This window comes from Mytilus trossulus, chromosome 7, assembly GCF_036588685.1.
Source record: "Mytilus trossulus isolate FHL-02 chromosome 7, PNRI_Mtr1.1.1.hap1, whole genome shotgun sequence".
NCBI classification, from domain to species: Eukaryota; Metazoa; Mollusca; class Bivalvia; order Mytilida; family Mytilidae; genus Mytilus; species Mytilus trossulus.
The window spans coordinates 4336159-4399420 of record NC_086379.1 but is presented as its reverse complement, the minus strand read 5'-3'; the positions used below and the strand labels follow the sequence as shown (position 1 = coordinate 4399420).

General features: G+C 31.3%; 3 protein-coding genes and 2 long non-coding RNA genes across 5 annotated transcripts; 3 read left to right on the top strand and 2 right to left on the bottom strand.

The window, feature by feature from the left end:
• Positions 1-3699: 3699 nt before the first annotated feature.
• Positions 3700-25617, bottom strand: LOC134726771 (uncharacterized). Its single transcript, XM_063591185.1, has 5 exons — positions 25497-25617; positions 24895-25096; positions 23006-23139; positions 5099-5213; positions 3700-4027 (listed from the first exon to the last, which is right to left on the bottom strand). Exons 1-5 carry the CDS (start codon positions 25534-25536, stop codon positions 3895-3897), a joined length of 624 nt encoding a protein of 207 aa, XP_063447255.1. The 5' UTR covers positions 25537-25617; the 3' UTR covers positions 3700-3894.
• Positions 6538-12051, bottom strand: LOC134726770 (uncharacterized). The gene is made up of 3 exons (XR_010108634.1): positions 11743-12051; positions 7931-8023; positions 6538-6902 (listed from the first exon to the last, which is right to left on the bottom strand). It is a non-coding gene; the product is annotated as an uncharacterized LOC134726770 (long non-coding RNA).
• LOC134724506 (uncharacterized) lies at positions 17249-21670 on the top strand. Its single transcript, XR_010108440.1, has 3 exons — positions 17249-17360; positions 20170-20257; positions 20946-21670. It is a non-coding gene; the product is annotated as an uncharacterized LOC134724506 (long non-coding RNA).
• A 3405-nt stretch (positions 25618-29022) lies between the features above and the next one.
• Positions 29023-33964, top strand: LOC134726112 (uncharacterized). Its single transcript, XM_063590510.1, has 5 exons — positions 29023-29061; positions 29444-29498; positions 31474-31627; positions 32615-32853; positions 33798-33964. Exons 1-5 carry the CDS (start codon positions 29023-29025, stop codon positions 33962-33964), a joined length of 654 nt encoding a protein of 217 aa, XP_063446580.1.
• Positions 33965-38442: 4478 nt separating this feature from the next.
• On the top strand, positions 38443-42523 carry LOC134726111 (uncharacterized). The gene is made up of 4 exons (XM_063590508.1): positions 38443-38549; positions 39650-39730; positions 40267-40382; positions 42374-42523. The coding sequence occupies exons 1-4, from the start codon at positions 38534-38536 to the stop codon at positions 42521-42523; spliced, it is 363 nt and encodes a 120-aa protein (XP_063446578.1). The 5' UTR covers positions 38443-38533.
• The last annotated feature ends 20739 nt before the right edge of the window (positions 42524-63262 follow it).

Here is a 63262-nt window from a genome sequence, read left to right as displayed (position 1 = left end):
AAATAGTTTTGATATAATTATTTTGTAGATTTAAACTCTTTGAAAATGAAACAAAAAATTAGTAAAAAGATATATTTTTTTTATATTAGAATTGAACAAACTAATCGTAAATTGTTAAAATTAAATATACAATCGTGCATCTTTCATATAAATACTGAGTTCTTCAAATATTGTATTTTATTACATTAATTAACATACATTTGAATATGAGCAAAAAAACAAAACAAAAATTAACTGATGCAAATAAACTACAGGACCCAGTTTCATCCTAAATATAAAAAAGACGATGTGGTATGATTGCCAATGAGACAAATTTTACTTATCCAAAATGGTGTGAGTAAAAAGTGATATCTTAATTGTCTACTTTTGACCAGTTCAAACCAGCTCGACTAGTAAAGAGTACACATTTTCAAATACTTGTATTTTTTCTATAGAATCTCCCCCTATTTTATTTTTTGTAATACCTTTAAAACATGAAAAAGTTTGAGTTAATTCTGTTTTTTAACATTTAAAATTACCAAATAAGCTTACTTTTGAAGATCTGTCAAATGAATGTATACAAATGTCAAATACATGCATTATTAGAAATATAATTAAGAAACGACTTTAAATCAAGAATACATCACCAAATATGCTTAAATTCCAGAGTTTACTTATTGCCTAAAATTATGTTCGGCCACAGAATGAATAATCATCATCAGATTTCAGGAAATAAGCTTAATTCCTGAAAAATTTCAGGCAATAACTTAATGCCTAAAGGCGTTAGCTTATTGCCTAGGATTTTAGCTTAATGCCTAATTTCACTTATTGCCGCTAACATATGTATACGAAGTCGCTTTTAATTGGCCGATCATTGGTAGGGTACATGGTGACTTTTCCCTACGAAAAACCATTGTGTTCTAACTTCATAAGTGTTAATAATTTCAAGGTCATTTTATTTTGATAATATGCACACAAAGAAAATTTCGAAACATTTGAATAATTTTACAGTTACACCTCACTGATGAAGTAACGCATTTTATAATCGGATATCTATGTGTTTTTTTTATGTACGTGAACAATATGGCTTGCCCAACGTAGATCATATCAGGTGTATAATAGAACATATTTTAAGAGTTCAAGTTAAAAATGGATGTCCGTATAATTAAAACACAAGCATGAGCTTGTCTAACATGGGTCTGACCCCTTCAGTTCCAAAACCTGCTTAACGAAGACTCCAATATGACAAACAAGTTCAGGGATGGGGTTAAGAATGTGTTTAGTTTATTTTATGTATCAAGATGTTGAAAAAATTGTATATATTCTTTTGGATAAGCAAAATTATTAGAACGCAATGATATTTTAATGTCACAATACAAAAAGAAATGAAATTCGTCATCTAGGACTCCACATTTTTGACATAATCTTTATGCTCTTGAAATGTTTCTGTATCTTCCCAATTCAATGCATAGAGAATGATCACTCAGTCTAAATTTTGAGAGTAACATATACATGTATGTGCCTGTCCCAAGTCAGGAGCCTGCAATTCAGTGGTTGTCGTCTGTGTATGTGTTGCATATTTATTTTTTGTTCAATCTTTACATAAATAAGGCCGTTAGTTTACTCGTTTGAATTGTTTTACATTGTCGGCGCTGGGCCTTTTGAATAGCTGACTATGCTGTATGGGCTTTGCTCATTGTTGAAGGCTGTACGGTGACCTATAGCTGTCAATTTCTGTGTTGTTTTGGTCTCTTGTGGAGAGTTGTTTCATTGGCAATCATACTACATCTCGTTTTTTACGTCAATTGATATCATAGTATTGACGATCCTAAACGAACAAAATTGGCACGTAAACACTGAGACTACTATATTATACTACCCTTTAGGCTAGGCATCAACTACTAGTATTAATCTGTTGATTATACGGTTAGCTTCCCCTATCACACACACAAATATGTGTACACATATTTCAATGACTAATGGAAAAGTTTGGTACTGCTCATACTTGGAATTCAAATAACTATGGTCATTACATGTAAACGAATCTGAAAGGTGGTTGATTGGTTGATAATTTGCTAAATATCCAATGGCAAATAGCTTACGTTTCATTCATGTTTAGGAACAAATTAAACTCACAATAAACACAACAGGTAGATAAGTCTTGTAACGGGAGTCTTCCAAGATGAAGCTCTTGGAATTTGGAAATGTCATTGGAAAATCGGAGTTTATTAGACAGGGATAACTATTTTGCCTTTCGGCAGTTCCAACCATCTATATATTTCCCAAAGAGTTGTTTCAAGTATTGAAGACCGTACTTTGACCTATATAATGGTTTGCTTTTCTAAATTATGGCCTAGATGGAGAGTTACCCCATTGGAACTCATGCCGTATCTTATATATCTATTGACGTTCAGAAAGTTAAAATCTTTTGAATTTATATGAAAATATATATAAATTCAGAAATTATTGTCATGTCTTTATTATTGCGAAAAATGCGACAGGGTTATAATCGCAATAATTTGAACTCGTGTTTTGTTATTTTTTTTTCTAAATTTACAGTATCTGTTTTCCTTATCAAATTTTGCTATCTTGATTGAAACTGTTGGCCTTAGTTTCTCTGGATTTACAATTCAAGATGGCGAAAGACACTCATATTACCTGAAACCCTTTTTAATCAGTTTTTACATATGCATGCAGTTTGTTCTCATATTGTGCTAAAACACAACTGTTCCCTCGCTCACACGTATGAGGTTGGTTTTCGTGTTCGAATTGTTTTTCGCTAGTCATTTTGAGTCATTTTATAGCTTGCTGTTCAGTGTGAGCAAATGGCCGTGTTGAAGGCCATTCGTTGACCTATAATTTTTATCTTGGTTAACATTTTCTCTTGTATGCATGGAGAGTTGTCCAAATGGCACATGTTCGTATGTTTAGGAAGTACACCATTAATGCATGGTCTCATTGCTTTCTATGTTAAAATACTCAATTTCATTTTAAGTTTAAATAAAGTGATATTCATTGCATGTCAAAGCTACACTGTATGGAGTCTTGTACTGAAAAAATCAACATACCATTAATGGCATATAAGAAAGAACTGTTTCCCGAAACTTCGGATATACCATAACAGGTACTTCAGATCTGACAAACGGGCAAAATGTACCCTCTTTTTAAAATTTCGTGCAGTTTTTTAAATATCCAAAATCATAAGTTAAAAAGTGTTCTGCAATGATAGATCACCAGTCATTTAACTTTCATTTGAGACCAAATATACATAAATATTCTACATATTAAGAAAGTTACACTCATGCCTAGGAACTTTTTTGTGTTAGATATATATACTACTTTCTGTCCGGGCCTGAATTAGTGGTGTTACACCTTTAGTATCCCAAGTCACGAGCCTGCAGTTTACTTGTTGTGAGTTGTTTATGTCTGTATTATGTATTTTTCTTAAATTGTGTTGTTATTATTTATATAAAGCCATTATTTTTTCATAAATTGAATTTAATATCTTTATTTGAAAGTCCGGTTCTTTTATAGCCAAGTTTACGGTTTTGATTTTCATTTGCCTATGATTAATTGCTCACATCCACTTTATCTGAAATATGGTAGATAATAGTCTCATTGTCGATCATACAACATCTTATTATTTTTATGCAGCAGTTTCAAATTAAAAAAAAAAGTTTTTGGCTGATTTTTTATTGTTTGTAACAGTCGCAATTATTTCGACAAAATGTAATTACTGAAAAGTAAAATAATCAAACGGCAATATGCCTCAACAATGGCATCAAAAATCTGTTCATAATGATTCAATATTATATTGAAAAATTAAATGAGATGAACAAAAATTAATAACGGAAAGAACTCTGTCGGCAGTATATTTTTTCCGTGTGTCTAATACAGCATAGTTGATTTTCGATACTAATTCTTCAATTCTTTCAAGATAAAGCAGACATCGTCTTTGTACTCATCAAACATCGTCATCAACCGCATGGTGTGAATCTCGGAGCAGGTCTCGAACTGGTACAAACAATCTCGGAAACGCTGAACCATACTGTAAATAAAATGTAGATATATATAGTTCAGAATAAAATCACCAAAATACCGAACTCGGAGGAAAATTCAAAACGGAAAGTCCCTAATCAAATGGTAAAAACAAAATCGAGAAAAAAAACACTTAAAACAAATGGATAGCAACTCTCATTTTCCTGACTTGTCATCGGGATTTTTTTTATGTAGAAAATGCATATTATGTTGGATTAAATCTGGTTTTATAGCTAGTTAAAACTCTCACTTGAATCGTGTATATTAGTCGCATAGAATTCCCTTTTTGGGACGACATCAAAAGTTCAATGTAGGACGAAAAATTTAATTCACATAGTTTTTTACCGACATTGATTTAAGTTTTTTCATCCTATATCGATCTTTTGATGTCGTCCCTTATTGAAAGCGATATGTAAACAAACAGACAAATAGGTAAACATGTCAAAATTGAGGTACAGCAGCCAATATTGTGTTCAGGTAATACATTTTTACGGGCAATCGGAGGTTTTAGATTTAAGTTTTTTTTTTGTTTGGATTGATTTTGTTTTGTTTTGTTTTTGTTTTGTTTTTTTACTGTTCTTATTGTTTGTTTACTTTTCTTGTATGCCATCTGTTTCATTGAGTTTTTATCTGTATTTTTGGGGGGCACGATCCAACTAACCAAGCGGACAGTACAATCTGCTTCCCATTACTGAGCACAATTATTAACTTCCGGTTAAAGATTTCAAATTTGGGATATTAATTCTCTTAAACTGGTTTTCTATGCAATGTTTTGTGAACCAGATATTAATATCGATGATTGCCCCTATGTTTATAACAGTGACGGGTTTTCTCGACAATCAGAGACTACTGTGGATTCACTAATATTCATTGAATACCAATGTTCGTGAATTTCTTGGGTAATAGAGAACCACGAGTTCAAATGTTCAACGAATTATAAAAATTTCTAAGGGATTGTATGAAGTCTTTCCCAAAACCACGAAATTAAACAATTTCGAATGTGCAATTTTAAATGAATCCACAGTATTATGTCATTTAAATAATGGAAATTTTATTACAAAATTTAATGTATTTTATATACCTGCACTGGTGTAATGTATGTCGACTTAGATATTGATATGCTCCTTCCATGCAGCTTACATATGTCACTAAAATGCTATTATCCTGGTTAGAACATTGAACCATCATATTGATATCTATAAATAACCACAATTACACAGAATAACACATTTACTCAACAGTATAGCTAATGGAAACACAACTTCCCACCAATCATATTGCGTAATCGATATATTCCAAAATATTTTCGACTTTTAACCCGATGTTAATTATATGTATTGCAGAGAAGAGATACTTGTATTGTATTTTTTTGTATTTTTTTTTTAACTTTTGACCAGTAGTAATATTTTTCATCTTTTGTCAAGAAATAATCATTCATCATATATAGCACGGTAGATGTAACAGTCTCCGGGACAAGTTTGCAATTCCGCTGAGTGCAAAAGTTGTCACCTTAATTTTTGGAGTTAAGTCAAAACAAAGTTGATAACTTGGTTGGTATTGGTTCCCTGATATTTGTCCTAAAAAAATTTGGCTCTAGCACCACTGTTGAAAAAGTTATGCCCCTTTTTTCAACAATTTCCTCAGAGGAAAAGTACTTTTCCTCAAGGGAAATCTAATTTCCCTGAAGGAAAAAGATTTTTCCTCAAGGGAAATTGTTTTTTCCTCAAGGGAAAAAGATTTCCCTTAGGGAATTTGCTGCATAATTATTTCCTTTGAGGAAATTCTATTTCCTTAGAGGAAATTCTTTTTCCTTAGAGGAAATTCTTTTTCCTTAGAGGAAATTCTTTTTCCTTTGAGGAAATTTGCAGCTTCAAATTTTCCTTCGAGGAAATTTGCAGCTTTAAATTTTCCTTTGAGGAAATACTTTTTCCTGTGAGGAAATTGTAGCTTCAAATTTTCCTTGGAGGAAATACTTTTTCCTGTGAGGAGATTTTTGACAAACACTTTTCCTTGGAGGAAAATTCAAGACAACAAATTTCCTCTGAGGAAATCATTGTATTTCAAATTTCCTCTAGGGAAATTTCTGAACATCAAATTTCCCTTAAGGAAATGTTTTTCCTCTATGAATCTCATAACAGTACAAACAGTATTAATATATTTTCTGCTAGACTGAATTATTGATACAAAAGATAATTAAAACTTTAATACTGTAATACAAATTTTCATGGTGAGTATTTAACATACAAAAACAAAAGGCTGAATGTTTAGCATGTTTAAGACCATACAATAATAAGCAAAACGCTATGAATAGCATACCATTTGTGATGTTATTAATATTGTGCTCATATTTGAATATTAAATAAAATAAACACTTTTCATGTCAAATTAACTTGTCTTCTGTTACAGCTGCTGTGTATTCAACCCCCTACATACATGTAACAGTTCAGTGCATAAGTAATTCAATCCACAAGACATCTTCCTTCAATTGGTTGAATAAATTGTTTGCAACATGTTCTTCAAACATCTTCTTTGTATATTTGATATGATGGAGCCATGTACATGAATGGATAAAGCAGGTGTTTATTTCGACAACAAACATGACAAAGACACTATTATTTTTGTTAATTTCTCCATAATCCATCAGTGAATATGAATGTAGGTTGTTACATTTTACACAATTGTGTTCTTTGATAGTACTCCATTTTGTTTATAGCAATTTTGTAGGATTTTTTTCTATTTCTTTTTCCAGAAAAACACACAGTTGAGTTCATTTCACATTAGTAATCCAATTAGCACATTATGTAAAAAAGTATTAACAATTAAAATTCCTCTTCAGTATAGACCTGCAGGACCTGTTGATGATCATAAAAACCAAGATATCTGACCTATAAATACACAAAATAAAAATAAAATGTTATAAATTGAGAAAAAAACAGCAATATAAATAAGCTTATTTTATCACGTTTTAATGAACATTTTGAGAAACTTTCATTTGATATTCTTACTTTTCATGCTTATGTGTTCTCTTATTTCAGTGCTTTGTGTAAAAGATTTAATATTCTTTGTTTAGTGCCTTGCAGGGATATTTAAAGTTGAGCCACTTGCAATAGTTGTTATAGAATGTTCATATGTTGTGTTAATATTTGAACCACTGTCCTATATTATGGTCAGGTTAAGTGCTCACAGACATGAGGCCTAAATTAATATATTGTTTGTTTCCCTAATCCCTATTCTGACAAGCCAGGTGTGGGTAGGTAGGTAGGTAAATAATTTTATTTTTCCCAAAAGCCTGAATATTATCTGATGATCCGGTAAGCCAGAAAAATCAGAAATGAATATAATAATATTTGGCTTAGTTTTGACAATAAAATTTTATGAGTAGGACCATTTTTGCAGGGTCGGTCGAGATTGGAGAAACAAACAATATTTTATATTAGGCATGATTTTTTTTTATTAATTGTTATTGCCTTTGAACAGAACATGTTGAAATAAATTGGATTGTTTAAATCTTTATTTGTTGGGATCTTTAATGAATGACCTATAAAGGAAGTGTTTACTCATTATTGAAGGCAGGCCCATGATTGACCTTTAATTTCTTGCATCCACTTCATTGAACTCTGGTGGATAAGTCACTCATTTACCATGTACCACATTTTCTTATTTTTATATGATTCATCATTCAAAGGCAATTTCTTTTATTACTGTAATTCAGAAATTATCCAAACTTTTTAGTAATGCGAATTATGTGACTGGGTGAGTATCGCAAAAATAAGAAATCATATTTTGATAACAGAAACATATATATATATATATCATGTTATGATATATATCTTTATGCAGTTTTTTTTGTAATCACAATAAGTTGTCCATTCCCTGAAAAATCTGAATTTACAGTATATAGAAGTGGTCTTACCATTTAGGCCTTGTTGTATTCTGTTTATCTTGTTTTGCGCTCATTTCTATTGTAACTGTTTATATTTTTCATTATTTTTCTATATTTCTTGTCCTATAAAACATAAAAAGGGTAAAAACTATTATTAAACATCAGTTTGTGTTTTTCTTTATATGCCATGTATGCAGTTATATTTAAAAAGAATGGAATATTTGTGCTTTTTCATTTCACAAACTTTTTGCCAGTCATGACTTTCGCAGACTTTCACCCTGGTCAATAGTTTAAAAACAAACATTCCCATACTTTTTCTTTGTGTTCGTACTAATTTTTCATTTGACAAAAAAGACATGATTCAACTATTCTGCTATAATTTGTTTCGCTTGACTACGTTAAACTCTGAAATATTGTTAACAGTATAATCAGTATGTCATGTATGTGTCTCACTCGTCAAAATTTCAAATTAATATATAAATAACCAATAAAAATGCTATGCATGGCTCAGCTTGATACAAACGTACAGGTTGAACCCAGAACAGTTTGGGCAAGTATGGACACAACATTCAAGCTCGATACAACTCTGAATTTTAAATTTTTATTGTGATTCAATAGTTGATGCAGCATAGGTTTCTGACACAGAATGAATGTGGTCCAAGTACTTAAAAAAAATTTAAATTGACAATTAACCTCCAAAATGGTCCAATATTCAAAATCTCAATACATGGTTAGATGCAGCATATCAACATGATCAAAGAAACCCAATAATTCATTTTTTGATGAAATCAAATAAAGTTAAATTTTTGACCCTTTAGAACTCAATGTGGACCAATTTGATAATGGGACAAAATATTAAAAATTCTTAAGGGTTCCGCGGAACCCAGTGTCTCGCCTACTTTGGCTGTTAATTGCCATGATTGCAGGCTCAATGAAAAAGAGGAAAAAAATCAATGAAAATATTCCTCTTGATACTATCTTTTGATTATAAGAAACTTCCATCCAAGTTTGGTAAAGTCCAGGATAGTTTATGAATCTAATAAATTTAAATGTTTTGAAAACTTTTACTGCAGATTGTATGTAATGTTAACTGGGAAAAACTAAGTCTATTTATAAGTAAAATACAGATACACAGGTACAAAGTGTTAACAAAATTTCCTTCTAGGTACTAGCTTTTGATCATAAACAAGCTTCTGTCTAAGTTTGGTACAAATCCAAAATAGAATAAGAAAGTTCATAATATTTTAAAAACTTTAACCACAGTGTGAATGTGTAGTTTCCTGTTAGAAAATCTAAGTCCATTTAAAATACAGAAAAAATGGATTTTTTTTTTTCAAGATTTACTTCTGGATACTATCTTATGATCATAAACAAGCTTCTGTCCAAGTTTGGTACAAACCCAGGATAATTTAAGAAAGTTATTTAAATTTGAAAAACTTTAACCATAAAGTGAATGTAATCTTTCCCCGCAGAAAAACTAAGTCCATTTATAAGTAAAATACGGAAAAAATGGAATTTTATTTTTACAAAATTTAATTCTAGATACTATCTAATGATCATAAACAAGCTTCTGTCCAAGTTTGGTAGAAATCCAATATAGTTTAAGAAAGTTATTTAAATTTGAAAAACTTTAACCCTAGAGTGAATGTAATTTTTTCCGGCAGAAAAACTAAGTCCATTTATAAGTAAAATACGGAAAAAATGGAATTTTATTTTTACAAAATTTAAATCTAGATACTATCTAATGATCATAAACAAGCTTCTGTCCAAGTTTGGTAGAAATCCAGTATAGTTTGAGAAAGTTATTAAAATTTCAAAAACTTTAACCACAGAGTGAATATTTGTGGACGCCGCCGACGACGCCGCCGACGCCGACGGAATGTAGGATCGCTATGTCTCGCTTTTTCGACAAAAGTCGAAGGCTCGACAAAAATCTTAACGAATGGTTAGATTCAGCATATCAAAGAGCCCCATATAATCAATTTTTGTTGAAATCAAACAAAGTAAAATTTTGGACCCCGATTTGGACCAACTTGAAATTTGGGCCCATAATAAAAAAATCTAAGTAAATATTCAGATTCAGCATATTAATCAGAACACCAAGAATTTAAATATTGTTAAAATCAAAATAAGTTTAATTTTGGACCCTTTGGACCTTAAGGTAGACCAATTTAAACAGGACCAAAAAAACTAGGAATCTTAATACACAGTTAGATTTGGCATAACAAAGAACTCCAATAATTCAATTTTATATAAAATCAAACAAAGTTTAATATTGGCCCCTTTTGGCCCCTAATTCATGTTATTCCTAATCTCTGAACAAAAACTCTGGTCACAAACCTTGTGTTTGAATTTCACAGATTTCTATTAACTTGTACTAAAGTAATTAAGCGGAAACTAAATGTCCTGGGACAACGACTACATGATAAAATTGAGAATGGAAAAAGGGAATGTGTCAAAGAGACAACAACCTGACCATAGATACAAGGGTTGGAATCCTTTTCTTTTACCGACCAATGCATTTGAATGGGAGATATAGTTGGAACCCCTCTTTACTCATAGTTGGGACCCCCCTTTGAAAATGGCTGGATCCGCCCCTGAGAAGCATTATAGAAAAATCTATAAGCTTTAACTCAAAATAAGGATCATTTTATTTTTAAAGGGCAGGCACAGATCCAGAGGGGGGTTCAAGGGATTGGAACCCCCCTTTTTTTGGATTATCAATGCATTTGAATGGGGACATGTAATTGGACCCCCCCCCCCCTCTTTCCCCTTTTGTCCTGGGTTAGAATCCCACCCACCCCTTTTTAAAATGACTGGATCCACCCCTTAAGGGTCTATAATTAAGTTTGACAACATCAGACATACTACTTTAACAAAAATAAATGCCACATTTCATCCAATTTAATTTCATCTCTTACTTGCTATTTCATCCATAATATTTAAAGAAATATAAATTTGGGAGTAGTATGATTTTAATTTGCAAGTTATTAACTATCCAAACTAGAGACCTAATCATGCTAATAGAGTAGATATACTTGACTAATTTAAATCAAACTTGGGGTGACTGGGAACAAAGATTTAAGGGAATAGATGCCAGTTTACCTACAATGACCTAGTTTCATAGCAATAGCATACATTAATAAAGACTACATGGTCACTCTTATGTTTAAATTTTGGGTGTTCATTTTTTAATGTTTAAAGCTAACAATTTCAACTACACACAAGTATCAAGATTTGATCCTACATTATTTGAATATTGAAAAAAAATAGCTTTTTAAATTTGGATCTAACGTTATATATAATTGTGTATGTCACATGGGTGTATTTTAATGTAAAGCATCTGAAAAATCATTAGCCGTCTCATATTAATTTCAGTTCTTCAAAAGGCAAATTTATATGAGCTTATGCTGAAAATAGAGATTTCTTATTGAGGAGAAATCCCTGCCCCCCTTTTTGTGTGAAAAATTTTGTTGATTACAGAAACATGACTGAGGCAACCATCCCCCATCTGAACCCCCCCCCCCCCCCCCCCTCCAAATAATTATGACGTCTTGAAAGGCTATTATATTTTTTTTCTACGTCGATGTTAGGCGTCTAAGAAAAAAAAAATAATAGCCTTTCAAGACGTCATAATTATTTGGACTACCCCCCCCCCTAATCACTCAGGTCATTGGTGAAGAGTTGTCACACAAAATAAATGATACCAAATATTCATATGAATATGTTTATATGTTTTTAGCTAGTGTAAGTCAGTCAGGAGAGGAGGCAACCATTTGATTTGTAGGGTGAAAAATGTGATTAATCTTGTTTGGTAAACTTGTGCTATAAATAAAAATTACCAATCCATTAAAAAATCCGTGAGCCCAATCTCATCCAATGAAATAGATTATTGTCTGTTTTCGAAGTTATATGGAAGTAAGTTAGTAGTCCAGATAAATATGACGCATTGCAAGGCATTTTTTCTGAGGAGAAGTGTAGAATGGGGGAATGGAACCAATAAATTGATCAGATCCGAAATGCCCTTCCCAGTGAAGGAGCACCTATTATTTTGTAGGTAATTATTATTAGTGTCGGTGGTCTCACAAGTAAATCAGAGTGAATATTGCATGCACATTAAAATTAGCAGAGAAGAGACAATTATCAACTTGTGTTTTATTAATTTTCTCGCAGTTATTTACGGTAAATCAGCTATATAGACATAGGAAGCTGTGGTGTATGTATATATAACACAAAACAGGTGTTCGGTTCTAGTACTATATAGTGGCTATAGTATATGACTTTTAAATAACAATTATCAATTATATCTGTATTCTGTGGCGGGTCGAAGGGGATGGAATCCGGGATTGGACTCCCCTAGCTTTTTGTGAGCAATCATTGCATAAATGATAATCTCGGGAATCCTCTCAAGTTCCTACAGAAAAAGGGAGAAGGTTTGGATCCATTAAAACGTTTAATCCCGCTGCAAATGTTTGCACCTGTCCTAAGTCAGGAATCTGATGTACAGTAGTTGTCGTTTGTTTATGTTATATATACGTGTTTCTCGTTTCTCGTTTTGTTTATATAGATTAGACCGTTGGTTTTCTCGTTTGAATGGTTTTACACTAGTAATTTTGGGACCCTTTATAGCTTGTTGTTCGGTGTGAGCCAAGGCTCCGTGTTGAAGGCCGTACTTTAACCTATAATGGTTTAATTTTTAAATTGTTATTTGGATGGAGAGTTGTCTCACACCACATCTTCCTATATCTATATACAAGGTGATAGGACGTTCCGTTGGAATAGGTTACCTGTGCGTCAGGAAAAGTTTTAATATAAGAACCTTAAATATATGTGAACAGGTCGGTAAAAACTCTCTTTTGACACATAGGTAGTGCACTGTTGCATTGAACACCAATCAAAACGCTAACAATATGTGAAAAGATAACGTTTTAACCTACACAATATATGAATAAGGTATACACTTTTGTAATCTAAATTATATGAAAAGGGTGAGGTAACAGAAACCCAGCGGCAATGACACCCCATATTTAATGGAGACATGTAGTTGGAACCCCCTTTATCATGACTAGATCCGCCCATGATTTTTACATGTAAATCAAGCCTCGGGTATTTGTTGGCATAATGGTAACCACGAAAGGGGGAGGGCTAATTAAAAGCACGAGGAATTATAAATATACAATTCAACAGGGGTAGAGTGCATGGAGGAATGGGAATTAAAATTGTCTCTTCACGATAATCGAAAAAAGTATCTTGCACGTTATTTTCATCATCTTGTCTGAAACACTCTGAATAATGAGCCTTAAGGCGAAAACAAGGCATGTGAAAAACTATAATAACATGCACTTCTTTTTTTATACGTTGTATGGACAAACCCATAAATCCCTCAAACAATTTGCTTGATTCATGTCATATCAAATAAATTACAGCGCGGAAAGGTATAAACTTTAATTTAATATCAAACCTAAATTTTTGTTATATTTTTCAATAAATTTTAAAATCTTAATTAGGCATGCGTGAGTTCCATTTCATGAGACCTACACAGATGTCTATAAAACAAATTAAAAATTATAAATACAGTTTTTCAATTCTTTCCGGCATAGATTAAAAAAAATATGTATATAATCTTTATACGAGTTTGGTTGAATTATTTCACTTCATTATAATGATAAATCTTTTAGTTCTTAAATTTTTGATTAAAAATGAATTTATCATTTTGATATCTAACGATAAACTTTTTAAATTGAAGTGACATGGTCAGTAACCTAATTAGTTGCATGGCTGATTACCATCTTACAGGTGACCCAGTAATTTTCCATATGACAGTAGCGTGTGCCCTCGGGGTTATATCGGGGTGTGTATAACTTATTTTCTGGGGAACATCCTGTCCACGTGTAGTACTTAGCATATATTGCAACAGATGGCATTAAACAAATTTTCTTTGTAGCATCGGAGGCAATTTCATGTTCGCCGACCACACAAAATATTTCACAAAAAAAGATATGATAAAATCAAAAGAAAAAGATAAAGAAATATTAACAAATAAAGGTGAAATTGAGTAAACGGGGATTCGTGTTTTTATGAGCTTATTTTCAGTGGACAACAATAAATGGAAGTTTTTAACGACCTTGTGTGACCTATAGTTGTTGATGTTTGTGTCATTTTGGTCTGTTGTGGATAGTTGTCTCATTGGCAATCATACCACATTTTTTTTTTAATATTGACTGGTTATATAAATGATACAATATATATATAGCCCTTGCACGGTCGGTCCAGTGGACATATTTCATACTAGATAACTTATACAGTAATTCTTTTTATATATATGACAATAATTGTCCAGATAATGTTGTTACAACATAATCCTTAATAATCCCATTGTTTACAAAAAAATCTGGGAACTCCTACATAAAATTTTACTATTTTACCTATAAAATTCAAAATGTAGGAATAGCCAGAATGAACCCATTGTGACACCTCCAGGTATCCAGGTAATCCATAACCAATTAGTGCGATGAAAGGATTAATCTTAAGTGTTAATTTGTTAATTAGCTAGTTATTGAAATAATAGACACTTTAAAAAAAAATTTGAGGTTCGTCATGGGGGTGGTCCAGTGCGCCGTGGGACCATCCCCTGGATCCGCCACTGGATCTGATACACGTACCTATAATGTACAGAATTTTGAACAGCTTCAAATATATGGGGTCCGTAGAAACACCACAAAGGACCTCCTTAGTGCACTAAGAACAAAAATGTGCACTAAGGACCTGATGGAATGATACAACTGTCACAAAGGATATGGCATATAGAAATAGACTTTGTAAAAGGAGAAGGTCCGGTAAGACACCTTTTAGGCCCCAAAATATAGCAGCTTTACAAAATTGTTAAAAGTAAACTTTTAGTTATTTTTTGGACAGTAGAATGCTTCAGCTTCATAAATATGGGCTTTTTTTGACAATACATGCATGGCACATATATCGGGTACTGGCACCATAAAGTCATGCTAAATGGCAAAAACCATCTGAAAAGTGACATTTTCCGGCATATTTGCTGGATTTTTCATATTTGAGCTTGAATCGGATCGTTTTTAATGACAAAATGAGTGAAAATCTTCCACAAACACTAATAAATCAAATAAAATAAACACTTAAGTGTTTCAAAAGTGGTCAAAATCTTTCGTCAGATGAACCTGAAATTTGAGGCCAAAATCGGTCCTAACCGGACCTACTCCTTTCATAATTTTAAATTATATCTTTTCTATAATGTTTTCTCGACACGTACCTCAAAAAGTTGATTGTCACCTTTAGTATAATCGGTAGAAATTCATGTTCGCTCAACCTTGAACCATGAATAATCTGCTAGTATACTGATTAAACATGTACTAGTATATGGTATTTCAAATTGTTCTCTATTTTTTTTCATTTGTTTGTTTCTGTCGTATTTATTCTGTCTGCTATATTTTTTACTTCTAAAGTAATACCGTATTTTCAACTCTTTTCAGTTTGGGATTTTTTCATCCTTTTAATTTTATAAAGACAAATAATTGTGAACACTTCACGGAAAAGTGAGGATTGATATTTGGTTGCCAATACTTCATTCATTTTTCTAATGTCAGGATCGAACTATGGCATTTATCAATATTTCGATTAAATAATTAAACTTATAGAATTATATATATATATACCCTTAAAAGTTTACTTAGAGTAACCATATGCCGGATGAACAAAAAGTGTGCCATTTATTGAAAAACATATGGTTTGGTATAACAAGAAAACTTCTCTAGCGTTCTAAACATTTCTCACATAACCCCTCCCTCCAAACCCCCACTTCAAGCTCTGGATCCGCGCTTGCCCATAGTGCTTATTACATTATAAAATAAAATGGTATTCGTCTTCAATTGTTGAAATAAAGATGAATTGTTAAAAAAAAAAGCATTGACACCAGTTTAAAGTTATCGTTCATAGAAAACAGTTATGATTTATTCTATAATTCTCTTTTTAAAACGTAAAATAATTTTACCTCTTGGAGTTTTTCTATATTACTTCTGTAATCGGATTTTGAAGAACCCCATGGACACCACATACTCTCAGCTCAAATGTCTTTCAAGGAATAATGATAGTATGTAAACTCTTGTGTTGTTAGTAAGGAAATAAAATATCAAAAGCCTTTGTTTCTCAATTTGTATATTAATAATAGAGTTTGTTAATTAAAAAAAAAGCTTGCTTAGCAATTTCCTTAAAAACTAAATATATATAATATTGATAAAAGGCAAAGTTTTAAAACACAAAATTTATTTTTTATTTTTCTTTCATAAACTTGAAATTATACCACGCTAAACCGTTAGGTTAACAACCATTGATTAATCAATAAGTAAGATCAAAAGACAATTGTTTGGATTAGGTTGATTGAACATGATGATTCGGGAATCCGCAATAAACCGTTGGTCACGTGGCGAGTGGCACGCGTTTATTAAAAAGTCATTTAACTTCAAAATTACAAAATCTATTGATACCTAACTTTATAGATATGAGGTTTTTAATCATACCCTCTTATATTCATGCTCGCTGTGATCTTAAAACATCAATTTAGTGTCCTTAATGCAAAAACTTTCTTCTTAGTGCACTAAGAAGTCTTTTGCAGTATTTCTACACACCGAAATATATGGCCTTATTATTGGTAATATACCATATTAGTGTCACTAATGGCTTAACGTGTTACCAAATTAAGAAGAAGAAATAGGCTCAAAACCGCATTTTTAACTTTAGATTTTTTTTCAATCCCAAAATAGAGAAGAGGTCCGGTATACAGACTAATTAAAAAGTCCAGATGAGAAGTTTAACTTTTAACTGTTTCTTGACGCATGCAAAAAAAATGCAGTACCTGGTTACAGTTGCTCATTGAGAAATTATCATCTTTCGATTAAATGATCTTCAATCTATATGCCAGGTCTTCATTTTAAAAGTTATAAAATCTAAATGTGAATTGATCTAAAATGTTCAATATTAATGAGTATTTTCGCTGTGAAATGAATCTAAGGTCGTCTAAAAGTATATACATGTGTATTTGACCCGACTACTGACTACATAGTAAACTATTCATTATGTATGTATAAGGGACTCGGAATTGTCGAGGCGTATTTTTTGTTGTGCCGTGAAAAAGCGAAATGAAGTTTAGCGGGACATGGGAAATGACAAAAATATCAGAATTGTTCACTTATATAGTGTAAGCGTAATGGCATCATGCGGGAATCTAAAAAAATAAAAAGTAACTAAGCGGGATCCGTGAACAGAACCCCAATGAGACCACCATTAGTTGTGACTTATTTTTGGTTCTTTTTAGTTCGTTTCTTTCCCCTACATTACTTGACCGTTTTTGTAAAACAACAGCACTCGAGGTCTGACAGTATTTTACCAAGAAATGCACAAAATATTCAAAAAGAAGGCCTAGAAAATTTAAATATTGGTATGCACACATACTCCCCTGTCAGCACAGACAATTATATTTTTGTAAACGCGCCAAACTCGTTTCTAATATTTATAATAGAACTGAAAAGAAAATTGAAATGGAAATGGGGAATGTATCAAAGAGATAACAACATGACCAAAGAGCAGATAACAGCCATAGGTCACCAATGGGTCTTCATTGCAACGAGAAAATCCCAAAACATGAGACTTGGGTGGATCCTGAGTCATATAAAGGGGTTCCTAACCCAGGACAAATTTGGGGGGGGGGGGGGGGTGGTAAACTACATGTCCCCATTCAAATGCATTGATCGTCCAGTACAGAAAGGGGGGGTTCCAACATGTCCAATCCTCAGCCCCCTGGATCCGTGCCTGTGAGGCATGCTTTAGCTTGCCATTAAACAAAAATGTATACTAGTTGAGTGATAATGGACGGACGTCATACTAAACTTTTCAATACAAAGAAAAAGAAACTAAAATAAAAATCATACAAAGGTCACAAAGGCCATAACTTCTGGCTCCTGAATAAGAAAAAGTGCAAAATGCAGTGGGGATAAAAGCCTTTACTGTAAATTCCTGAAATTACAATTATATAAATCATCTCGCATCTTTGTGCATTTCTTGAAATTGGTCATATTAATAAATGCATGCAATATTTTTAGAAAATTTCAATATATAGGCTTTTTTTAAAAAGTCAATCTTGTGCATGATTATCAATGATTATACTCGCACAATTAACACATGTGGTTCTCAAAACTCAAAGGTGTCTATGCTATTTATGACAACTTTTATACCCCCGCTTTCAAAAAAGGGGGTATACTGTTTTACCTCTGTAGGAACTACAATACAAGGATTTCTGAAATTTGGTTTCAGGGTTTATCTAAGTCATTTATACCGTGTGATGCGTTTTCAGATTGATCACTTGTCAACTTCCTGTTAACCGAACACTTGTATGATTTTACACATGATACTGAGCCAAGTTGAAAATTTTCGTCACATTTTTCTCAGGAACTACAATACAAGGATTTCTTAAATTTGGTTTTAGGATTTATATAAGTCAGCTATACCGTGTGATGCGTTTTCAGATTCATCACTCGACAACTTCCTGTTTACCGAACACTTGCATACTTTTACACTATTTATATTATCCACTTGCGGCGGGGGTATCATCAGTGAGCAGTAGCTTGCAGTTTCACTTGTTAATAAAGTATAAATTTACAAAATATGTTTAGAACTATATGATTTTTATGTTTTTTAGCATAGATATAGTAGGTCAGGATCTGCCAACTCTCACTGACTGACTGAGCACATAAATTCAACACTAGTTTTTTGGTGTTGCTTAGTGTTTTGTTTTGTTTTGTTTTTCTTTTCTGCATCTTATGTTTTGCCTTGGCATTGTCAGTTTCTCTTTCATTGCCTTTGTTTTTTTTGTTATGTTAAATAACAAGTCACATACATGACATATAATCATGATAATTAAGGTCCTTTTTAATTTTTAGGGATTTTAAATTTTTAATTTAAAGTTAGGGATTTTATTCATAAAAGGGGGGATTTTCCAGTACGTATACTATTAATAATGCTTTGAGCAATTTTAATGAAACTTGGTGAATTATTTTTGTATAACATAAACATGATAATTTTCCTTTTAATTTAAAAAAAAAATCTGATTTATGTCATTGTACTATCATGACTTGGGATTAGGATAGTCTCAAGAATGCTTTCACAAATTTTTATGAAACTTTGGTGAATTGTTTTTATATCTTGACATAAACACCCTTTTTAGTATTATGACCCAAAGTGGAGGGGGCATAATGTTTAACACTTGATCGTTTGTCCGTCTGTCCCAAAGTTGTTTTTTGTTCTCTTACATTACTTTAGTTTGCCTCAAACAAATTCAATTAAACTTTTACAAAAGCTTGTTATCACAATACTCAGATCAAGTTTGAATTTTGGTGATGTCAGTGTTACTGTACTAGAGTATCAGAGTTATGCCCCTTTAGAAATGGGGAAAATATGCTGAATTTTTGGTTTCCTGTTTTCTAAACTTTAGTTTGTCTCAACCAAATGTTATGAAATCAATACACAATGCTTATAACCACAAAATACAGATTAAGTTTGAATTTTGGTAGTGTCTCTTTTACTAAATTCTATAGTTATGTTCTTTAAAAATGGAAAAAAATTGTTTCAGCCTTCTAACTTAAGTTTCCCTCAACCAAATTTTATTAAACTTTAAAACAATACTCTTTATCACAATTTTAATCAGATCAATTTCAATTTTTAGTAGTAAAACTTTTACCGTTCTTCAGTTATGTTCCTTTAAAACTTTGAATAATATGCAAGCTGGAGTATCATTCCCTATTTATCATGTATATTTTTTTATAAGATGCAGAGTTAAGGAACTTTAGTTGTTGCAAAGTTATTTAAAATTTGTCCATTTTCAAAATCTTTGAAAGGTTTTAGAAATGTATTTGTTAAAAAAATCGCAGCCTTAAACTTATAGTCACTTGAGAGATCTATCATGTCTATAAATTGAGCCAAATTATATACATGTTTTATGTCAATGAATACCACTGTTTGTGCATGGTTTTTTTTTTGGAGGGCGGGGGTCTTATTTGCGCAGTGCTCATAGTTTTTTAGTCGATCAATAAAATTCATTTACAGCTTACAGACCAGCTATAAGGGCAAGAAGCTTATCAAGCACTCATGGTTTAGATTTTTATTAAACACACATTAATATACATATAAATGTACATTAAACAGAAAAAATATTGATGCAAGATGTCATTCAACTTTTACTCATTTATGTATAGGACAAGAACTATAGAAGGTACAGAGAAATAATATACAGCAGAAATGATAGGCAATGTAAAATTTGCAGAAGCCAACTAAACCTAAATGGTAAGGCACCTTTTAATTTTAAAAAGTTATTGAACTTGAAAGATGATTACTAGTATCATGATTACCATAAAAATTCAAAGATGTGGTATATTAAATATGAAAACTATCACGGCTTTGAGAAAGAAATTGTAGGCCTGTTACGACCTTCAATAATGAGAAAATCAATACCCTATACTATAGTCAAAGTATAAAAGACCTAAAGATGAAACATTGAAACAATTCAAACTGTAAAACTAATCATGCTAATTGCCTAGTTTATAACAAAATAAATTACAAAAAATAAATATGACCGGTATGAAACAACAACAACAACAACCACTAAATTTTAGTGTCAGACTAAACTGATAAAAGCTACAGGCTCTGAACTTTGGACAGGCACAATAGGAATATATGGCAAGGTTATATAAAAATAAGATGTGGTATGATTACCAATAAGACAACTCTCCACCAGACAACCAATGATGTAAATTTCCTGCAAACATGGACTTGACTACTGTAAATCAACTAATTTTTCGTGAATACTTTATCTTGCATTTTATACTTTCTAATCTACATCGCAGTTATTTATTTTTCTCGAGTTCGAGTTTACTTAATGTATTTTAATAAGGAAAGATACACATGAAAAACATTTATTGCTGTTTCTCTCTCCATTTATAACATTTTATTTGCTTTTTTTGTGTATTTATAGGTGATCAGACATCTCGGTTTTCATGATCAATAGGTCATTACTGAAGAGGAAACTTAAAGTTGAAATTTATTTACATAGTGCATAATTGGATTAATTTGAAATGGAATGTGTGCTTTCCTGCAAAAAAGAAATAGGAAATTTCAACATGTGATAATGACCATATAAAACAAAATGGAGTTCTATCATAGATACCCGAAAACACTATTGCTTAAAAGCAACAACATATCTTAATCAAAAGAAAGGAGAATGCAGAACAAATACTATTTTGTTGTTGAAAAAAGGAACACCAGTTTTATCCACTCATTTACATCGCTCCCTCATATCAAATATACAGAAGAAGATCATTGAAGAACAATTTGCAAAAATGATTTCTCTTAGAATTGAAGGGAATTGTTTAGTGAATGGAATAATGTATTCACTGAATTCTTACATAGTGGATTGAATAACTGTACACAAGCTGAAACAGAAGAAATTCTAATTTAAAATAACACGAAAAGTGTTTATTTTATTATTTAATCTGCAAATATATAAATATTTTTTTTAGAACACCACAAATGATATAATGACATTCAAATTGGTTGCTTATTATTGTATCGCATTGAAACAATTACAAAGAAAACAGAAGCATTTGCTCCAAAAAAATTATAAATCAAAGTTAAATTTATATAAAAAGTATAAACAATACCTAGATCTAAACAGTCAGACTGTATTATTTTCAATGTCATTAAAATTGTGAGTCAAACATTTATTATTAAATTTTTAAATATCATTTGCATCAATTCTACAGTCTTTTAATAATTATATTCATACTGTTTGTATACATGGTGTAGTGAAGAAATGTTTAACAAGTAAAAATAAGGAAAAACATTTCCTTAAGGGAAATTTGATGTTCAGAAATTTCCTTAGAGGAAATTTGAAGAACAATGATTTCCTCAGAGGAAATTTGTTTTCTTGAATTTTCCTCCAAGGAAAAGTGTTTGTCAAAAATTTCCTCACAGGAAAAAGTATTTCCTCAAAGGAAAATGTGAAGCTACAAATTTCCTCACAGGAAAAAGTATTTCCTCAAAGGAAAATTTGAAGCTGCAAATTTCCTCAAAGGAAAAAGAATTTCCTCTAAGGAAAAAGAATTTCCTTTAAGGAAATAGAATTTCCTCAAAGGAAATAATTATGCAGCAAATTCCCTAAGGGAAATCTTTTTCCCTTGAGGAAAAAACAATTTCCCTTGAGGAAAAATCTTTTTCCTTCAGGGAAATTTGATTTCCCTTGAGGAAAAGTACTTTTCCTCTGAGGAAATTGTTGAAAAAAGGGGCATAACTTTTTCAACAGTGGTGCTAGAGCCAAAATTTTTTAGGACAAATATCAGGGAACCAATACCAACCAAGTTATCAACTTTGTTTTGACTTAACTCTAAAAATTAAGGTGACAACTTTTGCACTCAGCGGAATTGCAAACTTGTCCCGGAGACTGTTATGTGATCTAGTTAAAAAAAAGGATAAAAGCTTCAATAGATAACGTATCACAAGCCAGTCAACACTGAGATTGTGAGTTCAAATCCCGAATGGAGCAGGTGAAACTACAGACGGTCGGTGATTTTCTCCGTGCATTCCCGCTTCCTCCACCAAAAAAACTGACCGTCAAGAAAGAGCCAGTTGTATTCATGGTGGCTTTAAACACCAACCTACCAATCAATCAATCAAAAGATGACGCATGCGACTTGCATCTCTACCATATTTTACACATTGCATAAAGTTACTCCACACTAAAACATTATTAAATTGTTTTATGTCCTATGGTCTTTGACACATTCCCCATTTCGATTCTCAATTTTAATTTAAATTTTACCATCACTATATGTATTATTTAAAGATATATATGGATTCTGATCAGACATAACATATGTGTAGCATTACCACATAGTACTGAATTCTTATATGAACGTTGCATGAAAAGTGTGTTGGCGGCTATTGTGGTTCAAGAATGGCAGTTTGAGTACACAAAAGATTTGTTTAGCAGTTATGATCGGGTCAATGAAATAACTGCCTAATGATTACACTACTCACCCGCTTCATAAGAGTCACACAATGCCGAGGTTAATCGAATAAAGGAGTCTGCAATCTTAACCATTTTGGATGGACAGTGAGATTGTAGATATGTGTAACTGTTCTGTAAACAGGTAGATACCCCTTCCAAATAACTGTAAGTAATGTATTCTGAATAATATTGTATTATAATAAAAAAAACAACAAACAAAACACCATCAAGCAAACATTTTTTTGAATATATTTGCGAAACTATTTCGGTGCGTCATAAACAGCTCATATTTATGTAGCAGAAGCATTCTAATTTCCAAAATATAGTTTAAAGATTACATTTTCACAATTTTCTAAAACTGCTATATTTTGGAGCTCATATTTATGTAGCAGAAGCATTCTAATTTCCAAAATATAGTTTAAAGATTACATTTTCACAATTTTCTAAAACTGCTATATTTTGGAGCCAAATGGGGTCTTACTGAAACCACTCCTTTATCCAGATCTTCTTTTTCTGCACAAATCTTTCACTTAGTCCTGTTGTTTTACAACACTAGAGAGGTATATATTCAACGACTTGTGGTGCAAAATTTAAATATAGTTACATCAATGAAATTGTAGATACAATTACGCAAATAGTAAAAAGCTTAATCAACACGAGTTCTAAAATACAAAAGGTGTCGAAAGCATGCGAACACAAATCTTATAATCCAATGAATCATTCCATACAACGTAAATTAGCAACGGTGATACTTTTCATCTTAAGCATTTATTCGATGGTTTGAAAAGCCAAAAATGTTATACAATGTACACAACGTGTGTTACTTTTGGATCATTAACTGCTTTCCATATGTGGTGTGTTGTATGACTTTTGTATGTGTTTTGACCTAGTCAATGGTTTTATTATACTACTGGCTTGTTCTTTCCCATGGCCAATCGGAATCATTCCCCTCTTTTCAACGTATGATATCTATTTATTGATCCTTAAAATTACTTTTACCATAATCGGATGGATAATCATTTGCCTTATTTGTAAATACTCATGCATTCCGTGATAGTTAATGACCAGATTGGTTCCACTTACATTTAGAAACATTACAGGTTGATAAACCAAGGAAGAGATGAATAAAGTTGTATTTGGCACATTTAGAGGAATTGTTACTCTTACGTTTCATAAATTGTTGACTTCCAAATATTATACAATGTACACAACGTGTGTTACTTTGGGATCATTAACTGCTTTCCATATTTGGTGTGTTGTATGACTTTTGTATGTGTTTATGACCTAGTCAATGGTTTTATTATACAACTGGCTTGTTCTTACCCATGGCCAATCGGAATCATTCCCCTCTTTTCAACGTAAAATATCTGTTTATTGATCCTTAAAATTACTTTAACCATAATCGGATGGATAATCATTTGCCTTATTTGTAAATACTCATGCATTCCGTGATAGTTAATGACCAGATTGGTTCCACTTACATTTAGAAACATTACAGGTTGATAAACCAAGGAAGAGATGAATAAAGTTGTATTTGGTACATTTAGAAAAATTGTTACTCTTACGTTTCATAAATTGTTGACCTCCAAATGTCTTCATCTGAGCACCAGGATTGATTCTTTTAATTTGAAAAACGCGCAACTGTAGCACCAAACGTGTCGATAGAGCACTTTATCAACGTGGAAGAGATTCTTCATATAATCGATATGTAAGAATTAGTTTTAGATAAATGATATGCACTCTAAATAGCAAAGAAATGAAAAGCTATCTTTTAATTTGTTTGTCTATTTTTTTGTATTCCTTAAAATCTTATCGCCTATAATTCTCACTTTGATATATTTATCACACCATTTTTCTGTATTTTTCACTTTGGTGTTTTTTCTCTATTCTGTAGACATCTCCCAAACCCCCTTCATACCTGCAAATATCCTTTACAATGTCTGTATCAACAGATGTTCTAAATGCATTGTGGACGTCAGTCAGTTCCAGCATTGTGCCATTAGCAGCAAAACTGTATATGTAATCATCTAGTGCAGGTACTTTTTGACATTTGAAAAGATTGACAAAATTTTCTACACAATTATCACTTGCTGGTAAAAGAGGTAGTGAATGTGCATCACCTAGAATAAACACAAACTTTTTATGATTCAATAAGACATAGACACAAAGAAAAGCAACAGTGGTTTTCCAATTTTCAATTTTTACGATTTCCAAGAAGCGATAAAACGTTTGTCGGCATCTTAATATAAAACGAATTTCATAAGTTTTGATATCAATGGCATGTAATGTAACCATTGCCCAAATATAACATTTCTTAATTGCCAAAAATTAAATTATTTAGCTTGTGTGAGAAATTTAACCGGAGACGTCATGATTTTATTGATTTTTTTAGATAATATTTTTTTTCCCCATGACGTTACTAAACAAAAAAAGACAAAATCAATTACGGGATTTTTTTAAAAATGAATACCAGGTGAAACTGGTTCTTTGAAACGCATTTCGTTACATAAGTGTACGTACCTTTCAGAACTAAAAGTGATAAAGCCAATAGAAACAACATTCTAAAACGTTTGAACAATTTGAAAATCTTTCTTATTTATACGCCTCAATTTATAACATGTGTAATGTAACTCAACTTACGTTGGTGTGATACACTGAACGTAAACCTTTAAGTGGTTAGGGCACGTCTAATTTAGATAAGTACATTATTGTTGGTGTTGTATGCACGTAATATTCAACTTACACTGCTACAAATTACTTTAATTTGACAATTGTCATCAATTTGCCTCAATTTGATTCGAACAAATTGTCAAAATCTAAGCCAACCCTTATATTTGATAGCTCATCATATAATCATGATAATGTTGTTACAAATAATTTTTTACATGAATGTAAAAAAATAAGAAAAAAATAGAGAGAAAATTTAAAGAATACGGCAGTGAAATAGAAATTTAATTTCAAACAAAAATATTACTATTGGTCAATTTGTAAACTGTAGTGGTCAATACTAATAATGTCCTGATAAACATGATAAAGGGGGTTTAATTTTTGTCAACTGTTTAAAATAAAAGCGGATTCAAGTTTTATATAGGGCTGTGGGTATTGCACAAATGTCTCGCATTGAGGCAATTGTTTAATCATTTGTGTAATAGACTAGTGTGATGTCTAAAGATTATCACAAAATAAAGTCTTATTTGAGACTGTAATTTCTTTAAAAATCGAAAAAAATGTATTAAAAATATCATAAAATTGACTTCGCCCTTTCCATTTTTCAACGATTTTGAAAATGACATCTGTAAAGTGATGTAAAATACACGATTTACCGCAAAATTATATCTATATTTGTCATATTGGCTAATGTCAACCTACAAAGGGTTAAACATACTAAATGTATTATTATTGTCTGAATGGAATAAATTCATTGCTCTTAAATAAATTGTCACCGTTTATTGTATCTTTTTACACGATATGTAGCTGTACATTGTAGTTCATTGTATAATGATCGTAATATATATTATTATAAAACTAATGTGTGAAATTTATATGTTTTATAATGGATTGAAACGTTGGTTTCTCTTAAACATATATAAAGCCTCGGTCACACCTTACCGGATAGCTCGAACGGACGCCTAACGAATAAAAAAAAAAGTTATCCGTTGACAAAATTTTTATCCGTTGGGAGTCCGTTTGGTGTACTAACGGACATGTAACGAATGCCTAACGGACACACAAAGGACATCGAATTTACGTGAAACGGATACGTACCGGACAGAACAGACGTCGAACGTACATTCAACGGACGAGTATCGGATAAAACGGACACCTAACGGAAGCGTAACGGATAAAACGGATGAACAAAATATTCTGAAAATATAAGGCAATGAACCATCTAAAAATTACAGGCAATAAACCATGAGAAATTTCAATTGGCATTTGTCCGTTTTACATCCGGTAGGCATCCGTTTTATCCGTTATCATTCCGTTAATGTCCGTTTCACATCCGTTTTATCCGTTAGGCGTCCGGTAGACGTCCGTTGGTGAATTGGTCTTCCTGTTCTCCAACGGATGCATAACGGACACGTAACAGATACAAAACGGAGGAGTACCGTACAAAACGGACGTCTAACGGACGTTCAACGGACATTTTATCCGTTGGACGTCCGTTCAAAATTTTGAACATGCTCAAAATTTTCCACCGGACAGCACAGACGTCAACGGATAAAACGGACGCTTAACGGACGCCTAACGGATATGGACGGACGCATAACGGATAAGAACGGACGTCTAACGGACATAAACGGATTGAAAAAAAGTTATCCGTTAGGCTCCGTTCGAGCTATCCGGTAAGGTGTGACCGATGCATTAGTATGACGCCTTTTTAGATTTAAGATGTTTATACGAGATAACTGGGTTTATGTGTGCATACTTATTATTAAAAAATCTGGTAAAATAATTGGCTATTTCAATTACTAGTAGTTTTATATTCTTATAAAATTAAACATTTTAACTTTTTTTCTAAATATATACTTCATATAACAGAGGTAAGAGTCTTTTTTGAAGCCTAAACATCCAAATTTTTTAAATGTATGTGACTAAGACCAAAAAATACTAACCATGATAAAAAGTAATATAACAAAATTCTGAACTCCGAGGTAAATTCAAAACGAAAAGTCCATAATCAAATGGCAAAATCAAATGATAAAACACATCAAACGAATTGACAACAACTGTCATATTCCTGACTTGGTACATGCATTCTCAAATGTAGAAAATGTGGGATTGAGACAATGATAACCGATAGTAATCAATAATTTTCACGCATTTATTGTCTATAGTAAACGCCACATCTATCTTAAGCTATAATCAGAGGTTCTCGTGTTAAGTTTGGAATTTAATATAAGACAGAAGAAAACTACCCTTTTGCGTAAATATTTCGTTTGAAACTTACCTTTATACATTTTATGATCCGGTATGAATCAGCATGCATTATTTTCAAAAAACACTAAATTGCAAAATGTGGTTGTTTGAGAAATATTGTCGTAGCTTACTTGCTCATTGTTGCTTGGATTATCTGTTTGCTCATGTTTTTAATAAAACATTTATTATAAAGGTGGTATGGGAGTCTAAAATAAAAAAGAAAGAATTTGTTCATACTTTGCCAAAACGTAGTATCTATTGATATATGTTGAAAAATATAATAATAATGATAGGTCACCGCGCATATTCTCAAGCTACAGGACGTGAGAAAATGACGCGTTTTGTATGGATTATACAGGAAAAACACAATTTTGTGATAGAAACTAAACAAAATGATATAATTGTTAAATACTTAAGGAAAAGATAGCTTTCATACAATGCTTTGAGAATATTGAAAGAAAAGATAGGATCACCGTTCGTTTTTTCCCGTCTAAAATGCATAATAGGAAACTACCATGTATAATCCTTTAGAAAATGCACTGTTTTAGAGTTACCTCCCCTCAAAATGCCAATTTTAAATATTTTTTTTAAAAAGCAACCAAAAATAACATTTGCAAAAAAGTTAATATTTATAAATTATATTCTTAAAACTTGGTTCTTTTAAATGAAAATTCACATTAAATACTTGCATTTCTGCATCAAAATTGCTAACTTGATAGAAAATCTGGACCTTTGGTTCTTTGATTTTTACAATCCAAGATGGAGGAAGACATCCATACCACCTTAAGTGTGTTGTGTAACAATAAAATGAAACAGATTGTTCCTGATTGTCAAATAAATGTGAACTGTAAACAATAGCTAATGAATCGAAAGCTAACAGCATTTTCTCTACAAAAGGAGAGATGGACGAACACATTTTTTATTTGATATTTATATATTAGTCTTTAATAATGTATGGCCATCATGAAAACGATATGTCATCTTTAATAAAAGATTCTGATAAGATATTTATTTGTTCTTATATTTCAATATTTTATGTTAAGAATTTTTAAAGGAATAAACCAATTAGTAGCATGGAGACTATTTGACCAGTCTTCTCCTTAAATGAACCTATAATATACAGATTAGAATGAAGGGAAACCCCGAGTTTAACAGTATCAATATTTTGGTGAGTTTAGTTCTCATTTTTGAAATTTGTTTATATTTTTTGGTTTATTTTTTTTCTCCTCAAATTCCCTGATTGTATTATGAATTTTAATAAAGAGCAGTTAACGAATTGTCTGGATTTAAAAGATTTCATACATTTTCTGTACAGAGTTGCTTTGTGAAATCTTAATCCTCCCGAAAGAAATGAATAAAAACAGATATAAAAAAAAAGAAGTTCAAATCCAGTTATGTATTAAGAAATATATGTCGCCTAAATTTATTTTAATTCGATATCATATGTTTTGTTTGATTATTTGCAACTATGAAGTAAGCATTTGACCCTAGAAGGCTTCAAGAAAATACTTTTATTAAAAGTCTTCTATTGTTGTTTTACTATTTTGTAGATGTCAATTTTGTCAGTATTATCGTTTCTGCTTTTATTTGCAAAGACAGAGCAAGGTAATAACATTTATTTTCGTTCGATTGATAAATAATTATGATAAATGTTGTATTATAGGTATAGAAGAATGATGTTTTGTACAAAAATATTAATATTAACGTGTACTTATTAGGGTAAATAATTATATTTTAAGCTTTCACGGTTGTTCATCGATGGCAAAAGACGAATTATTATATTTCAGATTATTCTGTTACCATTAATGAACATCGATTCCTATTGTCATGTTTCTCTCCACTACTAAGTTTTACTATATCTTAGAATACAGATACATTTGTGACAAGTAAAATTGAGAATGGAAATGGGGAATGTGTCAAAGAGACAACAACCCGACCAAATAAAAAAACAACAGCAGAAGGTCACCTAAGGACCATTCATAAAATTGAATCAGTATTTATGCTTTGAAGTAAATGAAAATATATAAATACACTGAGTTAATGTTCTACTCTAAATCTCATCTTGTATGCTAGCATGCATTTACCAAAGACATCAATTTTGTTTTGAAATATTTGGTAACTTATTTAAACAAATATTCATGTTAAAAAAATTGGTACACAGAAGAGTGTTTTGTACTAATGTAGGATCGTTTTCTACAATACCGTGACTAAAAAGAATGATAACAGACTGAGAAGACTGATATACAAAAAAAACAAAAAAAAACTATGTAAACTATGTATACTCATCAGTCAAATCGTTCCTGTAGGAATTGTCACATCCTGTCATGGCCTTTTTACAGCAGTAGTGTTGCTAATTGTTGGAAGCTGAACGGTGATGTGCAACATTTCTAGAAAGGAATTCTTTAAACGTAAACTACATGTGAATGCACTTTTTCAAATGTTATTATGACTTGATGATATTGTCTTTTTATTTCAGCAATTTTCTGAGGGTCTAAATTAATCATGTATCAGTATTTTCTGTTTTTATTTATTGCGTACTAAAGTGTTAAAATGATATCATATTGAAAGCTGACCATTAACTAGGTAAAGAATACAGTTGAATTATCAGTTAAATAGGTTAAATGCCTTGTGAATGAATTAAGTGTTGAGTTGAAATCTCATTACTATGCTTAACGACGACCTATTCAAGTTACATTTTGATCGGAAATAAAAGTAAATCAATTAAAAGATACTTGTATATTCTTGTCTTGAAATAGAGATATTAGAAAACGTTTAATCCGATATGTATTATCTTTAATAATTCATGGCACATTTAAAATGGTGGAAACAATATGTTAACTTTGACAAAACAATTAGTATTGATATATAAATTAAAAATCTTTGTAATATATAACAGATACCACATTAAACTTTGACAGATAATGTTATATGAAAGCATTCCATAAACAGTACGTTTTTGAATCAGACCTTAGTATCATTAACTATTAATAGTCTAAACTAGGTACAGCAGTTACTCTTCTTACTGTAATTTGGTCTTTGAAAGCTGTTTTGTTATATAAGCATAAACAACGCTCCTTTTAATCCTTTGTGAAAACAAAATATTCACCAACAAATGATATGCATCTCCGATTCTTAAGTCATTTCGACAATGAATTATTATAGATCAAAGAATTGCACTGACTGTGAAAACTATAATTGTATTTCAAGATAAACGAATTGAATTGTATAATAACTAAGAAAAACGTATGCATGCATGTATCATCTGTATTACGATTCAACACATAGCCAAGATCGCATATTAGGCAATACAAAATTACAGATTATACAACTATGCTGATATCATCAGATCTAATAACAAGGAGACATTTTGTTAATGAATTGAGACACACACACATACACATATATTGTGGTTAACCATTTCGCAATGTTGATCGTAAAACGTAAATCAAGTCTTAACAGCCAGGATAGTCCAACAAGAAACATAATAGTCGAACAAGATATGAAGTTCTGGGATAGTTCTAGAAAGTCATATTATATTCAAAAACTCTTTGCAACTTATGCTCTCTCTTATTTCTTTTAGCTGGAATTGATGCGGTTGTGTCTGAAATGACATGGATAAGTAGTTCAGATTTATGTGTATCGAAAAACAAACGACTGGTTTACATGATGTTTTATTCTCGACAGCCAGAATTTTTCCAATTCCTTTCACAACTATCAGCTGATAAAGGTGTTGGGTACGAATGCACAAACTTAATGTTAGATATTTCTATTTTTGATATATGTTAGTTCGTCTCACCATTGCCTGATTGTTAATTGTAGAAATCAATATACTTGTTATAATATTTGTCTATATGATTTTTTGTCAGTGTGGTGATTATGAATGCAGCACAATATTGTCTGCTGTGTCCCTAATTTTGACATTTATACATTAAAGTTAAACCTTTTATGTTTGTTTGTTTTGTTCACACACTATTTTCAATATATATGAATTTGTATGCAACATTCTTACAAGTGAGAGGTTTAGCTGGGATTAAAACTAGGTGTGTCCTACATTTTATACATGCTAGTACCAAGTCAGAAATATGACAGTTGTGATCCATTTACTTGATGTGTTTGAGCTTTAAAATTTGTTATTTGATTAAGGACTTTACGTTTTGGTTTTCCTGGAAGTTCGATATATTGTTATTTTTCTTTTACAATCAAATGCACTCCCAATTGTAATTTGAACATCTATCCGAATGACCTGGATACTAACTCTTATCGAGACAAACAAACTGGTTGTAGTAGTTTATAGTGTTTAATCAAGCAGGGAAAATGCTGGTTTAAAACTATTCATCAGCATAAGTTTTCTGTTTTTCCTACTATGTTTGGTTTTATATTTCTCTTCAATCTTTTCCCTTTACCAATTGTCTTCAAAATTGATTGTATATTGCACAGTGAAAATATCGGTTTACGTTGAAAGCGGAAAAGAAAACAAGTGCTACGATTACTGAAATCAACTGGCTATGTGTTGACAATGGCTGTACAACCAATGAGTAATCCAACATTTAGTCTATTAAGTAACTGACATTTTTTACCAATACATTATAAAGAAATCGTTTATAATTAGACATATACACACTATTTCAATTGTGTGTTCGAATATACAGTACCACGAAATTAAAATGAAATATATGTTTTTGAGATTGCTTTATAATATCTGATTTCAAATGTCTCACCAGCGAAGTAACATTTTGGACAATACACCAGGTGAATGACACGACTGGGAAAGGTGAAAGGTTTTACACGGATTTCCCTGCTGACAATTTTTTGTACGAGGCTACATCTCTTCTATGTGTGTACCTTGTTTACGAAGCAGCATCAAAGACGATTGGATGGGAAGCAGATGACTGTGACGACAACACCGTTAAGCATTTTTCACTTTGTCATGATAGAGTAAACAACTATGAGGAGTATGAAAGTAATTTCTTATATTCTATTGGTTTGAGTCTGATGTGATAAACTGTATTTTAGTTTTAGTATATTCTTTAATACATCATCAAACACTATTGCTGCTGCCGAAATTATCACAGTATTTCTGGTGCAATTAGTTCATTCGTAGTTTCAGAGTAGATTTCAAAATGATTAATTTGTTGTTTGCACTATCTTGTTTTGTAAATAAAAAGTAGACAGAGAGAGAGAGAGAGAGTTTCATTTCCCTTGGTTTACTCTCCTATACCAAAAGACAACGTCATGAGTTACAGGCATGAATGATCATGTAAAATCAATGTGATTGCGAAACACGACGTTAAACAAATAAAACTGTCAAGCTGAACATTATTCCTTTAAATGTGCGCTTCAAATTTGATAATACTGTAAATTCATTATTATTCGTTGGATACCAATTTTCGTGGCTTTCGTGGGTACAGGTGGACCACGAAATTAAATGTTCAACGAATAGCAAATTTTCCTTAAGCTTATATGCAGAATTCGTTAAAACCACGAAATTTAATATCCACGAACATCCAAGTTTTCCGTATTCCACGAAAATTGGTACCCACGAAAATAAATGAATCCACAGTATCTCATCAAAGAGTAAAAACACAAAAATACTGAACTCCGAGGAAAATTCAAAAAAGAGTTAAGTGTTATTCCATTAACAGTTTCATTATGACTTTTAACTGCTTATTTAAGACATGTCAATTGTGCATTTGATGGAATATTGTAGCAAAAGGACGATCATTTGTATTTACAACTTTCATATGTATGGCCTAGGAATAATTACGATAAAATACATTTTTGCAATGGGGCATTAATGTGTAAGACCTTATCTATGTTGTAAGTTATTCACTAAAAATGAAACTCCAATAATATCTCAATAATTTGGTTTCCATAAATCATTCTTTTTTTCTGCATATTTTAAAGATTTACAGGAGATAACACTATTTGAAAAATCTGTGGCTTGGGAAGAAGCAAACAACTACTGCAACCAAATGAATAGTTTATTAATTTTAACGGACGAAAGATATTTGTTCGAGCAAATTTGTTCTCAATCTTTGAGAGAATTGAACTTAACAAGGTATAGACTGTAGTATTATATTTATTTAGTAACGAAAAGAATAGATACTTCACATAATTTGTTAAAAATAAATGATCAAATGTACTTAAAAAGAAGTAGAAAAGATGTCATAATTACCGTGCTACAAAACTGAAATCAGTTCTCGCATGGACGTACTTTGACCTATAATGGTTAATGTTCATATATTGTGGATTAGATAGGCAGTCGTCTCATTGGCACTCTTACCTTATCTTCTTATTTATAATTAAGATGGAAGTTGTTATAGTAATGTGACTGTTGCAAATTATTAGGTCTTCCACTTTTCTGTGTAAAGACTCAATGTATTTTTTTTTATTATTATTAGGTCTTTCAACTCTTCCATGGAAAGACATATTGTATTTGTTCTGATTATTATTATTTTCTTCCGCCAAAGTTTGTTTTCTCGTTACATTTTTGTTTTGCAATTTGTCGCTAAGATATTTCTTACAATAGTTGTAGATATTGACCTTTGCTTTTACCTCATATGTATACACGATAAAGCCATGGGACTTTTGGCAATAAGTTTCAAACCATTTATCCTTGAAAAAACAACCAGAAGTGACCTTGTGTAAACCGGAAGTAACTTTTTCTTTGTACTTTATTACTATAAAGTACATAGAACCAGATATTTTTAGAATCAGTGTTTAACTAGATATTCAAAGAGCATCGGAAGTAACATTTTTCAAACCGGAAGTAACAAATTATCTCCCTTATTAAAAAAAATTTGTAAAGAAACCATATTTTTCTTTAATCAGCGTGTAATAAGATATCAATTGCCAATTGAAATGACATTTTTAACCTAATTTTACTACTTTAATATTATAATACATGGTTTTTGATGGAAATACCTTGATATATTTTGTTCAGACGACTATCATAATTCGGTTTTGTGGTTTTTATATGTTTCATCTACTTGTATGATATGATTAATGGGGTATTCAAACTTCTAGTTGATAAATTTTCCCCAATATGTCAATAAGAATTCTATCTATTTCTTTTTATTTGGATTGTGTTAAGTTGTTTGGTTGGTGAAGGGTCTTTTTAACTCTTTGAAAAAATGGCAGAAATACTCAAATCAATAAGTCGATAACAAAAAACAAACACTGACCATCAGTCAAACAACAGTATAAAAAACAATACCAGTCAATAGAAAACTTTTGATCGAAAAACACGAACCAAACAAACTGGTGGAGATATAAGGTGCTCCGGCAGGATAGTTTGTGTGTGGCGCCAGCGGGATTGTTCATGTAAGTGCAAACACGATTATAAATTGAAAATCTATCTTTCTTGTTTGTATTTTACTAAGTTTTTAGCATTATTGTGTATTATTCATTCATGCAATGCGCATATTCGATGTGCATTATAAACAGAAGCAACGCACACATTAAACAATCGGGACAGAAATATTAGACAATTGTATAAAAGTATAATTTTTTAATCGTTCATTTCAGCCAAATAACGGTTTGATAAAAACGTGTATTCAATTAGTTTTAATTCAATAGCTGTAGTTGTGTGCTATATTCCATCTTTGTTTTCGTTGTATCCTGCATTTTTCTTTACACATGTTTAATTTTTTTCAAATTACAGAGATATAGTATAGCATGTGAAGATCTCTACTCTGTTTATGTAGAGTTCATTTTCCATGCTTTTGACGTCCGTACAGTGGAGTGTTATCAATCACATCTTTACCAGTTTGTCTCAAAATATTAAATGGTCGTGTCTATGACAAATATATTACTGTAACATTCCATTATTTTTATACATTACACGTGTCAAATTATAGATATCCAAAATGTATTCATGCTACGTTGCACCATAATAATAACGCCGAGCAGAACACCATTACCAACTACGATAATCCTTCCGGACGTCCTAAGATCCCCACCAGTTTTTTGTTAAGTCAAAAGTTCGCTCTTCATGTTTTTGATTTTTTACCAGATATTCGGAATCCTCTCGTGTTATCCATGTAAAGTCGTTTAAAAAAATTGACCACTAACCCCTACTTTTCTTTCCATTATTTTATTAAACATAGTTTAAAAATCTTATAAAACACTTGATATTTTTTCTGCGGGTTTGTAAGAAAAAAAATTGTCAATGTTAAATATATGAAAAGTCTAGAGAGAATTATTTCCTGCCAAATTTTCAAGGGGTTATATCTCAAAAACGAGCACACGGACCATAATTGGTTTTTGTTTTTTTCGTCTGTATATTTATATATTATCAATATATAATAGTCTTTCTAAAAGCTCGTTTTTTTAAACAGAGGAGCAAACATTCTTAAGTAACTTTTCGTTGTTTGTTCCCAGTTTTTTCCAGTTTTAAATTTTGTCTAGTTTCAGTACGTTTTGGATTGGACAAAAGTATTATGAAAAAGTAGATGGAGCTTTGGAGTTTCCTGCAATTGGAAATCAAGTTATCAATAATGATTCCTTTTGTGGGTATGCAACAACAGATTGGGTTGATGGCAGTTTCAGGTTGCTGTGGTCAACAGAATATTGTCAAACACCTCTGCATGGGTTCATGTGTGAGCACCGAACAGGTTAAGATTATATAACACATTATTAATTCATACTTTGAAACCAGTGAAAAACATTAACGTGTGGTAGTACATATGCACGGTGGTTTATATTTGAAATTTGTAAATATCGACTTATCGAGCGACCCTAAAAAAAATCGATATGAGATTAAACAAAAACATTTTCGTTAAAATCCTCCCTTTTATAGATTTTTTATTTTATATATCAAAATATACTGTTCGTCCATACACGTACATAAATGTTCATAAAGAAGTCATGTGAATAACTGATTTTAAAATTTAAAAGTTCATGCATTTTTTTCTATTGTTATTAGTTAAGTTTTGGGTCGATTTAGAAATTGACTCCTATCTAGAAAATTATTCGGTTGTTGAATCATTGACAATGTTGATGTATAACACACGGTATCAATAAATGAAATTCTTATATATTATTCATTCATGCACTTACATATTACAGAAAAACTTCACTTCTATGAATTATGGAATTATGTTATTAAACGCAAACTATCAATAAAAAGCAAACAGGGTTACTGAGTGTAAAGAACGATGTTCAGAAATAAGAGAATATGGTCTTTACTGCATTGGCTTCAACTTCGATCGGACTTTGCAACAGTGCATGCTTTTGGGTGAACCGAGTACAGAGTACGATACAACGTCATTTAGGATGATCGAGGGAATGACTGCCTATTATAGAATGGTCGGGAAAGGTATGATATAAAAGTGCATATTTTTATCCTTTTTTTTTGCGCATTTACAAAGTACTATCAAAACCTGGAAAAATATACAAAATAAACCCTAACAAAATCCTTGTCAGCAGTTAAAAACGACAGAGGACAAAGGTAGTCCATAGCACATTATGTAGAGTGCAAATCATTAAACTGCAAGAACTACGCAAAAGACTGAAGGTGAACGCAGTAACGATAAACTCTTATTATAGTTACCTGAAAATGATATGTATCAATAACTGTTTGTAAATATGCGTCCGAATAGCCGGTCATGGGTCTGGAATACGCTTCTTTTATTAAGAATCTACAAGTTTCATGCTCTTTGGTCAGGGTGTTGGCTCTTTGACATATTCCCGAATTCATCCTCAATTTATGAATTATCGATTTAGAAAGAAGACAATTTTTTCCAATTTTATAAAAAGACGGCTGAGAATTACATGCTATTTTAATCGTAAAAGATCAAGGGTAATTCCCACAAGTGATAAATTGGTAATTTCTGATATTGTTATATTTTTTTTATTTTGAATGTTCACATGATAGATATAGGGTCAAATTTTTAAAAATTTTGAAAAGGGTTGATGCTCTATCTACACCACATTTTAAAGATTTTATGAATTGAAAGGAATACGCTCGGTTGAAAATATATATGGAAAGCATCACCTGCTATACATGCATTTCGGAATTTGAATTATCGATAATCTTACCCATTCCACAATTGTAGTCGTTTAATCAAAAGCATAGTTACAAACATAGCATTGTTAAACGTCTGTAGTATAGTATAAGCCCCATTTGAAACGTTCTGTTACATTGGGAAACCAGATTCATATATCAGAAGTAATCAATACAAAAAACAGCACTACATTCATCTTGTATCAAAAGTACTTTACATTGGCTTAAGATAGATCATGCAGGAATACTATATTCGTTAGTTGTCGTTTGTCGATGTGGTTCATAACTGTTTCATGTTTCTCATTTTTTTTTTATAGATTAGACCGTTGGTTTTCCCGTTTATATAAATGGTTTGACACTAGTAATCTTGTAGGCCCCTTTATAGCTTGCTGTTTATTGTGATCCAAAGCTCCGTGTTTAAGACCGTACATTGAACTATAATGGTTTACTTTTATAAATTGACTTGGATGGAGATTTGTCTCATTGGAACTCATACCACATTTAAAACATATACGACCTTTAAAATATTGAAATTTCAGTTCAGATTGGTAAGTACGAGTCGTTACATGAATATGGGGTATCAACATCAGATGAAACGACGACAGTTAAAAATAATGTAAAAACAGATGGAATCATGAACGACAAACGAGGTATTTATATATTGCCCTATCAATCCGTGGTATGTCAAACATTAATGTGACCTTCACTCACCACAGTTTGTGTGTTACGACATCGCCTGATTGATTTCTTTTCAATTCAATTTTTAGTTTGATGGTTTTGTAACTATTGAGTTTGGTATTTTGATTTGTGTTTTACATTTCGGTCAACTTGAATATTCCTTTTATAAATTAGCATTCACCATTCAGATTCAGCTACGCCCGTGAGTACTGTACCCATCTACTCTAGATTTTTTTATTCTATTATATCTGTTTTTAGTTGATCATCGAATTTTGTCAATATAACGAAACTATAAACATCTGTCATACAGGCTGGTTATTTACCTAATTATACAACAAGGTTTAACCCATCATATTTAGAAATATGACAGTAGATTTTCACTGGTGCCGTTCATTGAAATCGTTGGATTTTGTGACATTTTAAGGACTAACCTCTTTTCAATTTATCTGGTAGTTCAGTTTTTTTGGTAACTTTTTATGTTAGTCAGAAAGATTTAGATAAAGAAAAACTTTAAAGCCAGAAATATATGAGACCACAATAAGATGCAAACAAATTGAACGATTCAACATATCATGCAACACTTGATTACTCTGAAAACAAAATGAAGAACTGTTGCAATACACCTCAATGTCAAGATACATGACTTGACTACTTAAACACACATAGTGCAAAAAATTTAACTTTTTTTCACATATTTTTAACCGATCCTGTTGTTACAATTAACAATATATTTCCGATGTTTCGATAATAAACTGGGATATTGTATACATAACTTGAAAAACATGAAAATGCAGTAAAAGTTCATAGGCAGCTTATCTTTTATGAAACGAAATTATTTCTTCATATATTATATATATATGAATGAGAATGTGAAGTGACTACCGTACCAGCAACAAATTGATAATGTTACTATAACCTTTGTTCTGATTATCATGAATTCAAAATGAAGTGGAATGATCATAAATGAAATAGAAATAAATTAAAATTATTTGTTAACTTATTATTAACTGTAAAATAAGATTGTCGGTAAATAGAATAAGGGAGGTAAAATGACAAGGTGTTTTTCTTTTAGATTTGACTGCTTTACAAAGTGAACAGAGTACTGTCAGTAAAAACATTGGACAATTTAGTGGTGGTGAACGATCTGTAGCAGGTATGGTAACGTAATATAGTTTCAGAAATTATGGTAAAACAAAAAGTAAATTCAAAAAGCTTCAATTAGCTTAAAACATCATATTATTACACATCTTCTTTTTTATATTGAAATAATATTCTTCAAACTTCATAACTCAAAATCTTTGACAAATTTTAGTAAAAAATTTAGATAATTTAGGATAACGAAATCTTTGACTTTATAAACTACAATATAACGTTCAATGAAGTGCATAATGTTGCTTCATATATTGTCATTGCGAATTCGCACTAGTTGGGAAATGTACACATCGAAATAAAGGATCACTATCTAAAATTTATGAATCAAAAAAGAAAACCTAAATATATTTTGCATTTATGATTTTCTGTTTTTGTCATCAATACGAGTTCAGTAATTTTTTTTTATTTAATTTTTTTAATGAAACTCAAATAATATGTATGGACTCCGAAATGTTGCTGAGTCTTTATTCAGAGTATAATAATTCTACACAACCAACAACAAGGTGAAAATATGTGTTTTGATTGTTTTTTAAATAGGATTATCACTACAAATAACAATGGGATTTATTGGCATAATATCAAGTGCTGTGGTCCTTTATCATGCTATTCCGATGATAGTGTTGGTTAAACAAATGCTATATAACGCCTCAAATGTATGTATATGTGTATCATAATTAGACATGTTTTTAGTGGACTAAATTTCTTTACATAGTAGTGTTCTAATTTTTCTGCATAAAATGCATGTTGTATCAATTTAATCAGACAAAGACAATAGTGCGGCGATGCATATTGTCATCCACATGTTGTAATAAGGTATGAATATGACGTTAGAAAAATAAACGCACCAAGCATGTTAAAGTAACATTCAAAATTAATGACAAATAAAATAAAAAACATCCTCTGAAATTGCTACTGAAAAACATGAGAAACTGACCTTCATATTTGATAAAACTAACTGTGTATACCAGATGTCATTCTTCTTATACATGTTAAACATATTTAATGTTTATAGGCACGATTTGTTTATTAGTTGTTAGTGGCTTTGAACTAGCTGTCAGATAAGTGCGAGTACTCTCAGATCTGTTCATTGTGTCTTTTTGTGTCGGGATGTATAAGTACCCGGCCACGTCCAGTTGTATTTTTTATCTATCTGATGAGTTAAGCCTTTTTCAACTGATTTTTATAGTTCGTTCTTATATTGTTTTGTTGTACCACTGTCCCAGGTTAGGGGGAGGGTTGGGATCCCGCTAACATGTTTAACCCCTCCACATTATTTATGTATGTGCCTGTCCCAAGTCAGGAGCCTGTAATTCAGTGGTTGTCGTTTGTTTATGTCTTACATATTTGTTTTTCGTTCATTTTTTTTACCTAAATAAGGCCGTTAGTTTTCTCGTTTGAAATGTTTTATATTGTCTTATCGGGGCCTTTTATGGCTGACTATGCGGTATGGGCTTTGCTCATTGTTGAAGGCCATACGGTGACCTATAGTTGTGAAAGTCGGTGCCATGTTGGTCTTTTGTGGATAGTTGTCTCATTGGCAGTGATACCATATCTTCTTTTTTTATATATAACTACTCAACAAAGGATATTTACTTACTTGTTTACATCATCCCTTACATTTTGAACAAAAGAAGACTTAGATCAATCGTATGTCGTCTAGGAAGTACATACAACAACTGTAAACTTTAACAAAAAAATGTATCCTAAACAAGCTTAAGTTACAACTTGGACTATCTCAAAAGTGGCTTAAAAAGAAACAAAAACAACCAATCACTATATAGAAGACTAGTAAGACCATATACAGCAAAATGCTCATTTGAAATATGGAATATTAAGGCATGTGCTGCTCCACTAATTAAGCCTATCGTGTAGAAGATGACCAGTTCAAATTATGTTAAACATTTAATTCGGTGAAAGTAACATAGAGAAAAAGAGCAACAAAAAAATGAAATAAAACAAAACAATGAAAACAAGAACTCATGCTATAAATAGGTTAGATGAACGGTGGTCCTGTAGTAAGATTGGTTTTGGTTTGATTTTTTGGGTTTTAACAACACTTTGACAACTTTGTCTTCGTAAAGGACGCCGTATTACCTAAATTCTACAACATATAATCGGCAAGAAAACCGTCAATTAAGATAAGAGTGGAACACAGTTGCATTAATGTGCAGAGTTTAATCAAAAAACTTCTCAGTTTTGGCAGGGTAGTAGTACAGGAGTCAACTTATTACACAAATCTGCCACCAATTATTTGCAGAAAGATGAGCAGTTAATATAATTTTACCCTCATATATATTTGGAGATTTATCCTCGGATGAATGAACTAAGTACTTGACAGTCTAGATAGATATAGGAAGATGTAGTATGAGTGCCATTGAGACAACTCTCCATTCAAGTAACAATCTATAAAGGTTAACCATTATAGATGCACGTTTACTTTGACAATCTTTTTAAATTTTAGTGTCTTTTCAAAAGGTAAAAATATAGACGCTGACTTCATGTGCATTATTTCATAAAACCTTTATATTGAAATCTAAGTATTTAAGCTGTTAGATTTTGCAGAAATAACGAACTAAAAGCTAAAGCATTTGCCTACCAGTAGTACATTTGAGCGATCATTAAAACAGTCTAGTTAATTTTATAGGGACAAGTAACACAGAAAGAAGTTGAAGATCAATTGACTGATACAGTTTCATCATGTATAACAGATACAGATGATGAGAGAATATATAAAATCCGAGATATTTATTTGAATGTTCCACCATTAAGTCATATTGATGTTATTTTCAAATAGTTTAGAATATAAATTTTTTTGATAAGTCCTGCTTTCTGTATTGAACATAGAAAGCAATATTGTTTTTGGTGCAATATAATCAATGAGAATTGTTCTTCTTGCATCAGTATAGTAATGCTTCATCAAACCTTAACTGACCTTTAAAATAAAATCTGTTTATTAAATATCATATTAAATCTCAACAATACTTATTTGCTTTTAAAAATGCATTTGATGGTATAGGATAAAATAATGTTATTTATGTTTTTGATACTGACTTCATCGCCTTTGCGAGCTCGCTTGGAATTCTTGCTGATAAAGTCGGTATACAATAAAATCCCACTATTTTTTTTATCCGCAATTTGTTTTAAACATGTTAACTGTATATAATTAAGAATTGAAATAGGGATAGTGTCAAAAAGACAACAATCCGACCAAAGAGCAAAATAGTCTTCAGGTCTTAAACACAGCACGATAATGCTGCAACCGATGGCGGGCGTCAGTTGGTCCCGAAACAAAAAATTATACTTCTTCAGTGAAAATAGACGTCATACTTAACTCTAAAAATGTAAAAGAACTAACATTGAAAAAATAGCATACAAGACTGACAAAGGTTGGAGACTTCGGACTTGGGACAGGCGCAAAATTGCGGTGGGTTGAAACATATTTTGTGTATTGGGAATCATACATTGACCTATGGATATTCCTCTTTTTGTATTATTTGTATATGTATCACATTTGGTCCTCGGCGATCTTCAACTTTGTAGTTGTTATGGCTTTCAAACTTTTTACATCTCAGCATACTTTTGTGTGGACGTAGCGTGCGTCTGGCGTATAAAAATGTTTTTTAACCTGTTACATTTTGGTGGCTATTATTCGTTTGTTTCTCTGTCCTATATTATCTCCCATTTATCTGTTTATTTATTGTAACCCTGTCGTGCAGTGTTGTCATTTTAATGCTATTATTAACACTGCGATTAAGGCGGGGAGGTTTTGCATGCCACAAAACCATGTTCAACCCTCTATTGTTTCATAAAATAGCCTGTACCATGTCAGGAAAATGGCCATGTTACATTATAGTCGTTTCTGTGGGTGTTACGTTTCGGTTTTGTGTCTCTGTCATTCGTAAAATTGAGATAGGAAATGGTGAAGGTGTCGAGGCAACAACAACCCGACCATAGAGCAGACAACAACCGAAGGCCACCAATGGGTCTTCAATCTAGCGAAAAAACCCGCACAGTAGGTGTCCTTCAGCTGGCCCCTAAAAATATGTTTACTAGTACAGTGATAATTGACGTTATACATGTACTTAACTCCGAATTATACACAAGAAACTAATATCAAAAATCATACAAGACTAACAAAGGCCAGAAGTTCCTGACTTGTGACAGGCGCAAAATTGCGGCGGGGTTAAACATGTTTATGAGATCTCAACCCTCCTCCTATACCTCTAGCCAATGTAGAAAAGTAAACGTAGTTCTCTTATATTTGATACGTTTCCCTCAGTTTTAGTTTGTAACCCGGATTTGTTTTTTCTCTATCGATTTATGAATTTTGAATAGCGGTGCCCTACTGTTGCCTTAATTTAATGCTCTACTGATGCAATTATTCTACAGCTATATATACCTTTACATTTCATTGTCAAATGATCAAATGACTATATATCTTAACTGAGTCATGGTATTTGTGAAAGAGTAATGTTGGGTTAGAGGGGGAATAATGTTTAATTCTGACTATAGTAAGTTCCCTGTTTACAAAATTGTACTGCCATTCAAAAGTGAAAAAAATCCAAATACATAAACTTAGCTGTGTAAACAGTTCTTACAAAATGAAATGTATTTTTCATCGCTGTAATAATTTATCTGTATCACGCCTCATACAATTACAATCATATTTCTATAGTAACTTAAAAAATGATTGCTGAAGCTTAATTTCAGGTAACAAATGAGTCGTAGCGCATATTAAATAAACTCATCATAGAATCCAGGAATGAAATATTATATATTTACGCCAGACGCGCGTTTCGACTACAAAACACTCATCAGTGACGCTCCAATCAAATAATGTTAAAAGGCCAAAATAAAGTACGAAGCTGAAGATTATAGAGGTCCAAAATTTCCTAAAAGTTTTGCCAAATACAGCTAAAATCATCTATTCCTGATGTAGAAAACCACAGAAGTGCTGACTACAGGGCTGGTGATACCCTCGGGGAAATAAAACTCCACCAGGAGTGGCATCGACCTAGTGGTTGAAAATAACCTCATCATAGATATTAGGAATGAAATATTATATATTTACGCCAGACGCGCGTTTCGACTTCAAAAGACTCATCAGTGACGCTCCAATCAAATAATGTTAAAAGGCCAAATAAAGTACGAAGCTGAAGAGTATTGAGGTCCTAAAATTCCTAAAAGTTTTGCCAAATACAGCTAAAATCATCTATTCCTGATTTGGAAAACCATAGTAGTGCTAACTACAGGGCTGGTGATACCCTCGGGGAAACAAATCTCCACCAGCAGTGGCATATACCCATTGGTTGAAAATAAACTCATCATAGATACCAGGAATGAAATTAATATTTACGCCAGATGCGCGTCTCGTCTACAAAAGACCAATCAGTGACGCTCCAATCAAATAATGTTAAAAAGGCCAAATAAAGTATGAAGTTGAAGATCATTGAGGAACAAAAAATCCTAAAAGTTTTGCCAAATACAGCTAAGGTGAACTGACAACGCCATGGCTAAAAATGAAAAGGACAAACAGACAAACAATAGTACACATGATATAACATGTAAAAAAGGATGAAAATCCTTCAAATGTTTGCAGAAATTATACATTCTGGAGGTTAATTAGTCCTAAAATGCATATTTTCTTGTCGTATGACACCTCGAGAAAAAACATTAAAATAGACATTGTGTATAACACAAGCGAACAAGGTTAACTCAAAAAATATATGTAAGAAGGAAACAGAAAGGAGATCGAACTAATTATAAGTGCGACAAGATGCGTACAAGACATAAACTCTTAATACAGCGAGACCAGACGCACACAAGAGATACACTCTGATAAAAGCGGGACCAGATACGCACAAGACATTATCTCTAACAGTAGTGCGACCAGATGCGTACAAGACATTTACTCTAACAGTAGCGCAACTAGATCCGTACAAGAAATTAACTCTAACAGTAGCGCAACTAGATCCGTACAAGAAATTAACTCTAACAGTAGCGCAACTAGATCCGTACAAAACATAAACTCTAACAGTAGCGCAACAAAATTCGTATAAGAAATTAACTTTAACAGGAGTGCGACCAGATGCATTCAAGACATTAACTCTAACAGGAGTGCGACCAGATGCATTCAAGAAATTAACTCTAACAGGAGTGCGACCAGATGCATTCAAGACATTAACTCTAACAGTAGCGCGACCAGATGCATTCAAGACATTAACTCTTAAAGAGGGTGACCAGACGCGTACAAGACATTAACTCTAACAGTAGCGCGACCAGATACGCACACGAGATTAACTCTAACAGTAGCGCTACCAGATACGTACAAGACATTTACTCTAACAGTAGCGCAACTAGATCCGTACAAGAAATTAACTCTAACAGTAGCGCGACTAGATGCGTACAAAACATAAACTCTAACAGTAGCGCAACTAGATCCGTACAAGAAATTAACTCTAACAGAAGCGCGACTAGATGCGTACAAAACATAAACTCTAACAGTAGCGCGACCAGATGCATTCAAGACATTAACTCTTAAAGAGGGTGACCAGACGCGTACAAGACATTAACTCTAACAGTAGCGCTACCAGATACGCACACGAGATTAACTCTAACAGTAGCGCTACCAGATACGTACAAGACATTAACTCTAACAGTAGCGCGACTAGATGCGTACAAAACATAAACTCTAACAGTAGCGCAACTAGATCCGTACAAGAAATTAACTCTAACAGAAGCGCGACTAGATGCGTACAAAACATAAACTCTAACAGTAGCGCGACCAGATGCATTCAAGACATTAACTCTTAAAGAGGGTGACCAGACGCGTACAAGACATTAACTCTAACAGTAGCGCTACCAGATACGCACACGAGATTAACTCTAACAGTAGTGCGACCAGATGCGTACAAGACATAATGAATAGTTGTCTCATTGGCAATCATACCACATCTTCTTTTTTATATAAACTCTAACAGGAGCGCGACCAGATGCGTACAAGACATAAACTTTAACAGGAGGGCGACCTGTGTTCAAGACATTTTGGTAAAATAAGGTATCACGATGTGCATATATAAATATCAATATTCATATATACCTATTCAAAGTACATATAGGAAATTCGATTATGAAAAATTGATATGGAAAAAAAATGAGTGTTGTTGCCCAAGGAAAACAATAAGTCAAGATAATAACACTCGTTGTATAACCTAGCGCGTCTGAGGCGCATTCCGGTTTGACCTTAATTTGAAAGAGTCTAGACACGCTCATTCCCAAGGTATGTTGACCAAATATTTTTAAAAACATTAATATTGTAGGAGCTAGCTTATTGACCAGAATCAGAATAAACAAATTGAAACTCAAGATAAAATTAACAGAAATAGAACTATACATTAAAAATTGATAGGACCCATTCCAAGGTTAAGTTATTGTTTTTCATATTAAACACTTTAGTACTAGATTATAGAAAAATGTGACAGAAACAATTAAAGTATTAATTTACATTCTTGAAAAAATGCACAACTAACGGGGAAAACATATAATGCATTAATTGATTTATAATGATATTAAAACGAAATATTTAAACCGATATTTGCGATTCAGAAAAACATACTAAAACGTTTTTGTAAGTATCTTATATTGAAAACATATAAAGGGGAATACTTTATTTGAAAAAAAGCATGTTTCATCCATTTGAGTGTACTAATAACTGATCAGCAAACTTGTTCAAGTGATCATTTTTCATATTTCAAAATTTAGTCAACTGTTCCCCATTTTGATGAAGACATTTTTAATTTCAGAAAACAAGGTATTTTTTAGGAAACTAAAAGTTCAAGCGTAACTTTTGCAAGGAACACAATTGTGAACTGTTCAAATTAGGAAATCATACGACAGGTTTAAAAGAATGCTTAGTTGGGTAAGTAAATGCTTGTTATTTATTCGTTTTGTCATCAAAAATTAAAATCTGTGACACAGTGTTATTGGGCGTCTCTTTGTACCATGCACTACCACACTGTGTGTCTGCGTAAGTACTAGGGGATGAATGAACAACAGTTTTTGTCACCAATTGACTTTAGTAAGACATTGCAATTTTCGAGATGCAAAAGTTACCATAGATACTCCAAATTGATGAAACTTTATTGTTATGTTTCCTGGCATATGTAAGTGTGCTATCTATCTTTAGTATTTAAACACAGCTGTAATTTCAAAATTAAAAATATTAAACATCAGCATTGTACATTTCGCAAGAAGAAATATGACCCATCATGCCTTAATACGCACGGACGAACAAACGAATGAACGAACGAATGAAAGGATGAAAGAACGGAGGAATGGACGAACGAACGGACAAAAGAACGCACAGACCAGAAAAAATAATGCCAATAAATAGGGCATTAAAAAATCACGAAAATTTCTCACAACTTTTTCCAAAAAACTAAGGATTTACTGGTCCCAGGCATAGATTACCTTAGCCGTATTTGGCACAATTTTGGGGAATTTTGGATCCTCAATGCTACATAAATTTGTACTTGTTTGGTTTTATAAATATTTTTTTATATCAGCGTCACTGATGAGCCTTATGTAGACGAAACGCGTGTCTGGTGTACTAAATTATAATCCTGGTTCCTTTGATAATTATTTCCAAAGGTTGATGACATACTGTTTTTAGGTGGGGTTTTTAAAGACAAAACAAAGCACTTTATTTTTTTGAAGTTCTTAAGAAGATATTACTAGTAGAAATTTCCTATATATTGGAAACTCTTTTGATTCTTATGTATTATTTTTATCGGGCATGAAATAAATCATACTTGTAACTTTAACATGTTTAATTTTACAATCTTACATTGAAAGATACTTATATACTGATTAATATGAAAAAAGAATGTTGCTCCTAGGTTCGGTATTATTGGATTACTTTAAATTTCAACAACCAAATAACACTATGTGTTTGATTTCTCAGATTTTCATTATTGACAATACTTACTGACTGTTTCCATAGTTAGAATTTAAATCAACTCCTAACATCTGCTAAAAGTATAAAACCACTAGTTTTTCAATTGCAAATAATAGATGATGTCGACATATTTCTTTTGCATAGACATCTATCTAAAGTTATTTTTAGCAACCGGAATAGTGTATACCATAAAACTGTCCGACTAAGTCGGACATTTGTATGGTATACACTCCATTATGCATCATAAAATATATAAGTACGAAATAAACAAATGAATCAATGTTCATGATTATTCACATAATAGTGGTGTTCGTCCTTTTTTGCAGATTATGTGTGTTATTTCTTTGTCGATGATATATGTGAAATCAGTGCAAGGAGGTTAGTTTATTTCTTTGTACTAATAACATTACTAATACAGTATGTAAAATGATAGTGTTAACGTACATGTGATTTAGTTGATCTGTGTATTATTTTCTTATCAGGTCCCCATTTGTTTAACAACTGATCGAAATAATTTCCTTATCAAAGACTCTAATATAAAGTCGCCAGTTATAAAAGTGTTATGTGGTCGTGTTTCTTTTGCAATCAAAACCATACTAGCATTTAAACCACAAAATATGCTAGGTTGCAATTAAAGTGTACATATCTTCGGTGATTAACCCTATTTTCCTCCAAAAACATGTTTAAAGTATTCCATAAGACGTACAGTCTCGCATCGATTGCATTGCTATAAGGTTGTCTATATTTTTCTAACGATTATGCCATTCGTTTGACGATTTTGCCATTTGATTAATGACTTTCCGTTTTGAATTTTCCTCGGAATTAATATTTTTTGTGATTTTACTTTTTGCTACACTATCAAAACTTGAGCAGTTTAATGAATTTTGTTTAAAAGAAAACAACATAAATTGATTTTTTTTTCAAGAAAAGAATTAATGAATCTGATGCATTTGTAAACCCAATTTGATATTTGGGGGAAAAGGGTATCTTCGTTAAATCCTTATACTATTTCGTATAAATCGTTTCGTGTTGTGTGAGGGTTTTTTTTGTTTTATGTTGGTTTGTTTTGGGGTTGATTTTAGGGGAGAGATGTTTTTTGGGTTTTTTTATGTTTTATTTGAGTTTTTATAAGGGTAGAGAAAACGTTTGTCTTTTTTTATTTCATATGATACTTTGATTAGGAACTTTCCGTTTTAAATTTTCCTCGGTGTTAAGTATATTTGTAATTTTACTATTAATTCCTTAATATTTTTTGTATGCAATTACCTTAGTTCAGTTGTCTTGTTTTAAGGCTAAGATCCCTTGTTTACGAGCAAGCTTTCAAGGAATCAAAATTATAAAATTGTACTCCAATTTTTATTTTTTAATATACAATTAGATTCTAAAATATGATTTCCTTGATGCTAGAAACATCTGACTATATACATGAACTTCAGCAAATTAATATATTGATAAGACACCAACATACATTATTTTCATAGACCTCAACACACATACTAGGCTAACACTTCAATATCAAATTTTTATGTTTGTTATTAAAAAAAATCAATTGTCATTAACAATAAACCATAAAAAAAATATCACTTTGTCTAAAATTGGTATAATATTATTTTGTTTGAATTTTCTGTATCACTGCCTTAAATTGCTTATCATGTTTTATATTTTATGTCAGATTTTCGAAATCCTCTGGTTTTATCCATTTGAATGCCTTAAAAAAATTTGCCCATGCACCCCCATTTTTATTTTTATAAATCTTTTACATGGATAACAATGAGCCATTTGTAAAATTCTTATAAAATGTTATTCATTTATAATAGTATTTGAGAAATTTAACTGGTCTATGATAAAGTTATGAAAAATCAAGAGAGAACATTTTCCAGCCAAAATTCCAATGGCTTAATAAACCCAAATATTTTATTTTATTTTTTGATTCCTCAACTAATTCCTATCAATATATACTAGTTATATGGAAAGTAATTTATTTTGAAACTGAGCTGAAAACATCCTTAATTATTCCTTAGGGGTAATGCATTGTTTAGGAAGCCATTTTAAATTGATGAGCAAACTATTAGTAAATTTTAAAGTTACTTTCCAGACACAACAAATAACATGCAGTGCTATAGGCGTTTTTGTTGTATTTTAATAAATTCCATATGTTTCAAAAAGTTTATTTAGGAAGTATTATAACTGTGTTTAAAAATATATAATGTTTGGATATTCCTGTGTTTCTTCCTTCCATTGTGCCATTTACACCAATAGCATTGTTATTTTCTTAATGAATGATTTGATAAGTATTTTCAAAGTATGTTTACGGTTAACTTTGATGGATGTAATTTAACTTAAAAAATAAGTGTCGTCCTTTTCAGTTTTTCAGATTTTATTCTCTGCTATTCCTTTTCATCGGGTTAATTTGTATAAAGCAATTGTCTAAACCACCAAACAAAATAATTACGTGGTCATTATAATTTAAACTAATTCCTCATATTCATTCAATCTGTTAAAAAGAACATCAATTATTCAATCATTTATTTGTAATGCTATTTTACGTATTGTCTACGTTGTATTCAATGCAAATTGTTCCTCTTGTTCTATTAACATTTGAAAATTCAACATTGCCTTCAAATCTCTTTCGGATATGACCAAGATCACAACCATAACTTGTCTGTTGTAACCATGGATACGAAATCAATTATTTGATTTTTCAAAGAGATATGCGAGACTTGAAAAAAAATGTGTCCAAGATATAAGATGTTTGACTTTACATTTAAATATATTGTGATTTAAAAATTAAATTAATAGTTTTAAAAAAAGTCACCTTTAGTAACAATGAAGTGATGTGAAAGTTTGGTAAAGATATTGAACAACTTTTAAACATTCATTATTGTTACACCAATACCATGAATAACTATTAAGAATATATTGCTCTTATTCTATTATCCTGGTTGGGTTTGTTTGTAGAAGAAACAGAATTTATTACGACTAAAATGACATGTCAAGTTGGTTTTGAATACTGTTTATTGACCTACAACATGCGATTGATGTACATGATGTCAGATTTCTCAACACTTGAAACAGACCGCTTGCTTTATTTTAAAAATGTCTCGGTTTCACTGGATGAAAGGTATGATGTTAAAATTTACATTCCTTTACCTTCAGTCTGTCAATATAAAATAGAAGATGTGATGAGCTTGCCAATAACACAATTCTTCACAAGAAAACAAATTACATAGAATTTAATAATTATAGATCATCGTAGGGCCATTAACAATGAGCAACAAAGCTTATACCGTTTAGTCAGCTATCAAAAAGTAAAATCACAATAATACTAAACCTAGAGAACAATAAATTCGGAAAGTCCATAATCACATGGCAAAATCAAATAACAATACGCATCAAAAACGAATGGATAAGAACTGTCATATTCCTGACTTGGTACAGGCATTTTCAAATGTAGAAAATGGTGTGTTCAACCTGCTTTAAACAAAGTCCACGAAATAATTAATGTAAAACATTTCAAACAAGAAAACTAACGGCCTAATTTATGTAAATAAAAATTTGTAAGGGTTCCGCGGAACCTAGTGTCTCGCCTACTTTTGCTGTAAATCCCAGGCTCAACAAAAATGAGGAAAAAAATCTATAAAAATATTCCTCTTGATACTATCTTATGATTGTAAGAAGCTTCTGTCCAAGTTTGGTAAAAAATCTAGGATAGTTAATGAATCTATTAAATGTTTTGAAAACTTAAACTGTAGACTGTATGTAATGTTAACTGGAAGAAAATCTAAGTCCATTTAAAAGTAAAATATAGAAAAAATGGAGTAGTTATCTTTTTACAAAATTTACTTCTGGATACTATCTTATGATCATAAATAAGCTTCTATCAAAGTTTGGTACAAACCCAGGATATTTTAAGAAAGTTAATTAAATTCTAAAAACTTTAATCACAGAGTGAATGTTATGTTTCCCCGCAGAAAAAACTAAGTCCATTTAAAAGTAAAATATGGAAAAAATGTATTTATTTTTTTACAAAACTTACTTCTGGATACTTTCTTATGATCATAAACAAGCTTCTGTCTAAGTTTGGTACAAACCCAGGATAGTTTAAAAATGTTATTAAAATTCTAAAAACTTTAACCACAGAGTTAATGTTATGTTTTCCCCGCAGAAAAAACTAAGTCCATTTATAAGTAAAATACGAAAAAAGTGGAATATTATTTTTACAAAATTTACTTCTGGATACTATCTTATGATCATAAACAAGCTTCTGTCCAAGTTTGGTAGAAATCCAGTATAGTTTAAGAAAGTTATTAAAATTTCAAAAACTTTAACCACAGAGTGAAAATTTGTGGACGCCGCCGACGACGCCGCCGCCGACGACGGAAAGTAGGATCGCTTAGTCTCGCTTTTTCGACTAAAGTCGAAGGCTCGACAAAAATGAAATATTTACAAAAATGTAACACATGTTCAGCAAGAAACCACAACCACTGAATTATAGTTTAATGACTTGGGATAGGCACATACATACAGAATGAGACGGGTTTAAACATGTTAACGGCATACCACCCCTCCCCTAAAATTGAACAGTGGTGTAACATTACAACATAAAAACAAACTATAAACATCAGTTGTATCAAATAGAAATACATCTTTCAAAAACGAAAATCCAATGATTTTTTTTAAATAAATACTGCTAACTGAGTGAATTTCCGCGATAATACAATCCATAGTATTTCGAACAATTGTTTGTTGAAGTGTGTCAAAAGTTACTTTATGAACATCACTACAAACTGCTCAGAGTCTGAAATGACCAGTTTTTGTGCTCGACCAGTAAAATCGAGCACACATTTTACTCGACTAGTCTCGACATTGTCTCGACTGGACTTAGCTGTACTTAAGTGTACTCGACTAGGTCTCGACTTTACTTAATTAGTCTGAAATGGTCTTGACCAAGGCTTGACCTGTCTCGACCTGTCTTGACTAGTCTTGACTCAGTCTGAACCAGTCTCGACCTGTCTCGACTAGTCTCGACTCAGTCTGACCCAGTCTCGACCTGTCTCGACTAGTCTTGACCTTCAAATTTAGTTTTGACTGGTATAAAGTAGCCCATCTAACTAAATTAAATATTGATCTTACAAAATTCAAGCTTATTAGGTAGTTTGATTACTGGCTGTGAAATAAAAAAAAAAAAATTTTACAAAGGTAAAAATAAAAATTATTATATAAATTCAGATAGGCATCTTTACATTTTCTAATAACTTTTTAAAATCAACTTGGATTTTAATCAAACTATGCACCTATCTAAGATATATATCAAGCTTACTGAATCCCATTTCATTTACTTTTTTGTTGTATAGCTATGAAATTTAAGAATTAAAGTCATCTCAGTAAAAAAAAGCTAGGATTTGCAATTTGGACAAAATAGAGATAGGCATCTTTAATTTTTTAATAACTTTTTCAAAATCACTTGGATTTTCATCAAACTATGCAGCTATCTTAGATATATATCAAGCTTACTGAATCCTATTTCATTTACTTTTTTGTTGTATTGCTGTAAAATTTAAGAATTAAAGTCATCTCGGTAAAAAAAAGCTAGGATTTGCAATTCAGACAAAATAGAGATAGGCATCTTTAATTTTTCTAAGAACTTTTTCAAAATCACTTGGATTTTCATCAAACTATGCAGCTATCTTAGATATAAATCAAGCTTACTGAATCCAATTTCATTTAATTTTTTGCTGTATTGCTGTAAAATTTAAGAATTAAAGTCATCTCGGTAAAAAAAGCTAGGATTTGCAATTTGGACAAAATGGAGATAGGCATCTTTAATTTTTTAATAACTTTTTCAAATCAACTTGGATTGTCATCAAACTATGCAGCTATCATAGATGTATATCAAGCTTTCTGAATCCCATTTCATTTACTTTTTTGCTGTACTGTTGTAAAATTTAAGAATTAAAGTAATGTTGGTAAAAAAAGCTAGTATTTGCAATTCGGACAAAATAGAGATAGTACACTTTAATTTTTTTAATTACTTTTTCAAATCAACTTGGATTTTGATCAAACTAGGCAGCTATCTTAGATACATATCAAGCTTCTTGAATCCCAGGTTATTTAGATTTTAGTTGTATTGCTGTAAAATTTAAGAATCAACGTATTCTAGGTATAAAAGCTAGGATTTGCAGTTTTGACAAAATAGAGATAGTACACTTTAATTTTTTCATAACTTTTTGAAATCAAATTAGATTTTCATCAAACTCTATAACTATCTTTGCAATATTCTTGCTAAATATCTTACTAAACCATAAGTTGTTATTTAGTTTGGTGTATTTCTGTCAAATTTAAGAATTTAACTAATCTACATGTAGGTGAAAAAGCTTTGATATTAGAAATTATCTTTCTTTAAATAAAAATATTAAATTTTTGTTTTAACAAAAAAACATAAAGGTGTCTTTTTTAAGATTTCATATCTTTTTCAAATCAGCATAAACCAAATAAACCCCTTTTTTTGTAGTAAAACAAAAAATTAATATCATGAACTTTCATAACAATCCTTGAAAACCTTTTAAAAAAAGAAATGTGTTCCAAAGTTACAGTAAAAATTTATTTTAATCAAATCTTAAAATATTTTTTTGTCAAATTTAATGACATGGCACTATACATGGTTAAATGGTGTCTTCCTCCTATTCCCACTTTTTAAAAATTCTATTCCTTCTATTCCCACTTGCAAATAACAATAGATGTTTTGATAAATAATTTGTTTTTATAACAATCAAGGTTAATTTGAATTTCACCTAAGATTTACCTGTATTTTCTTTTTAAAGCATAATATATTTGGTACACTATTCAGGTATAATACCTTGTTTATATGAAATATGGTCCTTTTTCATCAAAGAAATACTTAAAAATTAAGAAAAATTATGATAAATAGATTGGAGTTAGTTTTATTGTTATAAATTTTTGAAACTGTACTTGAAAATAAAGAAAAAAATATGATAAATAGAATGGAGTCAGATTTATTTTCAAATTTTTGAATTTGTAACCTTAAAAAATTGTCTGCTATACTAATAAATCATGATATAAATAATATTAAATCTAAATATAATCTTAAGATATGGAATGAAAGTATTATCTGAAAAATATAATTACTTGGACAAATAATCAAAATAATGGGTGAAAACTGTAAGCTTTACTTCAAAGCCAAAAGTGTAGTAGTATATACAAGATTCCTTACTAGTACGCCGTGCCACTGTACTTCCACTTAAATCCTTTCCTGAGGTTGAAGATGCGTGGTTTAGTGTCCTTACAGACATAGATCAGATTAATACCAACATCAACTACACAGCCTTTACAGACTATGTAACAACATACAAGGACCAAGGCCAACCTTCAAAGCGACACATGATTGAGCAAGAAAGTATTGACTTATGTGTCACTATTCCACCAAACAGAAAGTAATAGTAAATACTCTATAGACTAGTACACTCTCATGAAAAAAAAGTTATACATCATTATTTACCTACGAAAACATGTCTAACCCCAAATGCCTATTTTATAGATAACAAAGTTGAATAATGATCCTCAGTCAGTATAAGCCCCAGAAATATTTCAAGTCTCATGTACGAACCATTTGTTTTGAGGAGGCAGTCTGAGATATTTGAAAGAAAAAAAATGACTGTGATTCTTGCCTTAAACAAAAATTCTGGCCGTATCTGGATTGAAAACAATAGTCTTGTCCACGTTTTCGCTATTTAAAACGAAAATTTCCAACATAATTGTTTCATGCTGGGTGTGTCCTTTATGTCTCTATTTGTCGACCGTCATTCACAACTTCGTTGTCATTTCAGACACTTTCGTAGTCTTTGATGGGTTTGGAACCCCTCACTTCGGTTCCTAAGTCATGTTGAGTGCCCTGAGCGAGGGAGTGATTGTATAATGTTTGTGCTACAGTGTGTGATTTGATTTAGTGCTGTTGTATAATCTGTGTTATATTATGCTTGCTGGAATCTACAGTTGAATTTGTGTTATAAAATTAATTAAAATAATTTACTAAAATTTGTTTGAATTTCTTTCATATTTATTTTGTTTTATAAAACCACCAGAATTCATACAGATGCAAAATTATTACTTGTTCTATTAAATGAATAAAACTGGTCAATTAACAGTTGATTAAAAAATGTTTGTACAGTATAATCCTTTGTTTGCACAAGTTTTCCTCCTATTCCCACATGAAATTTTAACTTTTCTTACAAGATTTATAAAAAGTGGGAATAGAGGGAATGAACCGGTTTAATTACATCAGTACACCTGAGTTTTACAGGTAAAAAGAAAGCCCTACTTTTCTTAAACTCGTGTATTACTTATCAAGAGAATTAAAAAAAGCCTTGCGATTTAGATTAAACAGGATGTTGCAACTTTGAATAAATGTTATTTAGAATTTAAAACTCTCTGGTAGATGTGATCTTTTTAATAAGTTTGCCCCAATCAGAAGGTATTGCCTTATAAATCACCACAAATCAGAAGAACTATTTGAATAATTTCTTTAATTTTTTTTTGCTTTTTGATACATTTATAGGATATATATATCAAAAGGAATAAAACATTAAAGGAATTATATAACTAATTTATATATACTTTTTCCAAAATTATGAGGAAAGATATATATCTAATATTGTAGCTTTTTTGACCTACATGTAGACTAATTAAATTCTTAAATTTGACAGAAATACACCAAACTAAATAACAACTTATGTTTCAGTAAGACTGATACATCACCAAGGTAGCTATATAGTTTGAATAAAATCCAAGTTGACTTGAAAAAGTTATTAACAAGTTTAAAGTGTACTATCTCTATTTTGTCAAAACTGCAAATCCTAACTTTTTTTACCCAGATTAAATGGTGTCTTCCCGATTGTCCCACTTTTTGAAATTACAGGTAAAAAGGTAATGAAATTTTGTGGGACAATCGGGAATATGTTTGTGGGACAATTGGGAAGTTTAAATGTGGGACAATTGGGAACTGTTTTTTTCGTGAACAATTTGTTTTTATAGCGTGTTGCAGCTATAAATCAACATGATCAAAGGTTACTAATCAATGTAATAAAATATGAACAAAACAAGAACAAATAATAATATTTACATATTCAATTTTGCTCATAGAAGGAACAATCGAAGTATCATATAATATAATATGAAGTCTTTTCAAAAATTAAAAAAATAGTCTAAGATGCATATTTTTTTTTTGAATTATTTTTTATTGACTTTGAACTAGAGGTCAGTACTGTGAGTACTCTCAGATCTGTACTTAGTGTCTTTGTTGTGGTGATGTCCCAAGCCAGGAGCCTGTAAGTCAGTGGTTGTCGTTTGTTGCCGTGTAACATATTTGTTTTTCATTCATTATTTTGTACATAAATTATGCCATAAGTTTTTTCGTTTGAATTGTTTTACATTAATTTTGGGGCCTTTTGTAGCTATGTGGTAATGGATTTGCTCATTGTTGAAGGCCGTATTGTGACCTATAGTTGTTAATTTCTGTGTCATTTGGTCTCTTTGGGAGAGTTGTCTCATTGGCGATCATACCACATCTTTTTATTTCTTATGGAAGTCTGGCTCTTCTTTATTATTGGTGAAGAGTCCTGTTGACTGCAAAAACAATAGGAAAATTGGAAAAACAACCTTTAATAGTGATTCTTGGAAAGGCTGATCTGGAAAAATTCTAGACAGCAGCAAATTTAGAGAAATAGTAGGGGGTAGAAGAAATGATTTTACCAGAAGCATGTGCGTTCCGTATATTTTTTTTTCTTTCAAATTTCTCAAATATGTATTTTTTCAATCATTTATAACAAAAATAAGTGCACCACCATAAGATGTTTTCGTCACCAATTTTTTTTCTATATTCATATATAAACAAAAAAATCAGGTTAAGAAAACAAGTTAATTCAAGACCTTAATAGATGTATTTCATAAATCAGAATTTTTTTTTATCCAAAGTGTATCAATCGAATGTTTAAAATCATTTCTTTTATACTTTTATAAGATTAATATTAGATGTGCCTTAATTAATTCTTGTTTATTTAGCAAAACAAACAACAATTGCTTTGTTTATCTAAGAACATTTTACTACATAAAATAATGTGGGACAATCAGAACTTTTTATGTGGGACAATCAGAACTCTAAAATTTTAAAAAGTGGGACAATCTGGAATTAACCGATTAAATTAATTCTTAAATTTGACAGCAATACACCAAACTAAATAACAACCTGGGATTCAGTAAGATTAAAACATCAACAGGGTAGCTATATAGTTTGAATAAATCCAAGTTGACTTGAAAAAAATATTAAAAAAATTAAAGTGTAATATATATCTTTATTTTGTTTGAACTGCAAATTCTAGCTTTCTTGACCTAGATTAATTAAATTCTTAAATTTAACAGCAATTCAACAAAAAACAAAATAACCTGGGATTCAGTAAGCTTGATATATATCTAAGAGAGCTGCATAGTTTGATGAAAATCCAAGTTGATTTGAAAAAGTTATCAGAAAAATTAAAGTGTACTATCTCTATTTTGTCCGAATTGCAAATCCTAGCTTTTTTTACCAACATTTCTTTAATTCTTAAATTTTACAGCAATACAATAAAAAAGTAAAAGAAATAGGATTCAGTAAGCTTGATATATATCTAAGATAGCTGCATAGTTTGATGACAATCCAAGTTGATTTGAAAAAGTTATTAAAAAAATTAAAGATGCCTATCTCTATTTTGTCCGAAATTGCAAATCCTAGCTTTTTTTACCAACATTTCTTTAATTCTTAAATTTTACAGCAATACAATAAAAAAGTAAATGAAATGGGATTCAGTAAGCTTGATATATATCTAAGATAGCTGCATTGTTTGATGAAAATCCAAGTGATTTTGAAAAAAATTAAAGATGCCTATCTCTATTTTGTCCAAATTGCAAATCCTAGCTTTTTTTACCAACATTTCTTTAATTCTTAAATTTTACAGCAATACAATAAAAAAGTAAAAGAAATAGGATTCAGTAAGCTTGATATATATCTAAGATAGCTGCATAGTTTGATGACAATCCAAGTTGATTTGAAAAAGTTATCAGAAAAATTAAAGATGCCTATCTCTATTTTGTCCGAAATTGCAAATCCTAGCTTTTTTTACCAACATTTCTTTAATTCTTAAATTTTACAGCAATACAATAAAAAAGTAAATGAAATGGGATTCAGTAAGCTTGATATATATCTAAGATAGCTGCATTGTTTGATGAAAATCCAAGTGATTTTGAAAAAAATTAAAGATGCCTATCTCTATTTTGTCCAAATTGCAAATCCTAGCTTTTTTTTACTGAGATGACTTTAATTCTTAAATTTCATAGCTATACAACAAAAAAGTAAATGAAATGGGATTCAGTAAGCTTGATATATATCTTAGATAGGTGCATAGTTTGATGAAAATCCAAGTTGATTTGAAAAAGTTATTAGAAAATTTAAAGATGCCTATCTGAATTTATATAATAATTTTTATTTTTACCTATTGTAAAATTTTATTTTTTTATTTCACAGCCAGTAATCAAACTACCAAATGAGCGTGAATTTTGTAAGATCAATATTTAATTTAGTTAGATGGGCTTCTTTATACCAGTCAAAACTAAATTTGAAGGTCAAGACTAGTCGAGACAGGTTGAAACTGGTTCAGATTGAGTCGAGACTAGTCGAGACAGGTCGAGACTGGTTCAGACTGAGTCGAGACTAGTCAAGACAGGTCGAGACAGGTCGAGCCTTGGTCAAGACCATTTCAGACTAATTAAGTAAAGTCGAGACCTAGTCGAGTACACTTAAGTACAGTTAAGTCCAGTCGAGACAATGTCGAGACTAGTCGAGTAAAATGTGTGCTCGATTTTAATGGTCGAGCACAAAAACTGGTCGATTTAGACTCTGAGCAGTTTGTAGTGCATGATAACACAGTACCAATCCGTGCATAAGTCTTTACTACTAGTTTTGTGAATTTCGACAAGAGAAATATGCAGACTGTCGTTTTGATTGATGGTGTACTACTTTTCTATCAAATATGGGATTTAAAACGTCTTCAGCACTATTGACCGTAACTCCAAGTGACCTGCTGTCATACTGAACACAACTGAAATTCATTTGACAGATCTAAACCTCAAGGTTAAACCGAACATGCGTACATCCGTATATTTTATTATCACATATCTGCATATGTGTTAAAAACCTCATAATATTTATCAGCCAATCGAATGCTTGAAAATGGTTTATGATGTTGATTAATATTTGTTTATGTTTCTTCAGTGAATTAATCTTTTGGACGGCGCATAGGGTAAACAACCAGACAACTATAGGGGAGAGATTTTATACCGAATCTCCAGTTCAGACCTTCATGTATGATAATGAATTGATTCTGTGTGTTTACTATGTTTACGAAAGATATAATAACAGACTCGGATGGGAGGCAGATAATTGTTACGAAAAGGAAAAGTATTTTATTTGCACTGACCGAGTCAGCTCTTTTCATCTATATGATGGTAAATAAGAAAATATTTTCTCAAAAACTTTAATCCAATAGGTCGTTTATTTTCCTAAAAATCAAACATAACATCCAGCCTTCAATTAAATTTTCTGATGAATTTCGATAAATAAGATTAAAATCTTACGAAAAAATGGTTTATATATTATAATAACTCGAAGAAGAAGTCAAAGGGTCAAAAGACAAACAAACAAACAACTAACGGGAAATAAAAGATTGTCAGCAAAAAAAAAGTATAATTCTATAACAGTATGCACAAAACATTACATATCTAAATTATCAGTCTGATTTTTTTTAAATATTATTTTTCTTTCTAAAACATTACATGATACATGTAACCAGCTTTATTTGTAGTTATTTAATAAACAGATATTTCTGCAAAATAACATGTATAAAGAATGACGAAACAATTTACAGTAATATGAATTCTTACCTTCCCTAATGACGAAGCACATATAACAGAACAACAATAACAAAATATAACATTCACTAATTATGCAGTACATCTAACAGTAGGATGATGTCTTATTTTATGCACGCAGTGATGGAACAGAGATAACAGTACAATTATAACAAAACCTAACCTTTCCTATTGATGGGGCACAAAAAAGGTACAGTAATAACAATCGTACATTTATAAATGACTAATCGCATATAATATTACAATAATTATCAAATTGAATGTGTTGAACTGTCTTTTTGAGATATCGGTGGGTACATAAAAATAGTGTTCATCAAAACATTTCTCTGTATTGTAGATTTCAGGGAGGTAACTCAGTTTGACGAGCACATGGTTTGGAATGAATCAAAGAGATATTGCTACCCTGGAAATGATACCATCATTGATCCAACAAGATTTCCTATATTTGAATTGACATTTTTTTCGTTTTTATGGAGAGAATTGAACATAGCTGGGAACACATTATTGTAATTATTTATAGAATAGTTAATCGAAAAATTCAAAAAGAGAAAAATATTCAACAAGTGACCGAACAACACATTAGTTCACGAATGCGCGCAGCGCATGAGTTAATTATCAGTGTTGTTCGGTCACGAGTTGAATATTTTCGATATTTGAATTCTTTGATTAGTTATTCTTTTTATTACATTAGCAAATGAATTTTTTTATGAAATTAAAGTAGAAAATGTAAGGAACTATACCCTTTTCTACACATTCACAATTTGTTTTGATTGGACGTTATCGACGTCTTGACAACGCCTATTATTGTATGACGTCAGAGGAGTGGACTAACCACGTGTATTTCACATGAGAAATTATCGGTTTTTATTTGACTGGGAAGTCAATGTAATTCATTTTAACCAATGTAATAAATTTATTTACTCCCTCGTTTCACTCCTACGAAAATAAATTTGTCTTGACTTTATATAGTAGAAAAATACCAAACACAGTATATGGTTGTGCGTTCGCTACAAGATCGCCTTCCCATTAAACAAACAAAAAAAGAATACGAAGGATATTTCAGTTTTTATTCTCAAATTGAATCTTCATAAATAAGATCACACAATAGATTACCGATGTGTTACGAGTTGGAGGTTGACCTGGCTATAAATATAGTTTTAATCCACCATTTTCTAAATAAGAAATAGACTGTACAAAGTCAGGAATATGACCTATTAGTTTGATGTGTTTGAGCTATTGATTTTGCCTTTTGACTATTGGACTTACCGTTATGATTTATCATCTGAGATCATTTTTTTTGTTACTTTTTATTATATAAAATTCATTTGAAAAGCTTGTTGATGTTAAACACTGTATATGTTGTAAAACTTAGAATATTCCGATGTAGCTACAATGTATCTTATATGTATGTTATTTCCCATCTAGATATAACGCATTCTGTAATCAAATAATCAAGTTACCAATGCTACAAAAGTACAGATTTCAAATTTCGAAGTAGTTTTGAACTGCAAATTTAAATGCCATTAATATGTATAATAACGACTTGTAAATGTGCGTCTTTTAGAGCTAATACGTCGTGGAAAGGACTGAAGTTTCTTAAAGAGG

What these genes read in the sequence shown, in the direction of transcription:
- LOC134726111 (XM_063590508.1), top strand. An exon ending in TGGTGAACGATCTGTAGCAG is followed by an intron (nt 39,731 to 40,266) that starts GTATGGTAACGT and finishes TTTTTTAAATAG; the next exon opens with GATTATCACTACAAATAACA. An exon ending in TGCTATATAACGCCTCAAAT is followed by an intron (nt 40,383 to 42,373) that starts GTATGTATATGT and finishes TTAATTTTATAG; the next exon opens with GGACAAGTAACACAGAAAGA.
- LOC134726112 (XM_063590510.1), top strand. Translation starts at nt 29,023, where the DNA reads ATGAAGGGAAACCCCGAGTTTAACAGTATCAATATTTTG. An exon ending in ATTTGCAAAGACAGAGCAAG is followed by an intron (nt 29,499 to 31,473) that starts GTAATAACATTT and finishes TATTTCTTTTAG; the next exon opens with CTGGAATTGATGCGGTTGTG. An exon ending in CAACTATGAGGAGTATGAAA is followed by an intron (nt 32,854 to 33,797) that starts GTAATTTCTTAT and finishes CATATTTTAAAG; the next exon opens with ATTTACAGGAGATAACACTA.
- LOC134726771 (XM_063591185.1), bottom strand. Translation starts at nt 25,536, where the DNA reads ATGTTGTTTCTATTGGCTTTATCACTTTTAGTTCTGAAAG. An exon ending in GTGTGACTCTTATGAAGCGG is followed by an intron (nt 5,214 to 23,005) that starts GTGAGTAGTGTA and finishes GGTTATTTATAG; the next exon opens with ATATCAATATGATGGTTCAA. An exon ending in CATACATTACACCAGTGCAG is followed by an intron (nt 4,028 to 5,098) that starts GTATATAAAATA and finishes TTTTATTTACAG; the next exon opens with TATGGTTCAGCGTTTCCGAG.